General features: G+C 37.1%; 7 protein-coding genes across 7 annotated transcripts; 4 read left to right on the plus strand and 3 right to left on the minus strand.

The window, feature by feature from the left end:
* Window positions 1–23,559: 23,559 nt before the first annotated feature.
* On the minus strand, window positions 23,560–24,306 carry IAQ61_004941 (uncharacterized protein; the record flags this gene model as incomplete). The annotated part of the gene is made up of 1 exon (XM_003838034.1): window positions 23,560–24,306. The coding sequence occupies one exon, from the start codon at window positions 24,304–24,306 to the stop codon at window positions 23,560–23,562; it is 747 nt and encodes a 248-aa protein (XP_003838082.1).
* Window positions 24,307–24,867: 561 nt separating this feature from the next.
* On the plus strand, window positions 24,868–25,626 carry IAQ61_004942 (uncharacterized protein; the record flags this gene model as incomplete). The annotated part of the gene is made up of 1 exon (XM_066096548.1): window positions 24,868–25,626. One exon carries the CDS (start codon window positions 24,868–24,870, stop codon window positions 25,624–25,626), a length of 759 nt encoding a protein of 252 aa, XP_065953471.1.
* Window positions 25,627–25,767: 141 nt separating this feature from the next.
* IAQ61_004943 (uncharacterized protein) lies at window positions 25,768–28,275 on the plus strand (the record flags this gene model as incomplete). The annotated part of the gene is made up of 1 exon (XM_066096549.1): window positions 25,768–28,275. The coding sequence occupies one exon, from the start codon at window positions 25,768–25,770 to the stop codon at window positions 28,273–28,275; it is 2,508 nt and encodes an 835-aa protein (XP_065953472.1).
* Window positions 28,276–28,681: 406 nt separating this feature from the next.
* Window positions 28,682–30,528, minus strand: IAQ61_004944 (uncharacterized protein; the record flags this gene model as incomplete). The annotated part of the gene is made up of 2 exons (XM_003838032.2): window positions 28,682–29,827; window positions 29,896–30,528. 2 exons carry the CDS (start codon window positions 30,526–30,528, stop codon window positions 28,706–28,708), a joined length of 1,755 nt encoding a protein of 584 aa, XP_003838080.1. The 3' UTR covers window positions 28,682–28,705.
* Window positions 30,529–30,833: 305 nt separating this feature from the next.
* On the plus strand, window positions 30,834–31,598 carry IAQ61_004945 (uncharacterized protein; the record flags this gene model as incomplete). Its single annotated transcript, XM_003838031.1, has 1 exon — window positions 30,834–31,598. The coding sequence occupies one exon, from the start codon at window positions 30,834–30,836 to the stop codon at window positions 31,596–31,598; it is 765 nt and encodes a 254-aa protein (XP_003838079.1).
* A 482-nt stretch (window positions 31,599–32,080) lies between these two features.
* IAQ61_004946 (uncharacterized protein) lies at window positions 32,081–33,004 on the minus strand (the record flags this gene model as incomplete). Its single annotated transcript, XM_003838030.1, has 1 exon — window positions 32,081–33,004. The coding sequence occupies one exon, from the start codon at window positions 33,002–33,004 to the stop codon at window positions 32,081–32,083; it is 924 nt and encodes a 307-aa protein (XP_003838078.1).
* Window positions 33,005–33,163: 159 nt separating this feature from the next.
* On the plus strand, window positions 33,164–33,949 carry IAQ61_004947 (uncharacterized protein; the record flags this gene model as incomplete). Its single annotated transcript, XM_003838029.2, has 1 exon — window positions 33,164–33,949. The coding sequence occupies one exon, from the start codon at window positions 33,164–33,166 to the stop codon at window positions 33,947–33,949; it is 786 nt and encodes a 261-aa protein (XP_003838077.2).
* Window positions 33,950–72,089: the final 38,140 nt, after the last annotated feature.

Consider the following 72,089-nt stretch of genomic DNA (forward strand, 5'->3'; position numbering starts at 1 on the left):
ATACTACTTATATTATTAGTTTATATCTTTACTATACTAAAATAAATAGTATATTAGTAATAATTTACTATATAATATAAATATAATTTAATTTAAGTATAGTATAGTCTAGTATAGTATAAGTTTTAAAATAATACTATACTATATTAATTATTCTATATTTATTTATTTTATACTAATACTAGTATATATACTAGTATAAGTATAGTTTTAAAACCTTTAATTATAAAGGTTATACTTACTAGATACCTAGGCTACCCTTAAGAAGAGTATATTAGTTACTTCTAGGGGCTAGTATAACTATCTATTATAACCCTAATATATATATTATATTTTATAAGAAAACCTATTTTAAGTATTCTAATATAAATATTATTACTAAACTAGTATAAGATAAAAAGATAGTATAGTATTTTTATATTTTAGATTAACCTAGAATATTATAATATTAATATACTATATATCTATAATTTTAAAATAGTTATAGAAATAACCTTTATATTAGAAGTAGTTATAAAGTATAATATATACTAAATATTAAATAAATAAATACTATTATTATATATTACTATTATAAATAAATAGCTATTTATTTACCTAAAATATATATATTATAATATACTATATAACTAAATAAGTTAATATAAGTATTAAAATATTATAAATAGGAGAGTATATAAAAATTAAAAACCTATTTATATATATAGTAGTATTAGAATATAAGTAAGTTATTATTTATACTATTCTAAATTTAAATAGCTAGTATTTACTAATTATATATTAGGAAATATATATATTAAGGCACTTTTATTACTTAAACCTAGTATTCTTAGGTATTAATATATTAAAAGGTTATAATATTATTAATTTAAAATAGTTAATTCTTTATATACTAGTATTCTTATTTATAAAATTCCTTTAGATTACTATTACTTTAGAGTTTTTTTTTTAATATTTAACTTTTAAACTTTATATTTAATAAATTATCTTATATTTCTTTCCTAAGTAAATACTACTAGAAGCTTAAATTATTATATCTCTTATAGCTTTAGATTATATATATCTTTAAATTAGTACTCTTTTATAATTTTTAATAAGTAGATAACTAAAATATATCTTTTAAATAATAGTTATCTTTTAAACTCTTTTATAGACTATAGAATAGTATATATAATAAGTAGATAATTAAGATTACTTTATATATAGGTATCCTAGAAGTTATTTAAAGAATTTTAATTAGGTAACTATAGAATAGTATAGTATATCTTATATAACTTTACCTAGATCCTATACCTTTAGCTCTATCCTATAACTTTATATATCTCTATATTATAGGTATATATAAGGGTTATACAGAGTTATTTTTATACATGTATTATTAGTAGTCCTATAATTATAGAAAGTAAACTATAACCTATAAAATATATTGTATTACTTTATAAAGACTACTCTAGCTCTTCTAATAAGATAGTACGAACATCCATTAATGCTTTGCTAAGCAAGTTCCTTCCTAGAAAGTATCCTTGTTGACGAGCCTTGCTAGCAGTGCACCTAATACCCTAGACACGATCTGAAGGAGCAGCCTCTTAAATTTTAGCCTTTCCTGTACCTAATAGAACTGGTACAATTGTGTTAGCGTGTTGGGAAATTGTAAACTTTAGGTAATTTGCCTTAAGCACAATATTATATACAACTTTCCTAATTAGCATACGCTTTATAATATTGCCTATAGCATAAATACCTTTGCTCCACTTATGTTTGTTAAAGTTTGCAACTCTTTAACCAAGACGCTTTGCCTTAAAGGGGTCTAGTGTCTGCAGAATTGCTTAAAGAGTTGTATGCACTTAGTGTTAGTATATAGTAGCAAAGACAGATTTACAATATATACTATGTCGCCAAATAGCTTTGCCTTAGCAGCATAGAAATAGTGCTCTATACTATAGTACAGTACTCTATTATAGGTAAAACTAGATAGGTACATTTAGCTAAAGCATGCATGCTCGCCCTGCCTGCTATAGAAGTAAATAGGATCCATTTTCAGTTAAACAAAGTGGAGGAAAGAAGTAGTCGTTAAGGTTAGCCAAAAGATATAATTATATAGGTTTAAAGACCTAACAGTATATATAGTTAGTAATATTACTATAGTAATAGTTATATAATATATTCTATAATAAACTATTCTATATATAGTAATTATACTTAACCTATTATCTCTTACTATAACTAATAAGTGTAAATATTCTCTATAGTATAGTTTAACTTATAAGACACTAGGCCTTATAAAGGATAGAACACTAAACTCCCCTATCTTGAACTACAAGGTATCTAGACCTATTGCAGTGTCTTGTTCCTTGTTATTAGTTTGCAAAGGGCAAAGGAACAAACTATTACTTCAAAATGAATATAGGATAATCTTACACAAAGAAGATAGCGCAGGACAATATACAATAGCTAGGGGTATTCTAGGATAGCAAACAAGTAGAACTAGAATTGCCTAGGATCCTGTAGGATAAAACTTTATTCTAGGTAAGTAAACATGCATTTAACCTCTAGAATTCTAGCAGTTATTATAGATAGGGTCTAGTTGTATTTAATATATAGCCAGCAGAAACCCTATTTAAACTTAGAGACTAACCAAAACCTAATTAAATCTAATTTAGACTAACAGGGCTATTAACACTACTAGTTTTATTATACTTGCTTGGCTAGCTTAGATGTTAAGAGTCCTGCAAGGACGAGTTAAGGACAAGATATTAACTATCTTATCTTCGTCCTCACCCTCCTCGCCATTATTGCCCTCGTTACCCTCTTTGCCATCATCTTCCTCTTTATCTTCGCCATTATTGCCCTCGTCTCCGTCCTCTTTGCTATTATCCTCACCACAATCCTTACCATAATCCTCCTTGCTATTATCCTTATTCTGTCCGTCATCCTTATTCTGTCCATTATCCTTATTCTGTCCGTTATCTTCAACCTATCCGTTATCTTTAACCTCTTCCTCTCTATCCTTATTATTAAACTACTTAACCTTAGCCCACTTAGCTCCAAAATCAACCTCTTCCTTAGACTCGTCTTTATAAACGTTAATTATTTTAGGTACCTCCTTATCCTTAGCTTTTTGCTTTATAGCCTTACTAGTGTCCTTTGCCACTACCTTCCTCTTATTAGTTATTGCCGCAAGCATCGCCTTTGCGTGGTCTTTAGCCGTAGCTTCTGCTTTAGCAGCAATTTCCGCCTTTAAGCAGTCTCTAGTCTCCTTATTAACGGGCTAGGGGGTAATCTTCTTCTTAGGAACAGGACTAGGAACCTTAGATATAGACTTTAGTACAGCATCTATCATGTCTATATCTAAGTTGCTATTAACTATCTCTTTAGAGAGAAACAGCCTCTATCGCTTAGTAGGTAGTTTAGCATCTTGTATAGTCTTAGTGCCCTTGCGCTTGCAATTAAGTAGAAGTAGAGCGTTAGCTAGGCCGTTAGAAGCAGTGGCATTAGAATCCATAGTAATAGCAGTCTCCTTCCCCTTCCCCTTGCCACAGTAGGCTAAGTCTTTAGACCTAACTCTAGTAGCTAGGTTAGATAGCAAATTAAGCCTCTTATAGAGGGGTCCTAGCAGATCCTAAGCGTTAATGTTCTTACTAGTCTTCTTACTAGTCTTCTTGCTAGAAGAGGGACTAGCTATGCTAGACGAGGGACCGGCGTTGCTAGAAGAGGGCCTAGTGTTGCTAGAGGGACTAGTGTTGCTAAATAAGGGACTAGCCTTGCTAGATAAGGGAGCGCTAATAGGGCTTAGTTTAGTAGGCTTTTTAGTAGGCTTTGCTAGGACAAGGGGTAATAGGGTTAGTTCCTTGCTAGTATTAGCCTTGCCAGTGTTAGCCTTGCTAGTATTAGCCTTGCTAGTGTTCGCCTTGCAAGTTAGCTTAATAGGATAAGCAGCAGACTTGTAAGCGAGTAAGGCAGCGCGCTCTGCTTTCTTAGCAGCCTAGGCTAGGTAGTATTAGCAACTGCTGCACTAAATATGTTTGCACATACCTTTTATAGCAGAGTTGTAGAATATATCCCCTAAGTTAATCCTGTTCTAGATACTTAAGGATTTTATTAAGTAACTAAACATCGCCACTTTATTCTTAGATATAGTCTCCTAGTTAAGGGCGTTACAGACTGTGTAGAAGTTAGCATGTAAGTCTATTACAGCTAACTAGCAAATTCTAGGATACTTACAATAGGTTGCAACAGCGCTAAACATCTTAACACACAAGATCACCTCGCTCTGTAGGGGCCTAGTAGGGACAGCAGTAGACATAATAGGTAGGATTAGGCTAATAGGTAGGGTAGGCTAATAGGTAGGGTAGGGCTAATAGGTAGGGTAGGGCTAAGGTTAATTAAATAGTGGGTATAAAATAGGTAGGATAGTAGAGTAAAGAAAGAGCAAAGAAGAGAGGGGGGGAGGAGGGGTTTATATATTCACGCTAGGGCTCATGCAGGGCAGATAATATAACCTGCAGCACTACTAGCAGCACTAGTAACTAAAGTAAAGGTAAATATCAAAGTCTTGTAATATGCGCCCTAATATAGCTAGGCTAGTACTACAGCTTAGTTAAAAACAATAACATTATTAAAGAAGGAACTAGAAGTTCCCGCTTGCTTATATAGGAATGCCGCTTTATAGACCTTAACATAGGCTTTTTTGTGGGTTTTAAAGTGTATTGTATAAGGTCTAAAAGAACACGCAAGGGAATTTATATAATAGCACATAAGTATATTTAGGATTATTTTAAAAACACGCAAGGCTATTTATATAATTGCAAATAAGATTATTATTTAACATTACTTTATTATTATGCAAGTGTTAATTTTAAAACACATTATAGTAGTAAACCTATTATCTACTATATCCTAACCACTACCTAACCTCCTAGCTACCCTAACTCTGTTACAAAAACTAATACCTAGCCCTAAATAGAAAACCCTAATACTTATACCTGCTTTGTACAATTTCTCTAATATTATACTCCTTAAAGTCCAATTCTATAGCAAGTTCCATATTAGCGTCTTCAAGAATTAGCGCAAGTTATTCTAGAACTGCTATATTATCTACTGCCTTACAGCGCCGCTTTAATAACTTGCGCACTTACGTTAACTAGCTGCTAGTGGCTTAATTAGTGTCTAGCACCTTAGTAAGAACGCCGTCTATCTACAGGGAGTCTACCTCCTCTATTATGCCTTCTAGTGTACGATGCTAGTAGGCACGCTAGCCTTAAACACCTAGTAGTTTCTAAGGGGTATTAGGGATAGAAGACCGCGCCTTAGCAACATAACTAGTCTAAGACAGCTAGACCACATTATTAGTATCTTAGGTGGCCTAGTAACTCTGTGCATTAAGCTAAGCATAGATTGTAGTTAGCACTTTATTTAGGCCTAGTCGTGTAGCAGTTAACAAGTTGTCTTCCTATAGGCTAGATTCCTTTACTAGGTTACTATTTTTAAGTTAGACAAAGCTATCTAAACTATTAGCTAAGACTGCTGTGTCCTAGCTAACTTTATTATTATCTTAAGAACTAGAAAAGATCTAGGATAGAACTTTAGTATTTAGGTAAGTATATAGCACAGGTAGTGCGTGCTTAACAGCCTATATAAAGGTGCGCATGTTAAAGGAGTTATTGTTAAAGACTTTAACAATAACATATGTATAAGACTGTCTAACGCGAATAATGCGACCACAGTATTAGTAGTAGGTAGCGTTAGAGGGTGTAGGGCCAGTAAAAATCATGTAGGAGCAATGCTTCTAGTAATTAGTGCTAGTACCCGCCTTTACACTTATAATTAAGACTTTAATCTTAGAGTCTGCCTCTACAGCTATAGTAGCCTATCTAGAAGATGCAGATAGTAGCTACTTAAAATAGTTAAGTATAGATGCCTTATTAGCGGCGCTGTATTAAGCTAGGAGAGTGACTAATTAGACCCCGCACAGGTTTAGGATAGCGTTAAGCAGTTCTTGCTTAGTAGGGTTTAAAGCCTAGATAAGGACTTTGTAGCCCTACTAACCCACCTAGTCTGCAATAAGGGCTAGAATTAGCTTGATCTGCTTAGACCTTAAAACAAACGTCTAAACAATCTCACCTATCTTAGACTAGGAAGGCATGTGGGTGGCAGGCTAGTCGCCGTTATTGCTAGGCTTTATGTATAGGAATAAATGTAAGTAGCCCTTAGTAATAACCCCCTCTTAAAATATATTCTAAAGAACCTTAAAGAGGTAGTTAGTATAATAGGCGTTATTATAGAGGCGCTAGTACTCTAGTATAGTATTATTTTCCCTAACGTCGTGCATGTTAGTAGCAAAGAAAAGCAACACGCAGAAGGAGCTAAGGTTAAGGATGCGTTAGAATTTGCTATTAACAAGGAGCTTATTAGTATTAGTCGTGTCCAAGCGGTTATGGTAATAGAGCTTCTATATAGCAGGGCTGCTCTTGTTAATCTAAATGTCACAAACTACGTTATTGTTAGTAACATGCACGTGAATAGGCAGACTTAGCAGCATTAAATTAGCCATAGAATAAGTGTTACTAGATAGGTAAGTAACATATTAGCTCTAGTACGTCCTACAAAGCATAACTAATTAAAAAACAAGCGCTAATACACGTCCTTATTTAACACTAGTAGCGTTACGGTTAAAAAACTTAACAAAGGCACTGTAGGTGGCCTAGTACTTTGCGTACAGGTTATCTAGCAAGAATCTAGGGCTGTAGACGTTAGCAAGCTTTCCACCTGCAATAAGCCGCTTAGCTTTAGCATCTAGAGCTAGATCTTGCAGAACTATTAACAGCGCCGTAAGCTTGTCGCCCGCCTAAACAATAGGTGTAGCTATTAAAAGATAGTAAAAAGATGCCCGCAGCTAATAGATAGCTACCTAAGCATCCACGCCCTTACTACTAATGTTGTGAGCTTTGTTAATTATAGTAATACTAACTTAACCTTAAAGGGAATACGGAAACCACAAAGGAGGGGCAGACAGCGTCCTTAGAAGAGATTTATTATATAAGGACCGCGACTAACGCTTAGCACGTCTAAAATCCACTATAGCACAAGGGCTATATCTAGAGGCCAACGTTCCCTTACTTATTATAATAATAACGTGCGCCTTAAGTAGATTGTTATTAGTTAACAGCGCGTTATTAATTTCTAGGCGCTCTATTAACTGCTAAATACTAGCAGGCAATTTAAAGGCCTTGTCGCGCTTATTCTAGTACACGTAGATAATTAGGGTATTAAAGAATTAATAAATGTCCTTAGCAGCCTAGGTAACTAAGTGCAAATTAGTAATCTATAAATAGACTCTTACAGGCATGTTGCAGGCGTACATCCTAATCTAGTTAAAACGCTTAACTTAACGCAAAGCGTTTAAGTTAAAGGCACGCTTATTGTTAACCTATAGCAAGTTAGTAAGTGTTAAAACCACCACCTGCAATATAGCAGGACATTCTAGCATATAAAGCTAATAGATTTAGCCTAAGCCTTATAGCCACCTAGCAAAATTTAGGTACTAATAGAGCTACTAGAAATAGCTAGAGGGTTAAAGGGCAAGGGATATAGTAGGCTGGAAAATCACAGGGTGTTGTAGGGGGATAAGGACAGGAATGTAATATATACTTACGCCTAGTATAGTGCCAACTATAATATTAGACTTGCTAAGTCTAGTACTATCTCTAAGGCAGATACTAACTAGTCCCCTGTTGTTCCTTATTTGCTATAATACTATTTTAACACTCTTTACAATAGCCACGCTTTAGCTCTACAGTAGTGTCTCTCTATTTTAGCCTAGCATTAGTAGAACTAAACGCCTCTTAATATGCAGCTTAGACAGGGCATTCCTATACTCGCTCTATTAAATAGGGGGAGAAACAAATACGCCTAAAAGTAGCTTCTAGCGCTCTCGCCACTCTATATCATCCGTATCAATAGCGACTAACTTGCCTCCCTTAGTGTCACTACTACTTAGATGCTGGTGACTACAAGTAGGCATGTCTCTAGTAACTTCTTTTAGATCTAAAACTACTAAGTTCTTATTAGCGTTTGCTTTAGAAATCTTAACAGTTATATCTTCCATGACAATAGCTACACCTATAACGCTGCAGAGATGTGCGGATTTCTTATAGTACTCTAAATACTTCTCTAATAGCTTAAATCGCGATTTAGTAAATTCTAGCTATGCAGGAAACATTTCTCTAATTACTTAGTTAAGGTTATCGTGCAGGGCAGTGCTAGTGGGACGCAGTATCTTAAGATACTTTAAGGCAAATACGTTGCTACAACATGCTACTGCCTCCACTTTATCTACAAGCTACTGCGCAGCAGACAGGTCTAACTTGGTTAATATAGCGACGTAGTTAGCAATTAGTAAGCTACTATAGTTCTTCTTGTTAATCTGTTAGTTATCTTAAAAGTCTACTAGCTAGGTGTAGTTAATATTAAAGAGGTAGTTAGACCCTAGCAGGCGAGCTAGGTTGCCTTCTATACTACAAAGTTAGTAGAAATGTTTATGCAATAGATTAAGCAATGTGTTGTTACCCTCTACACCTTGTAACTTACGGGCTAGGCGCGGCAGGCGTTAAATAGTAAGCTAGTTAATTACTACAATAAATCTATCTATAAACGTTAACTGTGCTATTATATCTATATTAGATAGGGGAACGAAGTCTTTACTTAAATGTGCCTTACCCTTAGGCCTGTCCAAGTCCTTGTTACTACCTAGTACATAGCCGTTAAGTAAAGGACCTATAAGGGCGCTCTCCGCTACAGCTTCTTAATTGTCTACCTTACTACTAGAAGTTTTATTAGTGTTGTTTGAGGATTTATCTAAGATTTTATCTAAGGACTTATCCTCTAACTCTTCTAACTAGGCAGTGTGCACGCTTAATATAGCAGGGCTAGTGGCTAGCTTGTCTTTACTATTATCTAATATTGCACTCGCAGCTAACTCGCCTTAATCTACAGCCTAATTCCTAGTTGCCTTCTTCTTCGCGGCATAGTTATAATCCTAGCGCCACTTTAATATTAACAAGTACGCTGTATAGGCCCTATTATTACAGAGATAAATAGGCACGGTGTTAGTTATATAACTAACTAAACTGTGCTCCTTAAAAAGAGCTAGACGTGCATAGTAGACAAAATAGGCGATCTACTCCTCTAGCAGCTAACTTAGTATCCCGCGAAAGCCTAGGATAACTAACAAGGATCCTAGAGTAGAGCGTGCCTGGCTAAGCACCTGCTAGACCTTAGGGAAGGTTACCTACTTACCTTTAGCAATGCCTTAAACTGCGCCATATATCTGCTGGAAGTTATTGCCTAGCTAGTTATTAAGAAGACACCTTAAAGTGGCGGCATTATCTAGGCTAAAGTAGGGGGCAAGTACCTTAGCAGAGTTATATAGCCTACAGTTACCTTTAGCAATAGCTACGCTCTTATACAAGAGCGGATTCAAGGTTATTATAGGAAGTAGATTAGGACTTTAGGACTTATTATCGCTTAAGAACTCTATATTATCGTCTAACATAATTACCGTGCGCAGGTGCGCCAAGCCCTATTAGTAAGGCAGGATATTCTAGACCAATATCCTCCTAGATTTAACTAGGTTGCTATAATGCCTAACGCTTAGTTAGATAGTGTAGTAGGCAACAGGAATTAGCTAGGGCACTACTAGTAAATATAGGTGCTATAAACACAGTTAATTCTAATTAAAACTAATAGTTATTATACTATATTACAACACCATTATACTAGTTAATACAATACTAGATATTTACCTTAGCTATACTTAGGTTAGCTTCTACAAGAAGAAGGGAGTTTCTAGGATTGTTAGTGGTGGGATTACTAGGTAATTATAATCAAAAGTCTGTTGCCTTAGGGGGCTCTAGGTTAATCTTGCTTATTAAATCCGTGAGTTAAAAGCAATTAGCAGATTAGAGGATAGGAGGGAGGGAGGCAGGCAGCTAATAGATATCCATTGCAATATATCTATACGCAGTAGTAGTAGTCGTTTAACTACGCTACCTAATAGGTACCGTTTACTGCACTAGCAACGGCCTAGTCCTATTAAAACCTACTACTATCTAGTTATATAACCTCCTTTTCACGCTAGGCAGTATAGCTATATAAATCTAGAATAGGCCTAGTTATTATACTATTAACGCTAGTAGTAAGGCCACAATATTGTCGTGGGCGTCCTATATTCTCTAACCTAGAATCCGCTAGGCTAGTGTAAGGTCTAGCTTTTCTTCCTCTATACAGGTTTAAATACTCACTCCTCTATATCTTCTTTTAGTTCAACTAAGGGATCTTTTTTCTCTAGTATAATTTCCCTCTACTAGTTACTATACAGGAAATATATTTGCGTAATCTAGTTTATATCTAAACATAGCTAGTTAACTTTATAGTTGTCTCTATAGTGCACTATTTCTTAAAAATAGCTATAAAAGTTGCTGTTGTTTATAGGCACAAAGTTTAGGTTAACCTTCTAGATTCTTTCTAGCTAACCTATTTATGCTTTTAGCTATTACTCCTAAAGACAGATCTAAGCGTCTATAATCGCCTGTCTATTAACGCACTCGCTATTACTACTATTATTACTCTATCTTAGGTAACTGTTTGTTAGCATTATGCATTTCTAACATATACCTTTACCCTAGAAGTTGTTTATCCTTTGCTAATATTAGACAGCAAGTAAGCTAAGCGAGATAGAGCATTTAGCGAGCGGGTAATTATAGCTCTTTCTATCTATAAAACAAACCACACAATATATAATCTAGTAGCGCTATGTCTCTAGTAGTTCCTTATAGAATAATTAAGTGCGCTTAGCCTAGACTTCTATTAGGGTGTTTGCGTTAAAATCCAATTCTCGTGCTTGTTGTGTAGCTCTAAAGGTTTAACTCGCACTCCCTTTAGGATCCTGTAGGCTAGCAACTAGTGTGTGGTTAGTTATAGTCTAAATAACCTACACAGGTAAAACTCACTTTCTTTATATACCTGCTTTATAGGGGTTTAGATGCTTTTAGGCGGTGGTTAAGATAGCGCGCAAGGTCTAGACTCTCGTGGTTACTATATTAAGGACTAGGGCTCTAGGGAACTGTTCTTAGCAGTTCCCTAGCGGACTAATAGGACCCTATAGGTGCTACGTAGGGGGGAGATAGTAAGGTTAATTAGAGAGGATATAGTGTAGCGTTGTGCCGCTTATATAGGTGTAGATAGCAACTCTAACTAGAACAAGTTTTACGATGTCTAACTTAGCTTTTCTATAGAACTGCTAGCTATACTGCTATCCATAGAGTTAGGTTTGCGCAGCATGCGTTTCTTACACACATCACATACCTATTCATCTACCTAGCACATCTAGCGTGTTGTATTATTATTAAAGTATTCTCTAAGCACTTAGCACTAGCAGGAGGGTTAAGGCATATCTTATTAGACAAATATATCTACCATAGCCTTAGCTATTACATCTGCCTTGTAGTAATGCAGACTAGGCAGTTGTGCAGAGAGGATTATACGCACAACACATAGTTGCCTATCTTACCTACCCCTCCTACCTCCCTAAACAAAGCTAATTAAGTAGTCTAGTAGCCTAAACTAAAGGACCACGCGAATGTTTGGCACATAGACTCTAACTAGAAAAGTAGTAGTTGCAATAAGGATCCTATTAGGCGCCGTGGAGAATGCATCTTAGCTAGCTTACTGCTCCCCTAGGGGCATTTTGCCATAAAACTTGCTATATTAGATTTAGCTACTTAGTGCTTCCACAAGCGTAGTTGTGTTACAATAAACTAACACCTTGCTATATTACTAGTGCTAAGCCCTAACGTACTTAGCTATATTAGGTATATTTTCTTTGCTAGACAGGTTAATAGTTTGTACCTGCTAGGCAAGATTAGGTCGTAAAGTAGAGACACGAAAGGGGATTGTGTTAGTTAGCACGCCTAGTAGTTAAAAGGCATCTACTTGCTGCTAGGCTAGTATAGTAGCTAAGAGGAGGGTAAGCCTTACCCTAAACTAAGTTACCTTTCTTAAATCCAGCAGGTAGGGTTAGTATGTGTGGTTAGGAAGCAGCATATAGTAGAACTCATCAACAACAATCTGCTCTAGGCTGCTAGTGCTGCTAAGGCGCTATACCATCTCTACAAAGCTAGGTTAAGCAATATATTTAGGCGTAGCTAGGATAATTAATACGCTTTAATCGCAATATTCATCTACCTATATACTAACCCTAATACTATGCTGCTTGTATTACTCTACAATGTTATATTAAAGGGCAGCCAGGGGCACAATAACAATAGTTTAACCATAGCTAGGAAAATATGCTAGAAGGAGAAAGGTTAAGCTTTTGCTACTACTAGTCCTAGCAATAAAGGCAACCACAGTTTCCCCACTTATAATAGCTCTAATCACCTTCTCTTGCAGGGGCCAGAAGACTACTTGCTTCCTAAAGTTTTCCCGCAGTAGCCATTTATAGTTGCATTAGATGCAGTCTACTATATCCTTTATTTTAGGTTTAGGCTTTAGCAAGTCTAGGGACTTATCTAGCTTAGTTGCTAGTTAAAATCTAAGGGCAGCGTGCCACTCTTTTAATACCTAGTACTATCTATAGGCCTAATTAAACCGCCTAGTAAATATATGCTAGATATCTAGGGCGTAAATTATGCGTGCTATTAGTGTAGTATGTCCTACTTGTAACTCGTGTTCTTTATCTTCTACTATATCCACTATTTTATCCACTTCCTCTTTAGATAATTCGCCTAGCATTCAATCAGCGCCACTAATCCTTTGTCCTATAGTAATTAGCAAGTGTCGCATTGTGCTAAGATTAATCTTCTAGCCTATCTATTGTTTAGTTACCTATTTAATGCTCTACCTTAGCTATTTAGAAGAAGTGTGTTAGGTGCTACTAGCTTTAGACTAGAGTAGGGAGCTAGTAGCACGCGCTAAATAGCTTTCTTAGACACTTAGGTAGGCGTTATGTTAAATTAGTGTGTAGAAAGGGCGTATAAGCCACAAGTACTACATAAAGAGACTACTAATACTTTAAGGTAAAAAGTAGTAGACTACCTTAAGTAATTTATCTCTATTATACCCCTTGTGGTACTATAGAACTATAGCAACAAGTCCTTAGTACAAGAAGATATTGCGCAGCATGCTATTACTAGGATTCTTATAGTAGATACTAAGCAGTTCTGTGCCTCTAGCTAGTTAACTACTGCTATAGTAGAAAAGTCTAGCTAGATATTAAAGAAATTCTTACACTTTCTTACAATACTTAAGCACCTAGCGTAAACTCTATAGGTCTTGCAGTAGCACAGGGAGTCCCTGCTTGCATGCAGAAAGGAGCTACTCTAAGACAAACTTTAACTGCTTAGCAAGAAGTAGGTTGTCTAGTAAGAAGACACTAAATCCTAGGGCCTTAGTGTTTAGGTCTTTAATAAGATTATCCTAAGGAATATTAGGCAGTGTGCTGTGCTATACCACAAAAGTAAGCTTACATAGTAAAGCAGATACCCTTTTATACTTATTATAGACTATAGATGTAAACTTAGAGAGTGTAGTGCGCGTGCCACGCATAGTTACAGTGTTGCTACTCTAGTAGACAAAGGCATCTAGGTTCTTACTATAGCAAAAGCGGCTAAGGTACTAGGCTGTGTTAATTAACTAGTTTATTAGAGTAGGGTACTCTATTATTAGGTAGTTGTATACCTATATCTTAAACATGTCTGCAAGAGATTAGTATACTACCTCTTATAGGTCCTGTAAAGGTAACTTTTAGTCCTTGTGTGCTTATAGTTATTCCTAGAATAACAGCATAGCTTCTTCGTGGCTAACAGCGCTATCTATGCTAGTAGCTTACGATACTTTTAGGTTACTAGTAAACTACTCTCTAAACTTTTAGATGCTAGCTAGGCGAATTATCTTCTTTAGAGCAGTAATATTAGTTGCAAAGTTATATCCTTCCTAGAAACGCTTAGCTTGTGGAGAGATTGTTATAAAAGCTATAGCTACCACAAGGGCAAGCTTAAAGTCGTCCTCTATGCTAGTCTGCTTAATAAGGGAGAGAAAGAAGGTGTAGCAAAGCTATTTAAGTAGCTCTAGGTGGGTCTAGTTATAGAATACGTTTACCTCTAAGGGATAGGTGTCCTAATCTAAGTAATACACAACTTAATTCCAAGCATCTTGTTAGGGCAGGGATAGTTGCAGTTAGGTAGGTGCCTCTAGTTTCTACACATACACCTAGTAGAAGAAGACAAAGATCTTTTATAATAGCAGTGCATGCTAAAGGGAGAGGGCTTAATAGGTCTTAAGAGGATGTAATAGGATATTATACACATCCTCTTGTATTACCTAGATCTAGGCATATTAAGAAGTTTTTGCTATTAAATTTTGCTATGTGCGCACTATACTTTTAATAGTAGAGTAGAGATAGTACAGGGCAGGGTCTTATAGTGCTGTTAGAGTTTGTATATATTAGAGACCTTTATCCTAAGTTATAGGCAAAACCTCTAGGAACTAGGTGTAGGCAAGCTATAGGTTAGTCTGTATAGCATCCCCTTAAGGCACAGTGTTAATACGATCCTTCTACTCCTTCTAGGCCTAATAGGTTGCGCTTTCTAGTTGCGCTTAGAGCCGCTCTAACAGGCCTAGAGATGCATTTCTAGATATATAGGCAGTGTCTTCCTCTAGGGTGTCTTGTAGCTAGTGCGCGGTAGGTAATAGTTATGTTTGCTTATTAGCAGGTGTAGAGGGAGCTAGGGTGCTAGTTATCTAGGAAGGGATCACTTTAAAAAAGCGGTTTGTATTTAGGCTACTAGCCTCGCCTAAAGTCCTAGTAAAGTATTGCTAGCTAAAACCTAACTACACGAGGTTAGTAATATCCTCTAGAGTGTTAGAATGCTTAGCTTTAGGCAGATTGTGTGCTTTGCGTATGTGCTCCCTTATAGTCTTATAGGCACTTTTCTTAGTGTAGATATGCCTGCAAGATTTGCAGATTATGCATGCGTGCAATTCAAGAAAGGCAATTTTATTAAGAGGGCTGCTATCTAGTTTAGAGAACTAGAAGTTAGTATAGGCTAACTTAAGTTAGGTAGTCTTGTATAGCTTGTCCACTTCCACTTAAAGCTAAACACAGTCCTTAGGTGCAACATCTTAACTATAATATTTGTTAAAGTGTTTTTTAACACGGCTAGGTAGGATAACAGTTCTATACAAAGCGTAGATAAGGATCCTATAGACTTTGTTTAGGTTAAGATAGCAGGAGAGCAAGGACATAGTAGAGGATATTTTAGAATGTAGAAATAATAGAGATATAATAGGCAGTATTAAGGGAGATAATGTTGCAAAACTGTAGCTAGAATAAGGAGTATATAGTGTGAGGATTCCCCTTGCTAGGTAGATTTCCACATACCTGCGTTAGCAAATTGTTAGCACTAACTAACCTTAGTGTAATAATTTAGCCGCGCGTCGCGCTAGCAACCCTACTAGCTGCTCCTAACTGCTTAACCTATATATAAGACAGCTTTATAGCACTTTTCCTAGACACTACTGCCTATACTATAACCTAAGGGACTCTAGGATTGTCTCTAGTAGAGATTAAGGGCAACACTAACCTTTCTTACCTGGTCCACGGTGTGTTTAACAAGGTAGACCAGGACGAACTAAAATTCTGCTTTATTACACACACAGCAGAGCCTATCCAAGCATTTATTACATATAACCTAGACGCCGCACTAAAATAGATATATTAACATGTTAGCAAGGACTAGCTTTTACGACTTATTAACAATATCTACAAGGAAGCTATTAGCGTAGTGCTAGATTCCTTTAATAAAAACGCCGCAAAACGCACCTGTACCTGCAAAGAACCTATAACTCGCTAAGTTAACAAGTAACTTAAGGAGAAGTTTAATATTGCTATGTTAGAGGCTATTACAAATACACAGGACTTTATTAAAGCTAAGTAAGAACATATCGCATATAATTCTACTAAGCAACAATACTAAGCGTTTGCAAAGTTATTACGTAGCATTAGTGTAAAGGAAGTCGCTAAAATAATACACTAGGCAAGTACAGTAGCCACAGTTAACTGTTTGCAGGATTAGCGCGTTATCTTAGATACCTAGCGAGAACTTTATTAAGAGGGCAAGAGGCTCTTTGCAAATATAGGGGTGTAGGTGCTAGGGCTAATAGACACTAGTATAATAGAATGTGCCACAGGTAACAAAAGTATGCTAGCAACCTAGCTTACCTAGACACGTAGCGCAGGGCAGGGAACAAGCCTTGCACTTATAGGAATTAAGGTTGCGAGCTTTTGTTAGCTGTTAGCCACAGTAAAGCAGAGCGAAATGGCTAACATCTTAGGAGACATATAGTACTAGTAGGTAATAGCAGCACTGTATAAGGAGTATAAACGTTTAGAAGGCCTCTTGTGGTAGAGAGTAAAGTTAACAGGTTAGCGAGGGAGGGGCCTTGCTACAGTAGCAAGAGAGCAGTTATTTAGTAAGGTCCATCAGGACAAGAATAGCAACACTATATTAGTGCAGGACAATCTAACAAGCTATTAATCCTAGTCCTAGTACCTAGAATATAGCAAATAATAGAAAATGTTAAAGGATAGGTTTAGGGTTAGGATTTTTGCCCTTCTACCAAGAGGTGGCGTACTAAACTCTTTTATAGAAAGAAGACCCCTATAGGTCTTGCAAGAATAGATTAAAATAATTGCGCGATGTAACAAGAGGGTTAAAGACATAGCTAAGGCAATTAAACCGTTGTTGCTAAGCTGTCTGCGAGAAGAACAGCCACTAGGGGAGCTATTATTAGAAATAGTGGATAGTAGAGAACTTAGAGAGTACGACTTGCTAGATTTGCTTCTACCTATAGTAGACACGCAGAGAAACTTTAAGGTAGTATTAGATAACATAGACGTTCCTAACTCTTAGTTAGTAGCCTCCTAGCTGTTAATATAACGTAGGGATATAGCAAAGCACCTATTAGTAAACCGTGCTATTCTATATAACTAATACTTAATTTTATAGTAAAGTAAGCTTAGCTAGCTAATAGCAGGAAATTACTTAGCTAGAAAGTCCCTAGTTCACCTAATATAACAGCGCAAGTAGCAAATGCCCTACAGCTAACTAGTCTATTCTAGGTTACCTTAGAGCGTGGAAATGCCTAATAGGTTATTAGTCCTCTTATGCCTAGCATTTTAGGCGCGGTGTGGGTAGAAAATTCCTAAGGATCCCTACAATTACTAGCTTTGCCTGTTGCAGTTGCTAGCACTTACTGTACTACTATTGTCCCCTATTAACACTATTGCAGTGTTTGCATATCTACAATTTCACGCCTCTTCTATAATTTCTAGCTACTTAAGGGATTAAATAGACGTTACTAAATTGCTGTAAGTATAGGAAACTGTGGTGTTAATAGCTACCACATAGCTTTCCCTAGTTTCGACGACTAAGTTTGCGTCTAGGTTTTAGTATTCCTTGCCAAGCTAGCTTTTGCTGTCTAGCGTACTTTTGCTGTCTAGCGTACTTTTGCTAGTTTTGGCGGCAAAGTTTGTTTAAAAGTTTTGATGTTCCTCGCTAAGCTAGCTTTTGCTATCTAGCGTACTTTTGCTGTCTAGCGTCCTTTTGCTAGTTTTAGCGGCAAAGTTCGTGCAAAAGTTTTGATGTTCCTCGCCAAGCTAGCTTTTGCTGTCTAGCGTACTTTTGCTATCTAGCGTCCTTTTGCTAGTTTTGGCAGCAAAGTTCGTGCAAAAGTTTTGATGTTCCTTGCCAAGCCAGCTTTTACTATCTAGCGTCCTAACGCACAAGCTAATTTTTTCGTACTTTAACAGCAAAAGTTCGCAAACTAATATCCTTAGGCACTTTATAAAGGTATCCCTCTTCTATAGAAAGGAGGTGCAACTATAGGTAGCTAGATTAATAAGATGCGTGTAAGCACTATTATATAATAGAGGAATATTATAGATAACTTTATAGGAGCACTAGGGGAGCACTTTAACAAAACTTTAGGATTAATAATAGTAGTAGGGAGCTTTATAAAGTCTAGCCTAGCACTTATATAGTTATATAGTAGTATAGCTAATTTTAGGTTATAGTACCTATTTATAAAGGAAGCGCGTAATATATATAAAAAGCAACTTAATAAAATATACTTAGTAATATAGTATATCTACGCTAATTACGCTAAATTTAGTTAGAAATACCTAAGCTAATTTACCCTATAAGTTAGTTAGACACACTAAGGATATATAGATATAAGGTACCTCCTACATTATATAGGTCTAGACTAGCTAGCTAGCTTCCTAAACTTAGAGGTATACTATAGAATATAGGGGCAAAACTAGTTAAAAGATAATTTTATTAATATTACTAACTAGCATAGGGTCTAGGTTATAATTACTAAACTAATAGGAAAGGTAGATACTATCTTAAAGGCTAAGGAGGAACTAGAGGACTATTTCTTGCAATATATTAGGGTAATTATTTATTACTACGTAATAGGCCTAAATACCCTACCTAGACTAATACTTAAAGGTATAAGTAACCTACGTAACTTTAATATATACTATAGAGAGGAGGATAGTACTTATAATAGGATTTAGCGCCTAGTACTATAATAGTATAGGAAGTTAGAGAACTAGGTAGGAGTGCTACTTAGTATAATCCCCCCTAGTAAATAGATATAGAAAGAGGGTATAAGGCTATTAATAAACTATAGGATACTAGTGCTATAAGAAATTAAAGATATTCTAGCTAGCTCTCTATAAGGAAGCAGAGAAGTAGTAGAAAAGAAAGTAGAGGAGGAGAGGGTAACATAAGAGATTAAGAATCTAGGTTATAACTAGTTACCTAGGACTATATCCTACACTAGACGCGCCTAGACTATACTACTAGATAGGAGTGTAGTCTAGAATAGAGGACTATTAAGGTTAGGAAGTATAGCAAGGGAGTTATAGAGTTACAAGAAGAGAATAGAGGACATGCTAGATACTACCCTAGGAGAAATTAAATTAGCTACCTATATCCTAGAGGATAAATCCCTAGTAGAATCGCCTATACAAAGGATAACAAGAGCCTAAGGAAGACACGCTGCTTAGCTTTTAAAAAGGATAGGAGAGAGTGTTTACTAGGAGTTTAGAATTATTAGTTAATATATAGTAGCAGGCCTATAACTATAGGATACTAATATAGAGGTAATAAATAAATTACGTAACTTATTACCTAGACTACTTAAGGAACTTAACAAGACTCTAAACACTAAGATAATAATACTAGAAAAAGAGGGTGTTATTAAAGATAAGTATACTATAGTTAAGAATAAAGCGCCCTATTAGTGCAAAAACTAACGCTCTGCACTATAATTAATTATAGCTAGGATTAGGAGTAGCGCACTTAATAATACTAAGCAAAGGAAGCTAGTTAAAGCATAGTACTACAAAGTTACTAATTGTAGCACTATCTAGGACACTAAGGGGAGGATAGTATAGGATTTAAATTAGGTATGCTTTAGTTACTTAAAGTTTATTACTAGTAAGATAGGGCTCTACACTTAGACTTTAAACGCGGAGGCAAGCAATAGATAGCTAAACATGCTATACTATAAGCCTAGAGAATAGGGGAATTTATAAGCTAACCTAGTTACTATAGTAGCTTTTATAAAGCTATTTAACTAAGATTACACCTCTAAGGATTTATAAGCTTATTACTACTAGCTAAAGAAGATAGCACTAATAATTAACTAGGCCTAACTATAATAGGTAATAAGATTTAAGTAGAGTTACTAAAGCTTCTTATAGAAAGGAAGCATAACCCTAGACACCTTTACCTAGATTTATAAAGACCTAGAACTAGTAAGGATAGTAGATAAGTGCTTTAAGATATATAAATAGCACTTAAGAGAGATAAAGTAGGTAGCTAATTTAGGGTAGTGCAGGACTATATACTACTCTATTATTTAATAGCTAGTATAAGGGGATATAGGATACTAGCTCTAATATACTATAATCTAGGAAACTATAAACCTAATCTTATACCTATACTACACTAAGTATACCTAGGTAGGAGACTAGATATTCTTTTGTTACATAGACGTAAACCTTTCTAAGGCAGCGTAGTTAGGATAAGGGCTTAAGATAATCTAAGGCTTAGTTTCTTTTAATAATAAGGACTAAGATAACTATACTAAGCTCCTAATTAGATTTAAAGAGGTATAGAAGAATTAGGTAAATTAGATAGATAGAGGGTTAAGGAGGAACAAGAGGGCCTATATCTAGGTATAGGAAGATAGGGTACACTAGCCTAAAGAGCTAAGGGAGAAGTGCCCTATAGTAAGATAGGAGAAGGAAATCTATTAAAAAGGATAGGCAAGGATTATAAGCCTAGTAATACTGCATAGATCTACTAGACCTACTACTAGAATATAGCGTATAGTTCTACTATAGTATATAAAAGTGTAGGATAATATAATAATAATAGAGGTGCTAAAGATAGGAATATATATAGAGATTGCACTAGCCTACCTATAGATAAGTATAGCTCTAAAGACTCTATTAGGGCACCTAGTTAAATATAGTAGAGTCTAATAGTAATTTCCTAGAGATATCTAGGCTACCTATCTAACCTAGGTCTTAAAGGCAATTATATATTAGGTTTAATAGGATAACCCTTTAGTAAAGGTAGAGATCTAGAAGTACCTAATAGGAGACTTAAATAGAGAAAGGATAGGAGTATAGATTAGGAAGAGTTAGGTTAAGATAGTAAAGGAGTTAAAGAAGAATTAGGCTATCTATGTTAAGAATAAGAAGCTTGTATTTAGCAAGAATAAGGAAGCTAGGGTACTAGACTAATCCTATTTTAGTATAAAGGGGGTATAGCCTACTAAGGTAGGAGAGTAGTAGAGGTATAATAAATAGATTAAGTAATTAGAGACTCTAGATATAGTTAAAAAGTATCTAGGAGCTATTAAAGAGGAACAAAAAGTAGAGGGATCTAGGCGCCTAGGGCTAGGCTACCTAGGAAGCCTAGTAAGGGCGTAAAGGAGAACTATCTTGTTAAGTTTAGGTTTAAGATTAGAGACCCTAGATACTCTAACTCCCTTACCTAAAGCTTAATAAGCTAGAAACTAGGGTCGCAGACTAGGAGGAGGAGAGTAAGGGCTAAGTATAATAGGGCTAAGCTTAAAGGAGGGGGAGGTTTATGCTATAGTATAGGATATATAGGAGAAAAACAAGGCTTAGCCTAAAAAGTTAGGTAGATTAAATAGTATAAAGGCATGAAGGATTAGAGGATAGGAGAATAATAACTCCTGCGGACTTTACTAAAACTTTACAATATTATCTTTTTACTTGTGTTTCTGCATTAAACCTATATCCTCTACTATGGAATTACTACTATTAAACCTTGCCCCTCCTACTTCTCCTCGTTTAAATAGGTTACTCTCCCTGCCGGTTTAATAGGAAACAGGTTTTAGGTCTAGGTTTGCAGGAAACAGGTTTTAGGCAGGGGTCGCAGGAAACAGGTTTTAGGTAGTAGGGGTTATAGGAAACAGGTTTTAGGTTTTAATTTTCCTTGCACAGTTATTTCCTGCAAGACGCTAGTAGCGCACAGTCCTCTTTAGAGTCGTTTCCTAGTAGGAAACAACTTTCCTATAATATGTAGGTTCTACCTATACCTAGAAATAAAAACTAGGGTAGGTACCTAGATAGATAGTTATCTAACTTATCTTATTACTTTAGTACCTATCTTAGGGTTAGCCTCTTATAGGCTATAAGTTTTAACCTAATCTATACTATATTATATATAGATTATACTAGGTTAATATTTTACTTAGATAGTGTATTATAGAAGTAGACTATAAGCCTATAGAACCTAGTATAGAAGGGCTATATATAACTTACTAGCTCTTCTACTTTATAATATAATAATACATTACTTAAATTATAAATACACTTAAGTTTTGTATAGGTTTCCCTTAGTTTAGTAACTAGTAGATGTTATTACTTATTTTTCTAGTTCCTTAATATAAATGCTAGATACTTTAGCGCATATAGAAACCTTATAGCTATAGTCTAGTATATTACGTATCTTATAGCGTTTAATAGGATTAGAATAATTATACATACCTATTATCTAGCGTTAGGGCTTTACCTAGGCCTAATAGTTATTACTAGCGATCTACTTATATAATAGATATATAGGCTCTATACTATAGCCTATATAGAAGTATTATAGCTAGTACCTAAATACTAGGTAGCTTAATACACATCTACCCTAGTAAGCATAACTTGTTGTCTAGGGACATGTGTTTCTATACATCTAATAGACAATCTAATCTAAAGCAATTATGTATACTATAGTAGTTTTGCTCTATACTATTTGCTAAAGTTTTATATATAGAATGGACCTTCTATTATCTTATATAATATTATTAGCCACTACTAAACACTCCTAGTCTAGGGATAGGTTTCTATACTAATAAGCTATATATCCTTAGCTATTACCTCTTATATTGTGCGCGTAAACATCGTTTTGCAATAGTTAAGTAGTAGATTAGGCCTCTATGCGTGACGTTGCAAAGAACAAACTACAACATAATCAAGTTATAGTTCTTCCTTAATAATGGCATTTTCAAAGAGAAGAGTTATGGCAGCGCAAATGCAGCGAGATGTGTGGTTCGCTTGCATGGTATAGGTGCTCGCGGAGATTGTACGCTGATTCCTACCATTTATTGGATTTCATCTTGGTCTTTACGTCAAGAACAACTCTACAAAGATGCACGATGCTAATACTGTGCACAGCGCCACACTAGGTTCTATACCTATAAACTGCTGGTGGCATTGCATGCAAGTGCAGCCTTGGAGCGCTGCCTAACACTTGACTCCTCCACGGCTACTACCCTCATTAACGGGCACTGTCTGCAAAACACCACTTAATTAGGACTCGTACTCAAGGGAGGAAAGCCCGTCCAGTGGTTATAGGCATGCTAAATTCACTTAGTGCATAACGTTGTTGTGCTGTCTTAATGAGTCGTTAAGTAGCAATCAACTACCTTGTGCATGGCCATGGATGGTCGAGCATGGCCATGGATAGGGCTATAAACTTTTATACGTTGACGCTCTTATGAATAGTTATGCGCAGACAGGATGCGTACAAGGGGACATTGGACATTATTTATCAAGTTGACAGATGATAGCGGATAGCCATCTAGGTACGTTACAAGTAATTAAGAGCCGTATACGTGGGCTGTTTTTTAGATTCAAGTGCAAAACGGCGATTTGTAATTCACTTTGCCCTTGGCGTTACAGCGAACCCTCCTCCTACTAGTGGAGGCGAAATAAGACTTGGAGAAGTTGAAACGTGTAGCAACCGAGGACCTGGTAAGAATGCTTACATGCATATACGCTATAATTTGTTACGAAGATATTGCCTGCCTCAAATTTGTGTTACCTCTTACTACTATCTTGCTGTGCCATCTTGAAACACCTTGATTACAACAACCTCTTACACCTCGACTACCCTCTTACTCCTACACATTGACCACAACAACCTGGACCCCCTTGCGCACCTGTATTAGCACCGACCCCTCCTCACAAGTGCTTGGACCCGCTGTGCTCTTGACGCACTCGATGTCCCGTTTCAGGTGTTTGGGTGTTGAATACGCGGGAAGGAGGTTACGTCTGGTAATAGGAACGGGCCGTGATTTATTGTCTTCGAATTGCGACTGAACAGGGCAGAGAGCATGTTTTGCGGCTATGGGGGTCGTTTGCACGATATGAGTAGGAGTGGGGGTGTCGTAGGAGGTGAAGAGGTCGTTGAAGTTGAAGGAGTGGGGGGAGTGGAGAGGAGTGGAGGGGCTGTTCCATATCCGAGCGTTTGCCGGGAGACCAGGGTTGGTGCTGGAGGGGCCGAAAGGGCTGTCGAGGCTGGAGGGAGCACTTGGTGTGTTCCAGACTGCCATATTCCTGGTTGGGGTGCAGGTGGCAGGTGTGCTGGAGTCTGAGGAGAAGAAGCTGCGTGGAGGGTTAGGAGTGATGTTTATCCCAACGCCAGGACGTTGCATGACTTGTGTGTTGAAGCCGTGTGACAGACAGTCATTCGTGGTGTCGCGATTGTTTGCAGAGAGTTCAGAATCGGTTTGGCTGGAGCAGGGGAGTTGAGCATTTATGGCAATAACCCTGTCTTGCAGCTCTTGTAGGTCGGCGATGAGTCTTGCCATGTCTGACCGAGCTGCAGCGAGCGCTGCCGATTCCGCCGTATACTCAGTCGAAGGCATGCCGTTTTCGATGAGTGATATCGTAAGCGGGGGCCACGGTTCAGGGTAGAGGATAATAGATATGATGGCTCTTAGACTAGGAAAGGAACGACGTGATTAAGAAGATTTAAGGAAAAGGTAGAACGCGAAACCCGTGTAGAAAGAAAAAGCATACAGCAATGTGAAAATGAGTGAGTAAGACATGCCTGCCGCCACGTTGACTGAGCTGAAACAGCATCTATGAAGGATTATTTCCATTAGCACGTTCTCATCTGACGACAGGGATCGACAGCTGGCGACATGGCATTAGAACCTAAAGTGAGTCGATCAGGAGAAGCGAGGCAGCAAGACAAGTTGGCTAGCGCAATGAAGCACGTTGAGAGAGATAGACTGCTAGTCAGTGTTTGCGCTAGAGTGCTGTGTGAATGCGTTAATTTATTGTGCGTCTTGGGAACACAAGATTAACTGATTAAGGAAATAAGGGAAGGCTAAGAAGATAAAGGACAAGGCGGAGGAGTGACCGAGTAGTATTAATGCTCTTAGGAGGCGTGGACCTGATTATGAGGAGCTTGAGTTCAAGTGATGGAGAGGATGGAGGAAATGGAGGAAACCGAGCAGAGTAAAAAGATGGAGGAGAAGCAGGAGAAGCAGGAGAAGCAGGAGAAGCAGGAGAAGCAGGAGAAGCAGGAGAAGCAGGAGAAGCAGGAGAAGCAGGAGAAGCAGGAGAAGCAGGAAGCAGGGCAGAATGGAAGAATGGACGAGTCGAAACACAAGATGGAGATGGTGGTGAAAGACTACCACGGCCAGCTGGGCAAACTCGCACTGCTGGCAAGGCCGCACCGGACAGACGAACTAGGTGTGCAGATCCAAGATGGGCACGAGTTGGTGCGGCAGACACTGTGTAAGCTGGAAATGGGGACGCTGTTGGCAGTTAGCACAGGCAATTCGGAATCGACGAGCATGCAGCCATGTTATGTGCTTCTTGACATGAAGGCCGCGTGCTTGGAGATTTTGGATTTGGAGTTTGCTTTTCGAGGTGACGTGGGGGTGGGGGTGGGGGTGCCCGGGGCCGCGGAAGCGAACGGCCCGGGCATCCCCCGCCGCGTTGCCCTGGCTGCCAAGCAGCCCATCGGCGTCGCCCGCCTCGCGCCCATCAGCTGCACCGTCTCCTTTCCCCCTTGGCCAGTCGAGCGAGTGCAGATAAGTCGACGCTGCATCCGCCTGTCGACCATGGACTCGGACGCAGCTTCGGACAACGACGTCTATCTGGCCGCGCCCAGGGCCGTTCTGGCACAATGGCAGACAGGCCTGTCGTATGTGCACGCCAGACTGAGCCCCTGAGTGAGACTGTTGTGAGTCTTCATCTGGAACCTCCGCCTTGGCTCTTCTGGGCTCTTGGTCTGGAAACTTCACCTTGACTACTCTTGATGGACACAATAGTCTTGCTGAACCCCCTCGGCCCTCGGCCTACCCTACTTGCTCATGGCTCCCCCAAGACGCCGTGCCCTCGCTGGCAGTGGCCGCAAACCTGCCGCGCGCCGCCTGCACGCCAACTCGCCTGACCGCGCATCGACATCAGCATCAGCGACGCCAGCGCCCCTGGGCATCTTGACGGTCGCACCGCGCCGGACCGCCCGCCGTTGGGCCACGCAGGAGGAGCAAGAGGCAGTGCGGAGACTGGTGGAGGCGCCGTGTATTGAATCCTCACATGACTGGCACGCTGCATCACCAGCCACAGCCAGAGCCACAGCCAGAGCCACACCTCCAGCCACAGACACAGCCCCACCAAAACCCACGCCACCACTGGCACTCGCACCCACAGCCACTTGCACACCTTCACCAATACCTTCGCCAACACCCTCACCAACACCAACACCAACACAAACACCCATCCGCAGCCCTGCTCGCCCGCCTCCTTGCCTTCCCACCTATCCACACGCTCAAGCCACCCCCGAAGATGCGGCCTATGATTCTCTATCCGCCCACAACTCACTCCCTAGCCTACTCCCCAGCTCGTGTCCTGACTTGCCCACCATAATTGCTACAAACACCGACACCATCGTGCACGATGCCCTCGGCGATTTTGGCACTCGATTTGGCGCCCGCTTTGGCGCACGCCTCACCCAGTCCGTGGCCGCACAACTCGTGCAGCACGCCAGCCAGCGCGAAGACGCGGCTCACGCGCACCATGTCCAGACGCAGCAAAGTCTGGCTGCCCTCGCTGCTGCCTCTCATGTCGATTCAACACGACTATCCGACACCCTGCGCATCGCCGCCACCCACGATAGACAGCATCTAGCCACCATGCTCGCTGAGCAAACAGCCCATCTCAGCCGTGAGCTAGGCCAAGTCGTTGCCCGACTAGAGCAAAAATTTGAAAATAACGTCGTCACCGCGCACATGCAGAACCAAAACGCCAAACGTCTGCTCACCGAGTATCGCCAGCGATTGCTTGACTGCGACGACCGGTCCTCGGAGGAGAATGATCGTGTGAGAGCGAGGGAGCTTGCGCGTGAGGCGCGGCAGACACAAGCCAGAGAAGCACTGCGGCGGCACTATGCAACGGACGCTAGGGACCGCTCTGAAGTCGAAGTGGATAAGCACGCTGGGAACCGCTCGAAAGGGGAACTGGATGAGCGTGCGCTAATCTTTGCTGCACAAAGCAATGAGTTGCACGCTCAAATGCGTCGTAGCGCTCAACACGATAGACAAGGCCGTCGCACATTGCAGCAGCAACATGGCCAACACGTTGCCGCCCAACAATCCGCTCTCCACACACGACTTGGCGACATGGAGCACCAGCGGGATAAGCACCATACCCAGGCAGAAGAAACGCAACAGCAGAGAGATGGCGCCCTTGATGTTGCAGAGGAGATGCAAGCGAGGAGTCATGGCAGTCTCCGCCACGCTCGAGATGATGCTCATGTCCGTCAAAGCTTGCTCCAACAGCATACCGACTATCTATCTCAACACGTAGCTACCTTGGACGCTGCACGCACCAACGCAGGAAAGGAACAAGAGCAGAGCACTGCACGGGCCCACGATGCCGAACGAGAACGCGATGGAGCGCTTTCTCTCTCAGCGCAAATCCAAGCCACAGCAGCCAGCGCGCTCTCTAGCTCACAGCACACGGCGGATACGCGCCAGCGCCTACTGGAAACCCATAACACCCATCTCCTCGACCACATGGCAGCATTAGTCTACCAAAAAGGCCAACTAGAAATAGAGGCACACGACTCACAACAGCAACGCGATCTGGCACTCGATCTGTCCGAACACATGCAAATGTCAATAGAAAGCGCTCTCCACGCCACGCACTCAGCAGCAGCCACTCGCCAATCCCTTCTCCAACGTCACAATACTGGCCTTCAACATTCCCACATGCTAGCCGACCATCGGGCCGAGTCAGGTCAACGCAGTCTCACGGCCACGCTTAAGCTGGGTAGCTCTAGTGCGGCGGCGTTTGCGCAACTGCAAGAAAAGAACAGAGCGCTGACAAATAAGCACGCTGAAAGCAGAGCCAGCATGCAACTCGCACGGGACGCAGAGCAACGCGCCCTAGACGCCGTCGAGACGGAACGTGACACTGCAACGCTCCAACAGGCCCATCATCTGCGCACTCAGTCCACAGACAAGGCTCTCCGAGATATGCACATTATGCAGCTGCAGAGTCAGGCTCCCATGGCTGATAGCGACCTGCACGCCCGAACGCGACAACTTTCACGCTTGCTAAAGGATGAAACTGCCATAGTGGAGCGTGTGCGCGAGACAGCCAAGCAGAGAGAGGACGTGGCAGCCAGACAGCGTCTAGGCATAGAAAGTTTAACTAGCTATGTGGCGAAATTTGTGGAGCCGGGAGTTGCAGTGCCTCAGGGTTCGTGGAAACGCGTTTTGCACGGGTTGACCAACGTGGTGGCGGATTTGGGGTGGAATGAGGAGGGGGACAGGGACAGTGGAGAAGAGGATGGTGATGGTAGGGAGGAGGAGTAGCATGGTTCGAAATACGAAGTGGAGTGAGTAGCATCCAACTGACTAGTCATTACCCTAAGCCAAAAGAAAGGCAGTTTTCGAAAGCTTTAGACAAATGCAAGCATCATTCCTTCTACATCCTATCCCTTTTACATGTTCGTGAACAAAGCTGCTACAGATAAGTATTATTTCATCTCAAAAAGCTTACTTACTTTTTATCATAGTATTTCCCCCATGGACATGGGTACCTGTGAAATTTCACAAACGGATTTGCTAACGCCACCTGAAGCGAGTCGTTGAATGTTGTGATGAATGTAGTCATAGAGATAGTGACCATGATACGACTGCTTTGAATTAAACCAACATTATACAGCCTCCTCGGGTATGATCAATATTCCATGTCCTCCTCGAATATTTCAAGAATAATACTCCCTCCTCTTTCCTCCTAATCTTAAAATACAAACTGCCCAAAGTCCTTACACAATTCCACCAACAAACCGCGCACACACGCGTTCGCCCCCTTGGCCTCGCACAATGCCACAAGCCCAATCCCCTCTAGATGCTTGAATGCCCGCTCGCTCGCCCCGCTCTTCTCCCCGCCTTTACTCGCTCCCCAGCACCGACTCGGCACGATGAACGCCTGCAGATATAACAGGCTGCCCCATCCCAGCCGTCGCGCTATGAACATGTAGATGCTGCCAAGGCGTCGCCATTCTTTGAGTTGCAGTGCGAATGTCGAGCGGTCAAGCGCGGTGTGCGGGTATTGAGCGGTAAAGTGGGCGTGGAGGGTGTCGATGTCGCGGGGAGAGAGGCGGTGGAGGCGTCTTTTGGGGGGGCTCCAGGAGGAGGAGGAAGATGATGACGACGACGACGACGACTGTTGGTTGGGATGGGGTTGGGTGCCGTGGTCGACGCCGGCGTGGATGCGCCATTGGCTGGGGTCTGGGTGGTACGTTACTGCGTAGAAGAAAATATGCATGATGATGCGTAGGGCATCAGCGAGGCCCATGTTGTACATGAACAGGATGCGTGTACTGAGAAGCTGCTGCTGTCTTTCTCGTGTGAAATTGCTTTCGCCTTCGCCTTTGCCTGGGCCGTCTTCTACCATATCATTTGACGTTGGGCTGCTCATCAACGTGAGATTGAGTGCGGCGATGGTGGTGGCTGCGTCCTGGGACAGCATCTCGTAGGCAGCTGGGGGCAGGGTGCTGATGTCGGAGAGAGTGACAGCGAGGAAGCGGTCCCACCATGCTTCAACGAGACTTTTCTTCTTGCTGCCAGTCCTGTTACTCACGCTGCGTAACGTCTCCTCTTCTGCATCGTCCTCGTCGTCCCCCTCGTGCTCCACAGACACATATGCCTGTTCGCATTCAGCTGACATGGTAGTAGTACCATGACAAGGGCCGCCGCAGTGCTGCGCATCCTCTATAAGATGCTGCAATCCTGCTTTCGCAATAACCGTGTGATGCGGTAGAACAATGCTATTCAGCAGAAGCAGATTCTGCACCGATGCTTCGTCCCAGCGTGGTGGCGGGTCAAGCGTCTCAACGAGATCTCGCGCACTAGACAGATTCTACGGCAGCGTCAGTGAGGGGCACCTATTCACTCCACTGTCTGCAGCTATCGCCCGGATGTCCTTACTGTGGTGGCCTGCGGCGTGCACAGGAAGCGCTTGACGGCGTGGAGGGCCGCATGCGGCTCCAAAATGGGTGCCACACGGTGCTGGCCATGAGCGTTGATGCCCAGAGCCAGTTCCGTGCCTCCTCCTCCTCCTCCTCCTCTTCCTTCTACTTCTTCTTCTTCCACTTCTCTTTCTTCTCGGGCTGGACTAACTGGTGCAAGGGCTCCATGACTAGCCTGCAATAAGCTGAATGATCGCTTCCTGGAAAGTCGCTGCTCGGTGCTCGGAGGCGTGAGCACGGTAGGTCTAGAGCGGCGTCGAGGTGTTGTGCAGTCGGATCGCAGAGTGTCATGATGGGGGTTTGATGGAGTACAGTCCGAGATGGAGGAGTTAGAGGTAGAGTTGGAGGTCAAGGCTGAGGCAGACCTAAAAGTAGCGTGGTGAGAGCCTGCCGTCAACTCTGGGGTAGATGTAGAGCTTGACCGGTGATAGCCAGGGATAGAGGCTGAATTTGATCCTAAGGTTGACTTTGAGATGTTGCGAGAAGATGTGGATGCAGTAGACATTGCACCATATGGTACAGCCATCCTGCTAGACTTGCTTCGCGTGTTCATCGCGGGCACAGACACGACCGCTCTCCTAGAACGAGGCATGTCAGCGAGGTACAGTCACGATATCTACTGTGACAGTTCCAGTAGGCATGCAGAAAGCATGCAAGTGGGCAAGTTGCGTAATTGTGCGGCTTGAACAAGGCCTGTCGGACCTGGAGCGATCTCGTGTTGCAGAATGATTAAGTCCTCTCACTCTCAGTACTGCTAGCCGCATGGGGATGCGATGTCTTGATTATTTGTCTCTTGTCTTACTCACGACTCCCTCCCCTTCACGGCTGAACAAGCCGCATATAATGATAAGGCGGCCTTGCCGTGCCGTCTGATGCCATTGCCTGCATTGGGTCTACATGCCACGCTCGACGCCTATGCCTGGGAGCTTCCCAACTTACTCTGAGTGTGAGGACTTGGATCCTAAGGATCAGGAGCATTTTGATTGCGAAGTCCTTCAACCCGAAGATCAAGGGCATGTCGATTGCAAGGTCCGTGGCTCTCCGGATCAAAGGCAAGTTGGTTGCGATGGTGTAGTGGGAGGCGCTAATGTCTACAGCGACATGCACATGTGCCATAGCACACCTATTCAAGACCAAATACCCACACAGCAAATAGTCTTATGGCGTCCAGTACCTGTCGTGGAAACATCAGAACGCCATGTCACAGAATCACCTGAACGTCCTGTCGCAGAACAGTCTGACGCGTTACCCGCCCGCGCATGTAGTCACTCAATGGCAATTGTTGTCCATCACAACAGCAGCTTCCCCACCAACCCTTCTAACGCAGCCGACGATACTACCCATGCTGATGCAATCCACCTTGATCCGGATCAAGAGGAACTTGTCCTCCGTGTGATTCATCGCATCTATGCACGTCGTCAGCCGCCGTGTCCTCCTAGGTGGTCGCTGTCATCCAGGATTTGCGATCTGATCCTGCGCTTTCTCGGACAAACAAGCGGCACGGGTGAGAGAGGGGCACATGGAACTTCAGAGGTAGACCACGGTCCGTCCAAGGGGGCGTTGGGGAAGCGAAAGAAAGTGGTTCAGGACGAAGATGATGTCGATGCAGATGTCCGTGTTAGTCCTGGGGTAGGAAGAAGGACGCGGGTAAAGGTGGAGTGACCAATTGCTTGGGCCAGACTTGGCAGAATCGGCTTGCAAAGACATGTTTCGCTCATTTCAACTTGGGTCTTCGCCGTTCAAAGAAGGAATTTGGTTGAATTTATGCAGTCCTCTTTTTTCAAGGTTCCGTTTCTAGTTCTGCCTGAATTACCGTAGAAAGAGCTGGCCAGGCTCAGCGTAAAATGGACCGTGCAGTACAGACCATTGGATTGTAGTGGTTCATCGCTTTGACCAGAGCACCTTTCGTACGTGGCTAACATATAAGCGGGTCATCGTAATAGTCAGGAGGCCGTAGGTGATTAAAAGGTTACATTGGCTCATGCTGTGTGTGGTACATGTATCTGGTCGTGACAAGTGATCATCACGAGCATCGTCGAGCACCCTTGGCTTCCTCACACTGTTCAGGTACATGTTATCGCTCGCGGACATGCTTATTGGTGCGCTATGGCATCAAATGATTATCGAAACCCCATGAAGCCAAACTATGCGTTGCCTTTTGTGGCGTCAGCCCTCTTTGCTTGCTCCTCCTTCATCAGCGTAACCTCCTGCATGCACTCGTCCAGCAAGATCAGCAGCTCGGCCTGACCCTTGCCTAATAAGCGCGCATCAATCCTCTCTTGGTGTTGTTGCCACTCTGGATCTCCCCCTGCGCCGCGCACCAGCTCCGGCTCGTTCAGCCGCCCAAGCTTGACCGATGCGGGCTGTATTTCGCATAGTCGGCGCAGCGTCTGGAACCACTCGTTGAATTTGATCCACATTTCGAGTCCGCCCTCCTTGGGTTCGTACTGTGATAGAGGAAGCTCGTGCAATGCGGTGAAGCAATACTCTATAAGCTTGCGCTCGTGCTCGTGCACGACGTCAACAACGTCAACGGCATCGGCTACATTGACTGAATTCGCTACGTTGGCAGAATTGGCAGCGGCATCAAGACAATCAGTTTCGGCGTTGTGCGTCGATATGGGCTTTGTGGCCGTGTGAGCATCCTGCCACAGATTGTAAAATTTCCATGCTTCGCGGTGGTACGTTAGCGAACACTGCTGCCACATTACAATCTCTTTTTGTTGGTCTTGCATCTGTCGGATAGTGTTGGCATTTTGCTCGGTGTAGAGGCGGAGAAGGCGCTGTGTGGCAGCAGGCGTGGATGCAGCGGTAGGCAAGACGCGTTGGATCTCAGCCTCTTGCTTGACGTGGAGTTTGGCGCGCTCCTCCACAGTACGGGGATCGAGTGGCGTCTTGGGTAGAAACCTGTCTGGGGGAGGCTCGGCAGTTGTATCCATGTAAGATGATTGCCGGCGTGGTTCATCCATGTAAGATGATTGTGGGCGTGATTCATCCACGTGCAAGAAGATGAGGAGAAGGTTATCAAGGTAGCCGATTCGTGTCGTTGGAAGCAAATCTCGGGCCATGGCGGTGTAACGTAGCTGTAGGTCTAACTTGGCGCCATCTCAGCGCCATCCCAGCGCCATCTCAGCGCCATCTCATCTTAACGCGCTCTCAACCGGCCATACATGCCATTCGACTGAAAGACTGTCGAACTCGCACTCTCACTGTTTCCATAGAGCTGCATGATCAAACGTGAGCTGACCATGCAACCAATGGCCAGCCCCAGCTCCCTCACGCCCACTTCCACTCCTATCTTCGTTACAGTGACCAACACCGGGATTGAGAGTTTGGTTAAACGGATTCTGATGACCGCATCCACGTCTGCCTTGGGCGTGCATGAAAGCGAGAAAAAGGGCGGATTAGTCGGCGGACAAGAAGGTGTGAAATCAGGCCAAGAGGAGAATACAAAAGAGGGCGACGGCGAACAGGAACTAACTTGTAATTGGGGAGATGGCAAAGCACAAGCAAGTAAGGCATTGAGAGAGAGAGAGACTGAGGTCGTCGAAACTAGCAATCTGAACATTGCTGCCAAGCGCGCTCACCTGCCAACCTACCGGGCCGAAGCGAGCACCTGCGCCGCCACCAACACCACGATGCCATTTGCTCGACCGTCTCTGGATACACCCACACCCCACTTGTCGTCGTCTTACCTACTCCTGGTCGTCCCCATTCTTGTTCTTGTCGCCATTTTCTTTTCCTTTATACGACGCTCCTTCCTGGAACCAAATCGTTCTCCCTTGGTCCTCAAGCGCGCACCTACGCCTACCGCTCCTCCAATCCTGTCAAATGGTCATGGTAGTAGTGCCTTCTCGCGAATCGACTGCCAAATTGGCCATGGTATTGCGTGTTTGCCTGAGGTCACGATGAAAGAAACAGACTTTAGATGGGAAATGGATTGGGCGAGCGAGTGGGATGATAGGCGACGAGGCAGGATCGATATAACTGGCGCTAAAGCAGGATCTAGCTAAAAAGCCCTAATAGAAACTACACACAGACAACAAGGACTCTTCCTTTGGCGATGTTTTAGTATAGATAGTAGATAGGTACTCTAATAGGAACAATGTTTCATCGTTTAGCTCTATTGTTTGACTGCAACCGTTTTAAACGTCGCTAGCAACTATCAAGATGTTAACAGACTTAGCATATCCTCTCTTACTGCTAGCTCTAGGCTTGATGTAGGTACTAGTGTAGTTTTTAACACTTACACTACGGTACAAAACTAGTTTATAGTAGCTATATTTATCTAAAGTAGACTAAGAAGTAGTTTAGGTAGAAGAAGTAAACCTAAATATAGTTTATTATACTATATATTCTATAAAAGTAAACTACTTTTATTTCTACTTCTATTAATCTACTAGTATTACGTAGTAATAACTAGTTTCCTACTAACTATTTAAGTATTTTACCCCTCCTTTCGTTAATCTTCTTTACTACCTCTACCACCACCTCTACCACTACCTCTATCACTACCTCTATCACCACCTCCACCACCTCCACCACCTCCACCACCTCCACCACCTCCACCACCTCTACTACCTCTATCACTACTACTATTACTACCTCTATTACTACCTCCACCACCTCTACCACCTCCACCACCTCTACCACCTCCACCACCTCTACTACCTCTATCACCACCTTTACTACCTCCACCACCTCCACCACCTCTACTACTACCTCTACCACCACCTCTACTACTACCTCTATTATTACTACCTCCTATTAGTAAAAATATTATAACTTATTATTATGTTATATATACGTATAGCGTAAAGCTAATCTTCTCTACCCCTTTTAGTCTTAGTTAGCTATTATAGTGTACACATAATAGAAATAAAACTACTTTTTATACTTAATTTAAACCCATACTATAAAAGTAAACTACTACTTTAATAAAAGTAAACTACTACTTTAATAAAAGTAAACTACTACTTTAAACCTATTTATAGGTATATATAAGGTTAGTTTACACCTATATAGTAAACCCCTAGCGTACTATTCTATAGTAAACAATTTTTTACTATAGTGTTATAGAACCACGCATATTAGATTTGCGCTTTAATATTTTATTGTTATATATCTCTAATAATCTTTAACCGCTAAAGGAGGTATAGGTTAGCTTAGAGCTTATTATTTGCTATTACACAGCTTCTTTAGACCTTTCTTAAGTGCGTAGTATAACAAATCACCCTTTAAAGGCAAATCTTAATTAAACAATATTAAATCGAAAAATATCCTTAATATAACTCGTAACGCTTAGGGGAATACTTGTAAAGACAGAGTCTTCTAATTATAGGGTGTTGTTTAATTTTGTAGGGTCTCTAGGTAGGGCTAGTATATAGTTCCATACCCTAACCTACCTCTTCGTGCCTAAGCTATGCCTTAATTTAGTACTATTTGCAAGCAGAGGCTAGACACTTATAGGGAGCGTAGTGATTAAGTGTACGTCTATTAAGATATCTTATTTAACTTAGTTAGTAGTACTATACGTAGATATATAGATAAATCTAAGCGCTAGGTTATAATAGGATACGTGTAATAAGTGCAAGCACTTGTTCTAGTTTTTCTTATTAGACTAGCCACAATATTATTAGCCCTAATATAGCTCTAATACGTCTCTAACTCTAGTCTAAGGCCCCTCTACCTCTAGATATAAAAGGAGCATTATACTTATAGATTGTAACAATAAGGCAGAGTTGCCTGCCTATTATTCTATACTAAGTTAGGCCTAATAAAGGCCTAACTTACTAATATATATAGAGAACAGCTCGCCTATAGTTAGAATAGGTATGTTCTTCTTGTCCTTTTATACAAGACCTATAGGTGTAGGAATCTTATCCTTTTCTATATAGACGCGCACTCCTATATGCCCTTAAGTTATATAGGATACCTTTTAGATGCCCTACCTACCTAAGTTATTATATTATAAGAAGAATATTATCCTAGCTAGTAATAGTATTTAAGAATATTGTACTTATTATTATTTTAAGCTACTAATTTAGTTCTAGTAGCTATCTAACGCTGCAACTCTATAGTTAGAATAGCTATTAGAACTTCTAATAACCAAAGCCTATAGGCTTAGACTTCTAGACCTATAAGTAGTGCTAGATTACCTTTAGAAAAATCGCGTTAGATTGCATTAAGGTAGAGACCTAGAGACTACTAAAAGCCTAGAGGAATTAGAGGTAAAGCTAATATCCTTCTACTACTAAACCCCCTAAAAAAAGATTTATTACTCTTATTAACTATAAAATATTAGATAAAGGTAAAGGAAGCGTATCTAGTTTAGCTACTTTTAAAAGCCTATTTACTAATAGAAAGAAATTAGATAAGGAAGACTTAATTAATAACACCCTCCTAGAAGGACCTGCTTCCTATCTATCCCTTAAGGTACCTTATACTCCTAGGAAATCTTAAAGTAACACCTCCCTTAAAGATAAATATATATTAACCCTATCTAAAAAGGAGAGGTTAAAGGAATAAGTTAAGTAACTTACTAATTAGTTATATAACACCTCCCTCTAGGAGAAGATATAGGGTACTACCTAACTAGGCTAGTCTTTAGCTTTTATATTAAACCCTATAGTATATGCTATAAAAGCTAAAAGATAATCTAAAAAGATACTAAATATCTCTACACTTAGTAATAGTGCTAATCCTACTTTTAGATTATAGGAAGCATCTATTTAGGATAGGCTAGAGATTAATACTAATTACTACCCCTCTTCTAGAGCTTAGATAGCGTTAGTCTAGGGACACTACTTAGGACTAGCAAGAGAATACTTAGAGCTACGTTACCTATGTAATTCCCTAAGTCTTTAGTTCTAAAAAGCTAAGGAAATAATTACCCTCCTTTAAACCTACTTTCTTATAAGAAATATAATAGCTAAAAGTTAGACTATATTTAACTACCTTTATATAACTAATATAGAGATATTCCCTACTTTTAAGTTATAGTTCTAAAGTATTGCTATTAGAGGAGAAGTACCCTAATTAGAGTAGTATTACTACCTCTAGATAAAGATTACACCTTCCCTAAGGATACTAAACCTTACTTTCTAATAAAATTAGTATAATAATTTTAAGACTATAGTAGATTATCTTACTACTTTTAATATAGAACGCTACCTATACCCTACCTTATCTATTCCTACCTAGACTACTCTATTATCTAGAAAAGGACTAACCCCTTTCTAATACTCTAGAAACTAGTCCTATTTAGACGTTAATTAGAAACCCTATAATAGACCTTTAATAGCTAAACCTTATATACCCTACTTATAATAATAAGGCACTACCCCTTAAAATAATTAACCCCTATCTACTACGCTAGCCACTCCTAGCGCTACTATAATAGGAACCCTAGTAACTTGCTATAATTATAGAAAGCCTAGGCACTTCTCTAGTAACTACCCTAAACCCCCTAGGATTTAGGCTATAGATATAGAATAGGTTATTAAGAATTCTAATAAAGAAGAAACGCCTAAATTAACTAATTTAGATAGCTATTAGACAGGAAATAACAACGCCTGGGAGGATCCTCCTTTCTAGGCCTAACTTAATATAACCTATTAAACCTTTCCTTAACTAAATTATTTATTAGATCCTATTTATTTACACGTATAACCCTATACCTTAATAGATCTAGTATTTACCTAAACGCTTTAGTAGATACTAGGGCCTAAGGTTACTTATTCCTTAATTTAAAAATTGCTTATAATATCTCTTCTATACTTAGGGTACCTATCTAAAAGCTACTATATAAGCTTACTATTAAAGGGTTCTAGGATTAGATTACCTCCCTAGTTACTTACTATATTTAGCTTTATATAATAGTTAGTAGCTAAAAGGTTTATAACTACCCCTTTATAATTATAGACTTAGATTCTTAGGATTATATTATTAGATAATACTAGCTAAAATAGTTCTAAATCCTAATTAATATAGATAAATCTTAACTAATCTAGCTAGAGAAATATCCTCTAACCTACGACCCCGCACCTTCTATTCTAGTATAACTCTACTAGCAAGTGATATCTACTCTAGTTACCCACAATATCTTGCAAAGAGACGCCCTTTAGGATTAAGAGGAGAACTAGAACTAAAATAGTCCTAGTTTAATTAATAGGATACGTAGTATACTTAAAATTCTAGCTACTTATAGGGCTGCTACTAAACCTATTACGCTACCTACCCTAGTCTAATTGCTAACTATTACCCTACCTACAAAATTCTAAATTACTACTATTTCTACTAATACTTTCTATTTTAATATAAAAAAATCTTATAATAAATTCTTTACTACTAGCCTATATAAGATTAAGCGTAGGATCTAAACCCTATCTAAATAGGACACTCTAGACTATAGCTTGTTAAATTAGAAGCTCCTATCTAACTATAACTCCTATTAGGACGTCTTTAACAATACTAAGGCTAATAAACTTCTAATCTACTAGCCTTATAACTATAAGATAGTCCTAGAGGAACCCCTTCTAAACTACTAGAGTCCCCTCTACTATTAAAATGCTAAGGAACTCTAGGCTACTAAGGAATATATATAAGAGCACCTATAGAAAGGGTTTATTAAGACTAGTTAGAGCCTATTTACCTCTCCTATCCTATATATTAAGAAGCTAAATAGAGGCCTTAGGATCTATATAGATTACTATAAGCTTAATAGCTTAACGCAAAAGAACGCGTATCTAATACCCTATATAGATAATCTTTTATCCTAGCTAGCTAAAGCAAAAATCTTTATAAAATTAGATATTTATACTACCTTTAATAAGATCTAAATAGACCCTAACTTAGAGGAGTACACTACTTTCTGCACTAGGTATAGTGCCTATAAATGCAAAGTCCTACTATTTAGGCTATATAATAGACCTGTAACCTATTAGCGTTATATAAATAATATACTAATAGATTATTTAGATAACTTCTATATTACCTATCTAGATAATATCCTTATCTACTCTAAAAACCTTACTACTTATAAGGACCATGTTTAAAAAGTCCTTAAGCGTCTTTGTTCTACTAGATTATAGGCTAATATTAAGAAAAGCGAATTCTATATAACCTGTACCTGTTACCTTAGATATATCCTAACTAATAAAGGCTTAGAGGTAGACCCTAACAAAGTTAAAGTACTCTAAAACTAGTCTGCTCCTAAGATAATAACTAGAGTAAAGTCCTTCCTAGGATTTACTAGATTCTACTAGCAATTTATAGAAAACTTCTCTAAGACAGCTAAGCCCTTAACTACTCTCTAGAGCCCTGCTACCCTATTTATATAGACTTTAGAATATTAACAAGCCTTTAACTAGCTTAGGAATGCCCTGCTAGCAATCCTAAGCTTAGCTTACTTCTATCCTAAGTATCCTCTAAAACTAGAGACAGACGCCTCTAATAGAGTTATTGTAGCTATCCTCTTATAGGAGCATCCTAATAGGAAATAGTACCCTATATCCTTCTTTAGTTAGACCCTTACTAGTTCTAAACTTAACTAGGAAATCTATAATAAAGAATTATTTATAATAATCTACGCCTTTAAGAAATAGCGTGCTAACCTAATAAGTACTTAGCACCTTATTAGAGTATACATAGACTATAGAGCACTAGAGTACTTTATATCTACTAAAGTCCTTAGTGCTAGGCAAGCTAGATAGCTAGAGGTTATAAGTCCCTTTAACTTCTAAATTAAGTGTACTCCTAGATCTTACAACGCCTAAGCTAATATCCTAAGTAGAAGGGAACAGGATATAGTTAACCTTAAGACTACTTAGAGGGATAATTGTTTACAAGTAATAATTGCCCTAGATAGGTTATACCCCTAAATTAACTCTAACTTAGCGCAAGACTACCTAGCTAAGCGTTCCTTACTAATCCTTGCTTTAATTATAGTAGTTTAGAACCCTATAACTCTTAGATCCCTAGAACTTATTAAAACTCTTCTCTAAGAAAATAGGTCCTTATTCCTAATAGAAAGAGTAGAGTTACCTAAGCACTATTAGATAGAAAACAGACTCCTTCTCTACTAGGATTAACTTTACGTGCCTACTAGATTAGTCCTATATACTAGACTAATCTGTAAAGCTTATAATTAAGTGTCTACTACCTACCTATTAGCTACTAAAACCTATTAGATTATAGCCTAATATTACTACTAAAAAGGTATAGAGACTACCTATAAATACTATATTTAGAATTTTATCCTATATAGGAGAGGGCAGCTAAGATAGCACTAACTCCTAGGCATGCTCTACCCCCTTCCTATTCCTAGTCTACTAATACAACACCTGTGTATTAATTTTAAGGATTTTCCCTAGGATTAACGTGGTTACAATTAGATTATAGTTATTATTAATCGCCTATTAAAGTAAGCTATTACTATCCCTTACTATAAAACTATAGACGCCTAAGGTATAGCTACCTTATTTATTTAGTAGGTGTACTAATTTAGACACACTCTAGATACTATTATTTCTAATTAAGGCCCTTAGTTTGTATCTAGTTTCTAGTCTAAGTTCTATTAGATTATAGGTACTAAAGTTAAGCTCTTTACTACCTACTATAAATAAACTAATAGACAAACTAAGATAATAAACAAGTCTATTAATTACAGACTAAGGCCTTTTATATCCTATTACTAAGATAACTAGAGTAACCTACTACCTATAATAGACTGTGCCTAAAGTACTCTTCTATATTTATCTATTAGTATAGCTCTATATTAGCTCCTCTTTAGTTCCCTACTAAAGTAAAGTTAGTATTAGAAACTAGAAAAGACCCTATCTACTATACTAGAGAAACTAAACTATAAGGATGCCTTATCCCTTGCTACTTAGATACACAACGCCTAGAAGATTACTAAAGAAAATATAGAAAGAGCTTAAGACTAAATACGCTCTACTACTAATTACTATTACTATCTAGTTAACTAGAAGGTTAGTAACTATATTTATCTATCTACTACTAATCTTGCTATTTTATAACCTAGCTAAAAACTATCTAAATAATAGGAAGGTCCCTTTAAGGTATTAGAACAAGTAGGAAACGCGTATTACCTCTAATTACTACCTAGTTCTAAGATCTATAACGTTTTCTCTCCTAATATACTATATAAAGATCCCTAAGACCTGTTACCTAGATAAGAGGCTCTAAAACCCCCTAGTACGCCTATATAAGGTGTAGAGGAATAGGAGGTAGAAGAAATCCTAGCTAGCAAATTATATTAATCTAAGCTAAAATATAAGGTTAAGTAGGTTAGATATAATCCTAATCCTATTTAGTATCCTACCTTTAACTTTATAGGTGCTCCCTATAAATTCTAGGTATTCTACTAATAGTATCTAAATTAGCTAGGTCCTCTACGCAGCTTACTAAAATAGATTTAAGCCTAGGAAAAAGGTAAAGAGGATCTAATATTACTTTATAATAATTATACCTAATATTAGAACTAATTTATAGTCTATTTAGCTATATATCCTCTATTAACTACTATCTATTACTATTATTCTTATTACTATTTATTATTATATCCTATTTAGAACTATCGTAGAACCTTTAAGGTCCCTAGGATACTACCCCTAGGAAACCTCTTTATTCTATATCTATCTCTCTATTAGAACCTAGTTTAGACTCTGTATTAGCTAAGATAGCGCCTAGACTACCTTTCTTAACTAGCTTCTAGATAACTAGTGTAGTAGGTGCGGGAATAGGTGCAGGAGTAGGTAGGGGAGCTAGAACTAATTTAGACACTTTCTTATTAAGCGCCTTTATCTTAGCCTATACTATAAAGGTTACCTCCTAATTTAGTGCTATTTCCTCTTTAAGTTTATTAATAGCCCTTATTAAGCCCCTAACTACTAAGACTATCTTATAAATACTATTCTAAAGCTAATATAAATTAGATATAGCAGTATAATATATAGCTATAAGGATCTTAGTAGCTTCTATACCCTTAGTCTAAGTATTAGTAATAGTAACGCAATTAGTAAGGTTTTAGGTAGCTTGTTAAATAGTAGCCTTAAACTATTTAATATCCTTCTAATAAGTAACTATAGTATCTGTTGCAGGAGGGATATCAACCGGATCACGGAGCATCTTGATCCGATTAACCCTGATCAATACCCCTATATGACCCACTATCTAATCGACTGCTAGCTTACTGCCAAGTGCCTAACAAAAAGCAGGAGCTCTAGTAAGGAAGGTTTACTAATTATTCACCTTCTAGTAAGGGTAGCTAAAGCTCTATATATATAAGTACGATTGTAGTAGATATAATCTAATAATCTATCTCCTAAATTATTCCTAACCTTAGTAATCTAAATTTCTATAGTTATAAGCCTAGTTCGCGCTTTACCTTATTAAAGATTGTCCTATCTATTTAAGCGTATTGTTTAACTTAGACACTAAGCTAGCAAGCTTTACTCTTTCTTTATACTATTTCTTAAGTAGAAGCTTACTTATTACTCTTCTACTATAAGTAACTAAATCCTAAAGGGGGATATCCTACTTACTAGATTAACTAACTAGCCTACCTAGTATATTTAATTTAGATACCATACCCTAACTAAAGGGATCTAGGTAGAGGTAGACCCTAAGGCTTAGGATGCTAAAAACCACTTTAAGAATAAACCTATTAAGCCTAACATGCTAATAGATATCGCGCTATCTAACATAACAAGCGAGTAGTACAAACTTAAAATAGCTTAGTACTAAGCCTGCTTATTAGATTAGGTATTAAAGTTATTAGCAATCTAGAACCTCTTTATATAGGTTAATAATATAGTAGATTAAGGGATCCTTACCCTAGCCTATATAGAGCTTGTTAATTAAGGAAGAGTAACCCTCTAAGCACTTATCTAAGTGCTCTATAATAACCTAGGGCTAACTAATTTAAGTGCTGCAATACTAGCAAGATTATAGTATAAAGCTTATCTTACCAAGGCAAAGATAAGTAGCTAAGACGCTAATTACTAGTAGAAGGAGTGGACAATCCTATACACGCAAGCAAAGGTATACAACGTTCCTAATATTAAAGGATAGCTTATAGTATAGGATTATCTTAAAGCTCTATCTACTAGAATCTTACTAGATTAGGGTTAAACTATATTTTAAAGGATTATTAAAAAGTTAGTAATAGGAGAGCTAACTTATAACCTCCTACAGGTTACTAAGATCTATTTATTACTTCTCTAAGAAAATAATATAAGATCAAGCTCTAAAGGTCCTAAAGTGTTTGCAATATTAGGAGCTCCTCCTTCTAATTAACCTAAGAAGGAGTCTTTATACCTATGCGGTAGATTATACCTATAGAAACCTGCTAAATACAAAAATATTATTAAAGCTTAGACTAATACAGGTAACAAGCTTACTACTACTTAATAATTAGAGATTAAGAAAAAGATTAATAGGAATCTAAAATTTAAAGAGTTAAGAAAAGCTCTAATTAAGTCCTATCCTATTAATTAAGATTATAGTAGTAAGGCAATCGCGATTACCTATCTAGGCAGTATCTACGCGGCACTAATTAACCCTATATTAATAGCGGAGAAAACAAATAGGATCTATTTAACTATAGACTTTAAAGCTTACGCTCTATTAAAGAGCACTATCTTTAATAATAGGGGTGCAATATACCTAGTTAATAATATAAGCTACCTAGAAGAAAGCTTGTTTAGATTAGTTAAATATAAGATAGTTAAAGCAGGAACTTAAGCTTTTCTAATCTTAGGCAGAGGGACTAGAGTAATCCCTAATGCTCTTAATAGACCAAGAGGTCCAAAAATAGAAGATTTAGTGCTTACTAACGTGGTGTTAGTAGAAGGTTTTTATGTAAATATTATATTAGAAGCTTAATTGCTTAAAGTAGGAGTTTAGTTCCTTAGGCTAGATGCCACCTTGTAGTTTAGATTATTAGAAAAGAGCGTTATATTAGCTAAGTTACTGCGTAAGTTTAACTTAACTTTCCTAGAATACAAGCCCTCTACCCCTTATTAAATAATCTAAAGTGTAGTGCCTAAACAACCCTAACAACCCTAGACAACTTACCTAAGACACAATAGTAAGGAGCTTTAGCACTAATAATTAGGCTATTTAGGACCTAAGGCGCTTAAAGCTCTAGTTAAGTTAGCAATAAACATTAGAATTAAAGGAACTCCTAGGAGCAAATACAAGTACTGCGCTATTATATATGCCTAATAGGTTATATTAAGATAACTAAGGGAAAGATTACCACGTCTATACTACTAGGTATTATAGGATCTATTTAACATGCTAACAGGTATAGCTTATAAGCAATAGATCTTAGTATTAAAGTGCAACTACTTAGGAAAGCTTTATACCTATCTACTGCAAGCCAAAAACCTTAATAAGATCATGCGGGTGTTCAAAAATTTTAAGAGCTTAATACTTAACTAATATAAGCTTAGGATAGTTAAGATTATACAAGATAACAACGTTGCAACGCTCCCTTAGCGTGGCAAATCTTATTTTTAGATCTAGGTAGCTAATAATAGTATTAAAATTAAGAGCTTACTATAAACCTAATAGAGGAGTAGAAAGAGTAGGGTAGGAGATTATAATAAAATTAATTAAAATAAGGATTAGTGCTAACCTACTAACAAAACTCTAGCCTAAAATTATTAAAGCAGCAACTTAGCTCTATAATATAAGCCTATCCTATGCTTACAATATAATATTACCTAACAAAGTGCTAGATTATTAGTTTACTAGATACTTTAGGTAGTAGCAACTAGAGTAGATAAGGGAGGTAACTACTAATCTCTGCCCTAATTAGAGCGGAATATACGCCTATGGCTGTTAAGCCTACCCCCTTAACTAAGATTAAGCAGCTAGGCGTTACAAGAGGGTTTTTAAGGTGAACCCTTAGGGTTATATTAGATATCTAGTAGGATATAGAGCATCTAATATATATAGGATATAGATCCCCTTGCTTAATTAGATTATTATAAAGCGGAATATTACCTTTAATAAGGATCTTTTCTATAAAGAGAAAGATCTAGAGTAGCTTTAATAGTTAGAGGCTTAAAAGATAGTTAATGTTATTAGTAAAGATAAGATCTATAATACAGGAGAAGCATATAAAAAGCTTAATATCTTTAATTAGCTTTATATTATAGTAGAGTAATATAAGAAGTCTAGTAAGCAAGGAGGACTAAACCTAGCGCAGGAGCTAGGGGGTAGGGTAGAGCTAGAGGAGGTAGATAATTAGGCTAGCTAGCCTAGTAATTCACAACCCCCTAAGCAGACACCTCTAGCGTGGGTACTAAGCACAGCTAGCTTAGCACAAAGGATCTATACAAAGTCCCCTAAGCTAATAGGGCTCTAAACTCCTAAACTAACACTAGAACTAAACTTTAGTACAGGAGATAAAGGATCTATATAGGTTATAGATTAGGGTCTTACTACCTAAGATAGTAGTAATCTAACTTACTTTAACGCCACAATAGGTAGCTCCTAGGAAAGACCTAGAGGGGAGAGTGCTATTAGTGGGTTACTCTATAAGAGCACAGAGATAGGTAAGGGCACCCTATCTAGCTCTTATAGGGGTGGTGAGCAGAGCTCCCACCTACCCGCTTTAGGACTAGATTCTGTATCTCCTGCAGATCCCTTACAAGCGGCACCTAGAGCTCCTAGAAGAAGCAGAAAACCACGAGTTAAAGGACTACTACTAACGCGTCTTAGTAAGCAAGCTTAGGGACAGGACCCTAATAAACTACTAGGAGGCTCTATAAGTGCGGGGATATATATAGTAATAGATCTATTAGATATAGATCTAATTAGAAATCCCTTGCACAATCTTTTAGTATATTCTAAACTAAATACTATAATCTACGCTATAATTATAGTAGTAATAGGGAGCAAATCTCCTAAAAACCTTAAAAGAAATACGCACTAGGACGCTCTATAAAAAGAGCTAAAATAATAGAAGGATCTCTATAACTACTAAATAGGACAGCAATTTAGAGACGCAGTATATAAAGAAATTAATACTCTACTAAAACCTAGTACCTAGGAGGAGATTAATAGGCTAACTAAGGGAGAGCGTCTACTCCTACTTAAATAGGTGTTTATATACAAGCTTAATTAGGATAGTTACCTAATTAAGTGCAAAGCAAGGATAGTAGTAAGAGGAGATCTATAGCTTACTAACTTAATTTATTTAACCTACGCAGCTACCCTAGCAGCTTAAACCTTTAGGACTGCAATAGCTATAGGAGCCAAGTTTAACCTTAAGATATATTAATATAACGTTGTTAGAGCTTTCCTTAACGCCTTAAGGGATTAACACCCTATAGTTATCTGCGAGCTACCTAAAGGATATTAAATACCTAGGAAGTGCGTTAAGCTTAAATAAGCTCTTAACTACACTCTAAGAAAATAAGCTTATTGCTTCTAAAGAGGAGCTATGCCTATTCTTTAATAGAGATCGCAGTATCTTGTTAATATTCTATATAGATAATATCCTATTACTCTATTACCAAAACTACGCAAGCTAAGCTTACAAAGTTATCTAAGCTCTAAAGCAAAGATATACTATAGAAGAAAAGGGACCTGTAAGCTAGTTTCTAGGGGTAAGAGTAATCTAGGATAGAAAGAGATAGATAATAACGCTCGTTTATAATAAATATATTAACAAGATTATAAAGTTATTTAATCTAGTAGATATAGGAAAATTCCCTACTACACTACTATTAAGTAAAGACATTAAAAAGAGCACAGGAGAAGCCACTAAAAAAGAGATTAAGGACTATTAGGAGCGCGTTAGATTAATCCTTTACACCTTAATTATAGTGCGCCCTAATATTGCCTATGTAGCCTTCTAGCTCTCCTAATACCTTACTAACCTATCTAAACAACACTTTAATACAGTTAATTAAGTGATTGTCTATCTATACTAAACTTAATACTAATTAATCTAATATAGGAATAGGGATCTTAATAAGCTTATAATATGTAGTAATACGTTATTTGCTAATAATATTAATACTTAGCAATTATTATATAGATACTTAATCACGCTCTTTAGAGGACCTATGATTTAGAAGGCAGCTTAATAAGCAACTGTTACCACGTTAACTACTAAGGCAGAGCTCCTTACGCTTAAGCAAGTGAGTAAAGAAGCAATAGCGTTAAAACGCTTTTTAACTAAAATACACCTTACTTTAGATACTACCTAGATAATTAATTATAATAATTAATAAACTATTAGGTTAGTAGTAGGTAATAATAAAAGGATTACTACTAAGCTGCGCTATATAGATATTTAAAACATATGGCTTAGATAAGAGTATATAAAGGGATCTTTCTATATTACCTACCTACCTACTAGTAATATACTAGCTAATAGGCTTACTAAAAACCTAACTATATAATAATTTATAAGGTTTAGGGAGCACCTAAAGTTATATAATAGTAGAGTATATATTATATAGCGTTAATTAAAGTAAGGTAGTATATAAGATCTATTAATATATAATATAAGAATAACTAACTATAGCCTACCTCTCTATTATTAACTAGGTAGCTTCCCTAAGGAGCTCTATTACACGCGTAAAGCGTGCCTTAGAGTCTATAGGGAGCTACCTAGGTTATCCTAACCTAGGATCTATAGGGGGAACCTTAGAGGAGCTAGAGTCCTTATCTTCTAATAAGGAGCTCTAGGCGCCCTTAGCTATAGCATTAGCCTTACGCGCAAGCTTAGCAGTAGTAGTAGTAGCTTTTACTAGCTCCTGCTACTTAGCCTTACTCTCCTTAAGGAGCACTAAGACCCTCTACTTCTTATCCTTAAGAAGGTCTTAGCTCTTACCTACTTACTTCCTTACTAGGAAGGATAGCGTAGAATATTAGGTAAGCTTAGGGCTATTAGTTTATTAGTATAGATCTTACTAAGTATTATAAAGGAAAAATTCTTGTATAGATTATATATATTAGGATATAGCTATACCTAGAGGAGCACTACTAGCACTAAGTCCCCCTACTAGAAGAGTTATAGCACTTGCTATTAGACTTATTAAAGAGCGTAGAGTGCAGACAATTTAGACAAGTTTTAGTATAATAAATGCTAGGCTCTCTATAGTAGGAGGATCTTAGGGTCTCCTTAGGAGCTAGAGAGGGAGTAGGAGTAGGAGCAGGGATATAGGGCAGGGTCTAGGGAGGAGCAGGACCTAGAGTTAGAGCTAGAGTAGTAGGAGCTAGAGTAGGAGCGCCCTTCCTTAGCTTTATAATCTTAACTATAGTAGTAGTAGCTACGTGCTTAGCTACTACACACTTTATAATAGCCATATGCTTAGTAGTAGCGCGCTCTTCTTTAGTAGCGGCAGCTTTAGTAACTATAGCTTTAGCTATATAGGAGGTAATAAGGGTAGCGTAGGTAGAGTAAGCGTAAGTAGTAGGTTTTAACTTTAACTAAGATATAGGTTAGTAGGGATATAGGTATAGTTTAGATCTTTAGGGTTATATAATCTTATAATTTAAGCTATAGTAAAGATTATAGTTAGGTAGATAGAGTTATAGAGCTTAGTCTAGATAATATCTACGCGCGCAAGCGCAGGCTAAACAAGGAAGGCACGCTAGTTAGTATCTAAAGGGTAAGCTAATTTAACCCTTTAGATATATAACGCTCTAATTAGCTATACTACCTACTAACTATATACGCAACCACAATAACAAAAGATCTACCTATACCTAGGGGGTGTGTTATAGGAGGAATATTAACTAGATTACAGAGCATCTTAATCTAATTAACCCTAATTAATACCCCTGTATAACCTACTATCTAATTAACTGCTAGCTTACTACTAAGTGCCTAACAAAAAGCAGGAGCTCTAGTAAGGAAGGTGTTGCAAGAGGGATATTAACCAGATCACAGAGCATCTTGATCCAATTAATCCCGATCAATACCCCTATATGACCCACTATCTAATCAACTGCTAGCTTACTGCCAAGTGCCTAACAAAAAGCAGGAGCTCTAGTAAGGAAGGTTTACTAATTATTCACCTTCTAGTAAGGGTAGCTGAAGCTCTATATATATAAGTCCAATCGTAGTAGATACAATCTAATAATCTATCTCCTAAATTATTCCTAACCTTAGTAATCTAAATTTCTATAGTTATAAGCCTAGTTCGCGCTTTACCTTATTAAAGATCGTCCTATCTATTTAAGCGTATTATTTGACTTAGACACTAAGCTAGCAAGCTTTACTCTTTCTTTATACTATTTCGTAAGCAGAAGCTTACTTATTACTCTTCTACTATAAGCAACTAAATCCTAAAGGGGGATATCCTACTTACTAGATTAACTAACTAGCCCACCTAGTATATTTAATTCAGATACTATGCCCTAACTAAAGGGATCTAGGTAGAGGTAGACCCTAATACTTAGGATGCTAAAAACCACTTTAAGAATAAACCTATTAAGCCTAATATGCCAACAAATATCGCGCTATCTAACACAACAAGTAAGCAGTACAAGCTCTAAATAGCTTAGTACTAAGCTTGCTTATTAGATTAGGCATTAAAGTTATTAGTAATCTAGAACCTTTTTACATAGGTTAACAATATAGTAGATTAAGGGATCCTTACCCTAGCCTATATAGAGCTTATTAATTAAGGAAGAGTAACCCTCTAAGCACTTATTAAAGTGCTCCGCAATAACCTAGCACTAACTAACTTAAGCGCTGCAATACTAGCAAGATTGTAGTACAAAGCTTATCTTGCTAAAGCAAAGATAAGTAGCTAAGACGCTAATTACTAGTAGAAGGAGTGGATAATCCTGTATGCGCAAGCTAAGGTATACAACGTTCCTAATGTTAAAGGATAGCTTGTAGTATAGGATTATCTTAAAGCTCTATCTACTAGGATCTTACTAGATTAGGGTTAAACTATATTTTAAAGGATTATTAAAAAGTTAGTAATAGGAGAGCTAACTTATAACCTCCTGCAGGTTACTAAGATCTATTTATTACTTCTCTAAGAGAACAATATAAGATTAAGCTCTAAGGGTCCTAGAGTGTTTGCAACAATAGGAGCTCCACCTTCTAATTAACCTAAGAAGGAGTCTTTATGCCTATATGGTAGATCCTACCTATAGAAACCTCCTAAATGCAAAAACGTTATTAAAGCTTAGACTAATACAGGTAACAAGCTTACCACTACTTAACAATTAGAGATTAAGAAAAGGATTAATAGGAATCTAAAATTTAAAGACTTAAGAAAAACTCTAATTAAATCCTATCCTATTAATTAAGATTATAGTAGTAAGACAAGCTTAATTACCTATCTAGGCAGTATCTAGGCGGCACTAATTAACCCTATGTTAATAGCGGAGAAAACGAACAGGATCTATTTAACTATAGACTTTAAAGCTTACGCTCTATTAAAGAGCACTATCTTTAACAACAGGGGTGCAGTCCACCTAGTTAATAATATAAGCTACCTAGAAGAAAGCTTGTTTAGATTAGTTAAATATAAGACGGTTAAAGCAGGAACTTAAGCTTTTCTAATCTTAGGCAGAGGGACTAGAGTAATCCCTAATGCTCTTAATAGACCAAGAGGTCTAAAAACAGAAGATTTGGTGCTCACTAATATAGTGTTAGTAGAAGGATTTTATGTAAATATTATATTAGAAGCTTAATTGCTTAAAGCAGGAGTTTAGTTCCTTAGGCTAGATACTACCTTGCAGTTTAGATTATTAGAAAAGAGCGTTATATTAGCCAAGTTACTGCGCAAGTTTAACTTAACTTTCCTAGAATACAAGCTCTCTACCCCTTATTAAATAATCTAAAGCATAGTGCCTAAATAACCCTAACAATCCTAGATAACTTACCTAAGATATAACAGTAAGGAGCTTTAGCACTAATAATTAGGCTATTTAGGACCTAAGGCGCTTAAAGCTCTAGTTAAGTTAGCTATAAACATTAGGATTAAAGGAACTCCTAGGAGCAAATGCGAGCACTACGCTATTACACATACCTAACAGGTTATATTAAGACAACTAAGGGAAAGATTACTACGTCTATACTACTAGGTATTATAGGATCTATTTAACATGCTAACAGGTATAGCTTACAAGTAATAGATCTTGGTATTAAAGTGCGACTACTTAGGAAAGCTTTATACCTATCTACTGCAAGCTAAAAACCTTAATAAGATTATGTGGGTGTTTAAAAATTTTAAGAGCTTAATACTTAACTAATATAAGCTTAGTATAGTTAAGATTATGCAAGACAATAATATTGCAATACTCCCTTAGCGTGGCGAATCTCGCTTTTAGATCTAGGTAGCTAATAATAGTATTAAAATTAAGAGCTTACCTGTATATACCTATAAACCTAATAGAGGAGTAGAAAGAGTAGGGCAGGAGATTATAACAAAATTAATTAAAATAAGGATTAGTGCTAACCTACTAATAAAGCTCTAGCCTAAAATTGTTAAAGCAGCGACTTAGCTCTATAATATAAGCCTGTCCTATGCTTATAATATAATATTACCTAACAAAGTGCTAGATTGTTAGTTTACTAGATACTTTAGGTAGTGGCAACTAGAGCAGATAAGGGAGGCAACTACTAATCTCCGCCCTGATTAGAGCGGAATATACGCCTATAGCTGTTAAGCTTACCCCCTTAACAGAGATTAAGTAGCTAGGCGTTATAAGAGGGTTTTTAAGGTGAACCCTTAGGGTTATATTAGATATCTAGTAGGATATAGAGCATCTAATATATATAGGATATAGATCCCCTTGCTTAATTAGATTATTATAACGCGGAACGTTACCTTTAATAAGGATCTTTTCTATAAAGAGGAAGATCTAGAGTAGCTTTAATAGTTAGAGGCTTAAAAGATAGTTAACGTTATTAGCAAAGATAAGATCTATAATATAGGAGAAGTATATAAAGAGCTTAATATCTTTAATTAGCTTTATATTATAGTAGAGCAATATAAGGAGTCTAGTAAGCAAGGAGGACTAAACGTAGCGTAAGAGCTAGGGGGTAGGGTAGAGCTAGAGGAGGTAGATAATTAGGCTAGCTAGCCTAGTAATTCACAACCCCCTAAGCAGACACCTCTAGCGTGGGTACTAAGCACAGCTAGCTTAGCACAAAGGATCTATACAAAGTCCCCTAAGCTAATAGGGCTCTAAACTCCTAAACTAACACTAGAACTAAACTTTAGTACAGGAGATAAAGGATCTATATAGGTTATAGATTAGGGTCTTACTACCTAAGATAGTAGTAATCTAACTTACTTTAACGCCACAATAGGTAGCTCCTAGGAAAGACCTAGAGGGGAGAGTGCTATTAGTAGGTTACTCTATAAGAGCACAGAGATAGGTAAGGGCACCCTATCTAGCTCTTATAGGGGTGGTGAGCAGAGCTCCTACCTACCCGCTTTAGGACTAGATTCTGTATCTCCTGCAGATCCCTTACAAGCGGCACCTAGAGCTCCTAGAAGAAGCAGAAAACCACAAGTTAAAGGACTACTACTAACGCGTCTTAGTAAGCAAGCTTAGGGACAGGACCCTAATAAACTACTAGGAGGCTCTATAAGTGCGGGGATATATATAGTAATAGATCTATTAGATATAGATCTAATTAGAAATCCCTTGCACAATCTTTTAGTATATCCTAAACTAAACGCTATAATCTACGCTATAATCGCAGTAGTAATAGGGAGTAAATCCCCTAAAAACCCTAAAAGAAATACGCACTAGGACGCTCTATAAAAAGAGCCAAAATACTAGAAGGATCTCTATAACTACTAAATAGGACAGCAATTTAGAGACGCAGCATATAAAGAAATTAATACTCTACTAAAAGCTAGTACCTAGGAGGAGATTAATAGGCTAAATATAGGAGAGCGTCTACTCCTACTTAAATAGGTGTTTACATACAAGCTTGTTGTAGGAGGGATATTAACTAGATTACAGAGCATCTTAATCTAATTAATCCTAATCAATACCCCTGTATAACCCACTATCTAATCAACTGCCAGCTTACTACTAAGTGCCTAACAAAAAGTAGGACCTCTAGTAAGGAAGGTTTACTAATTATTCACCCTCTAGTAAGGGTAGCTAAAGCTCTATATATATAAGTCTAATTATAGTAGATATAATCTAATAATCTATCTCCTAAATTATTCCTAATCTTAGTAATTTAAATTTCTATAGTTATAAGCCTAGTTCGCGCTTTACCTTATTAAAGACCGTCTAATCTATTTAAGCGTATTATTTAACTTAGACACTAAGCTAGCAAGCTTTACTCTTTCTTTATACTATTTCTTAAGCAGAAGCTTACTTATTACTCTTCTACTATAAGCGACTAAATCCTAAAGGGGGATATCCTACTTACTAGATTAACTAACTAGCCCACCTAGTACATTTAATTTAGATACTATGCCCTAACTAAAGGGATCTAGGCAGAGGTAGACCCTAATACTTAGAATACTAAAAACCACTTTAAGAATAAACCTATTAACCCTAATATGCCAGCAAATATCGCGCTATCTAACACAACAAGCGAGCAGTACAAGCTCTAAATAGCTTAGTACTAAGCCTGCTTATTAGATTAGGTATTAAAGTTATTACTAATCTAGAACCTTTTTATATAGGTTAATAATATAGTAGATTAAGGGATCCTTACCCTAGCCTATATAGAGCTTGTTAATCAAGGAAGAGTAACCCTCTAAGCACTTATCTAAGTGCTCCACAATAACCTAGCGCTAACTAACTTAAGCGCTGTAACACTAGCAAGATTGTAGTATAAAGCTTATCTTACTAAAGTAAAGATAAGTAGCTAAGACGCTAATTACTAGTAGAAGGAGTAGACAATCCTATATACGTAAGCGAAGGTATACAACGTTCCTAATATTAAAGGATAGCTTATAGTACAGGATTATCTTAAAGCTCTATCTACTAGGATCTTACTAGATTAGGGTTAAACTATGTTTTAAAGGATTATTAAAAAGTTAGTAATAGGACAGCTAACCTATAACCTTCTATAGGTTGCTAAGATCTATTTATTACTGCTCTAAGAGAACAATATAAGATTAAGCTCTAAGGGTCCTAGAGTGTTTGCAATAATAGGAGCTCCTCCTTCTAATTAACCTAAGAAGGAGTCTTTATACCTATGTGGTAGATCTCACCTATAGAAACCTGCTAAATGTAGAAATATTATTAAAGCTTAGACTAATACAGGTAACAAGCTTACTACTACTTAACAATTAGAGATTAAGAAAAAGATTAATAGGAATCCAAAATTTAAAGAGTTAAGAAAAGCTCTAATTAAGTCCTATCCTATTAATCAAGATTATAGTGGTAAGGCAAGCACGATCACCTATCTAGATAGTATCTAGGCGGCACTAATTAACCCTATGTTAATAGCGGAGAAAACGAACAGGATCTATTTAACTACAGACTTTGAAGCTTACGCTCTATTAAAGAGCACTATCTTTAACAACAGGGGTGCAGTCTACCTAGTTAATAATATAAGCTACCTAGAAGAAAGCTTATTTAGATTAGTTAAATATAAGATAGTTAAAGCAGGAACTTAAGCTTTTCTAATCTTAGGCAGAGGGACTAGAGTAATCCCTAATGCTCTTAATGGACCAAGAGGTCCAAAAATAGAAGATTTGGTGCTTACTAACGTGGTGTTAGTAGAAGGATTTTATGTGAATATTATATTAGAAGCTTAATTGCTTAAAGTAGGAGTTTAGTTCCTTAGGCTAGATGCTACCTTGCAGTTTAGATTATTAGAAAAGAGCGTTGTATTAGCCAAGTTACTACGCAAGTTTAACTTAACTTTCCTAGAATATAAGCCCTCTACTCCTTATCTAATAATCTAAAGCATAGTGTCTAAATAACCCTAGTAATCCTAGATAACTTACCTAAGACACAACAGTGAGGAGCTTTAGCACTAATAATTAGGCTATTTAGGACCTAAGGCGCTTAAAGCTCTAGTTAAGTTAGCTATAAACGTTAGGATTAAAGGAACTCCTAGGAGCAAATGCGAGTACTACGCTATTACACATACCTAACAGGTTATATTAAGACAACTAAGGGAAAGATTACTACGTCTATACTACTAGGTATTATAGGATCTATTTAACATGCTAACAGGTATAGCTTACAAGTAATAGATCTTGGTATTAAAGTGCGACTACTTAGGAAAGCTTTATACCTATCTACTGCAAGCTAAAAACCTTAATAAGATTATGTGGGTGTTTAAAAATTTTAAGAGCTTAATACTTAACTAATATAAGCTTAGTATAGTTAAGATTATGCAAGATAATAATATTGCAACGCTCCCTTAGCGTGGCGAATCTCGCTTTTAGATCTAGGTAGCTAATAATAGTATTAAAATTAAGAGCTTACCTGTATATACCTATAAACCTAATAGAGGAGTAGAAAGAGTAGGGCAGGAGATTATAACGAAATTAATTAAAATAAGGATTAGTGCTAACCTACTAATAAAGCTCTAGCCTAAAATTGTTAAAGCAGCGACTTAGCTCTATAATATAAGCCTGTCCTATGCTTATAATATAATATTACCTAACAAAGTGCTAGATTGTTAGTTTACTAGATACTTTAGGTAGTGGCAACTAGAGCAGATAAGGGAGGCAACTACTAATCTCCGCCCTGATTGGAGCGGAATATACGCCTATAGCTGTTAAGCTTACCCCCTTAACAGAGATTAAGTAGCTAGGCGTTATAAGAGGGTTTTTAAGGTGAACCCTTAGGGTTATATTAGATATCTAGTAGGATATAGAGCATCTAATATATATAGGATATAGATCCCCTTGCTTAATTAGATTATTATAACGTGGAACGTTACCTTTAATAAGGATCTTTTCTATAAAGAGGAAGATCTAGAGTAGCTTTAATAGTTAGAGGCTTAAAAGATAGTTAACGTTATTAGCAAAGATAAGATCTATAATATAGGAGAAGTATATAAAGAGCTTAATATCTTTAATTAGCTTTGTATTGTAGTAGAGCAATATAAGGAGTCTAGTAAGCAAGGAGGACTAAACGTAGCGTAAGAGCTAGGGGGTAGGGTAGAGCTAGAGGAGGTAGATAATTAGGCTAGCTATTCTAGTAATTCACAACCCCCTAAGCAGACACCTCTAGCGTGGGTACTAAGCATGGCTAGCTTGGCACAAAGGATCTATATAAAGTCCCCTAAGCTAATAGGGCTCTAAACTCCTAAACTAACACTAGAACTAAACTTTAGTACAGGAGATAAAGGATCTATATAGGTTATAGATTAGGGTCTTACTACCTAAGATAGTAGTAATCTAACTTACTTTAACGCTATAATAGGTAGCTCCTAGGAAAGACCTAGAGGGGAGGGTGCTATTAGTGGGTTACTCTATAAGAGCACGGAGATGGGTAAGGGCACCCTATCTAGCTCTTATAGGGGTAGTAAGTAGAGCTCCTACCTACCTGCTTTAGGACTAGATTCTGTATCTCCTGTAGATCCCTTACAAGCGGCACCTAGAGCTCCTAGAAGAAGCAGAAAACTACAAGTTAAAGGACTGCCACTAACGCGTATTAGTAATCAAGCTTAGGGACAGGACCCTAATAAACTACTAGGAGGCTCTATAAGTATAGGGATATATATAGTAATAGATCTATTAGATATAGATCTAATTAGAAATCCCTTGTATAATCTTTTAGTATATCCTAAACTAAACGCTATAATCCACGCTATAATCGCAGCAGTAATAGGGAGTAAATCCCCTAAAAACCCTAAAAGAAATACGCACTAGGACGCTCTACAAAAAGAGCTAAAATAATAGAAGGATCTCTATAACTACTAAATAGGACAGCAATTTAGAGACGTAGCATATAAAGAAATTAATACTCTACTAAAAGCTAGTACCTAGGAGGAGATTAATAGGCTAAATATAGGAGAGTATCTACTCCTACTTAAATAGGTGTTTACATATAAGCTTAATTAGGATAGTTACCTAATTAAGTGTAAAGCAAGGATAGTAGTAAGAGGAGATCTATAGCTTACTAACTTAATTTATTTAACCTACGCAGCTACCCTAGCAGCTTAAACCTTTAGGACTACAATAGCTATAGGAGCTAAGTTTAACCTTAAGATATATTAATATAACGTTGTTAGAGCTTTCCTTAACGCCTTAAGGGATTAACACCCTATAGTTATCTACGAGCTACCTAAAGGATATTAAATACCTAGGAAGTGCGTTAAGCTTAAACAAGCTCTATATAGACTAAAAGACTTACTATTATTATAGTATAATAAGCTCTTAACTATACTCTAAGAAAATAAGCTTATTGCTTCTAAAGAGGAGCTATGCCTATTCTTTAACAGAGATTGCAGTATCTTATTAATATTCTATGTGGACGATATCCTATCGCTCTATCACCAAAACTACGCAAGCCAAGCTTACAAGGTTATCTAAGCTCTAAAGCAAAGATATACTATAGAAGAAAAGGGACCTATAAGCTAGTTTCTAGGGGTAAGAGTAATCTAGGATAGAAAGAGACAGACAATAACGCTTGTTTATAATAAATACATTAACAAGATTGCAAAGAAATTTAATCTAGCAGAGATAGGAAAATTCCCTACTACACTACTATTAAGTAAAGACATTAAAAAGAGCATAGGAGAAGCGACTAAAAGGAGATTAAGGACTATTAGGAGCGCGTTAGATCAATCCTTTACACCTTAATTATAGTGCGCCCTAATATTGCCTATGTAGCCTCCTAGCTCTCCTAATACCTTACTAACCTATCTAAACAACACTTTAATACAGTTAATTAAGTAATTGTCTATCTATACTAAACTTAATACTAATTAATCTAATATAGGAATAGGGATCCTAATAAGCTTATAATATATAGTAATGCGTTATTTGCTAATAATATTAATACTTAGCGATTATTATATAGATACCTAATCACGCTCTTTAGAGGACCTATTATTTAGAAGGTAGCTTAATAATTAACTGTTACTACTTTAACTACTAAAGCAGAGCTCCTTACGCTTAAGCAAGTAAGCAAAGAAGCAATAGCGTTAAAACGCTTTTTAACTAAAATACACCTTACTTTAGATACTACCTAGACAATTAATTGTAATAATTAATAAACTATTAGGTTAGTAGTAGGCAATAATAAAAGGATCACTACTAAGCTACGCTATATAGATATTTAAAACATGTGGCTTAGATAAGAGTATATAAAGGGATCTTTCTATATTACCTACCTACCTACTAGTAATATACTAGCTAATAGGCTTACTAAAAACCTAACTATATAATAATTTATAAGGTTTAGAGAGCACCTAAAGTTATATAATAGCAGAGTATATATTATATAATATTAATTAAAGTAAGGTAGTATATAAGATCTATTAAAATATAATATAAGAATAACTAACTATAGCCTACCTCTCTATTATTAACTAGGTAGCTTCCCTAAGGAGCTCTATCACGCGCGTAAAGCGTGCCTTAGAGTCTATAGGGAGCCACCTAGGTTGCCCTATCCTAGGATTTATAGGGGGAACCTTAGAGGAGCTAGAGTCCTTATCTTCTAATAAGGAGCTCTAGGCGCCCTTAGCTATAGTATTAGCCTTGCGCGCAAGCTTAGTAGTAGTAGTAGTAGCTTTTACTAGCTCCTGCTGCTTAGCCTTACTCTCCTTAAGGAGCACTAAGACCTTCTGCTTCTTATCCTTAAGAAGGTCTTAGCTCTTACCTGCCTACTTCCTTACTAGGAAGGATAGCGTAGAATATTAGGTAAGCTTAGGGCTATTAGTTTATTAGTATAAGATCTTACTAAGTATTATAAAGGAAAAATTCTTGTATAGATTATATATATTAGGATATAGCTATGCCTAGAGGAGCACTACTAGCACTAAGTCCCCCTACTAGAAGAGTTATAGCACTTGCTATTAGACTTGTTAAAGAGCGTGGAGCGTAGATAATTTAGACAAGTTTTAGCATAACAAATACTAGGCTCTCTGTAGCAGGAGGATCTTAGGGTCTCCTTAGGAGCTAGAGAGAGAGTAGGAGCAGGGATATAGGGTAGGGTCTAGGGAGGAGCAGGAGCTAGAGTTAGAGCTAGAGTAGTAGGAGCTAGAGTAGGAGCACCCTTCCTTAGCTTCGCAATCTTAACTATAGTAGTAGTAGCTATATACTTAGCTACTATACGCTCTATAATAGCCTTACACTTAGTAATAGTATACTCTTCTTTAGTAGTAATAGCTTTAGTAATAGTAGCTTTAGCTACGCAGGAGGTAATAAGGGCAGCGTAGGCAGAGTAAGCGTAAGTAGTAGTTTTTAAGTTTAACTAAGATATAGGTTAGTAGGGATATAGGTATAGTTTAGATCCTTAGGGTTATATAATCTTATAATTTAGGCTATAGTAAAGATTATAGTTAGGTAGATAGAGTTATAGAGCTTAGTCTAGATAATATCTACACGCGTAAGCGTAGGCTAAACAAGGAAGGCGCGCTAGTTAGTATCTAAAGGATAAGCTAATTTAACCCTTTAGATATATAATACTCTAATTAGCTACACTACCTACTAACTATAAGCGTAACCACAACAATAAAAGATCTACTTATACCTAGGGGGTGTGTTATAGGAGGGATATTAACTAGATTATAGAGCATCTTAATCTAATTAATCCTAATTAATACCCCTGTATAACCCACTATCTAATTAACTGCTAGCTTACTACTAAGTGCCTAATAAAAAGCAGGAGCTCTAGTAAGGAAGGTTTACTAATTATTTACCTTCTAGTAAGGGTAGCTAAAGCTCTATATATATAAGTCTGATCGTAGTAGATATAATCTAATAATCTATCTCCTAAATTATTCCTAACCTTAGTAATCTAGATTTCCACAGTTATAAGCCTGGTTCGCGCTTTACCTTATTAAAGATCGTCCTATCTATTTAAGCGTATTATTTAACTTGGACACTAAGCCAGCAAGCTTTACTCTTTATACTATTTCTTAAGCAGAAGCTTACTTATTACTCTTCCACCATAAGCGACCAAATCCTAAAGGGGGATATCCTACTCACTAGATTAACTAACTAGGCCACCTAGTACATTTAATTCAGATACCATGCCCTAACTAAAGGGATCTAGGTAGAGGTAGACCCTAATACTTAGGATGCTAAAAACCACTTTAAGAATAAACCTATTAAGCCTAATATGCTAACAAATATCGCGCTATCTAATATAATAAGTAAGCAGTACAAGCTCTAAATAGCTTAGTACTAAGCCCGCTTATTAGATTAGGTATTAAAGTTATTAGCAATCTAGAACCTTTTTACATAGGTTAACAATATAGTAGATTAAGGGATCCTTACCCTAGCCTATATAGAGCTTGTTAATTAAGGAAGAGTAACCCTCTAAGCACTTATCTAAGTGCTCTATAACAACCTAGCGCTAACTAACTTAAGCGCTACAACATTAGCTAGATTATAGTACAAAGCTTATCTTGCTAAGGTAAAGATAAGTAGCTAAGACGCTAATTACTAGTAGAAGGAGTGGATAATCCTATATACGCAAGCTAAGGTATACAACGTTCCTAATATTAAAGGATAGCTTATAGTATAGGATTATCTTAAATCTCTATCTACTAGGATCTTACTAGATTAGGGTTAAACTATGTTTTAAAGGATTATTAAAAAGTTAGTAATAGGAGAGCTAACTTATAACCTCCTGCAGGTTGCTAAGATCTATTTATTACTGCTCTAAGAGAACAATATAAGATTAAGCTCTAAGGGTCCTAGAGTGTTTGCAATAATAGGAGCTCCTCCTTCTAATTAACCTAAGAAGGAGTCTTTATACCTATGTGGTAGATCTCACCTATAGAAACCTCCTAAATGCAAAAACGTTATTAAAGCTTAGACTAATACAGGTAATAAGCTTACCACCACTTAATAATTAGAGATTAAGAAAAAGATTAATAGGAATCTAAAATTTAAAGAGTTAAGAAAGGCTCTAATTAAGTCCTATCCTATTAATTAAGATTATAGTAGTAAGGCAAGTACGATTACCTATCTAGGTAGTATCTAGGCAGCACTAATTAACCCTATATTAATAGCAGAGAAAACAAACAGGATCTATTAGGGCATAGACTTTAAAGCTTACGCTCTATTAAAGAGCACTATCTTTAATAATAGGGGTGTAGTCCACCTAGTTAATAATATAAGCTACCTAGAAGAAAGCTTGTTTAGATTAGTTAAATATAAGATAGTTAAAGCAGGAACTTAAGCTTTTCTAATCTTAGGCAGAGGGACTAGAGTAATCCCTAATGCTCTTAATAGACCAAGAGGTCCAAAAATAGAAGATTTGGTGCTCACTAACGTAGTGTTAATAGAAGGTTTTTATGTGAATATTATATTAGAAGCTTAATTGCTTAAAGCAGGAGTTTAGTTCCTTAGGCTAGATACCACCTTATAGTTTAGATTATTAGAGAAGAGCGTTGTATTAGCCAAGTTACTACGCAAGTTTAACTTAACTTTCCTAGAATATAAGCCCTCTACCCCTTATTAAATAATCTAAAGCATAGTGCCTAAACAACCCTAACAATCCTAGACGACTCACCTAAGACACGATAGTAAGGAGCTTTAGCACTAATAATTAGGCTATTTAGGACCTAAGGCGCTTAAAGCTCTAGTTAAGTTAGCAATAAATATTAGGATTAAATAAACTCCTAGGAGCAAATGCGAGCACTGCGCTATTATATATACCTAATAGGTTATATTAAGATAACTAAGGGAAAGATTACTATATCTATACTACTAGGTATTATAGGATCTATTTAACATACTAATAGGTATGGCTTACAAGTAATAGATCTTAGTATTAAAGTGCGACTACTTAGGAAAGCTTTATACCTATCTACTATAAGCTAAAAACCTTAATAAGATTATACAGGTGTTTAAAAATTTTAAGAGCTTAATACTTAACTAATATAAGCTTAGTATAGTTAAGATTATGCAAGATAATAATATTGCAACGCTCCCTTAGCGCGGTAAATCTTACTTTTAGATCTAGGCAGCTAACAATAGTATTAAGATTAAGAGCTCACCTGTATATACCTATAAACCTAATAGAGGAGCAGAAAGAGCAGGGCAGGAGATTATAACGAAATTAATTAAAATAAGGATTAGTGCTAACCTACTAACAAAGCTCTAGCCTAAAATTATTAAAGTAGCAACTTAGCTCTATAATATAAGCCTGTCCTATGCTTACAATATAATATCACCTAATAAAGTGCTAGATTATTAGTTTACTAGATACTTTAGGTAGTGGCAACTAGAGCAGATAAGGGAGGCAACTACTAATCTCTGCCCTAATTAGAGCGGAATATACGCCTATAGCTGTCAAGCTTACCCCCTTAACTAAGATTAAGTAGCTAGGCGTTACAAGAGGGTTTTTAAGGTGAACCCTTAGGGTTATATTAGATATCTAGTAGGATACAGAGCATCTAATATATATAGGATATAGATCCCCTTGCTTAATTAGATTATTATAACGCAGAACATTACCTTTAAGAAGGATCTTTTCTATAAAGAGAAAGATCTAGAGTAGCTTTAATAGTTAGAGGCTTAAAAGATAGTTAACATTATTAGCAAAGATAAGATCTATAATACAGGAGAAGTATATAAAGAGCTTAATATCTTTAATTAGCTTTGTATTGCAGTAGAGCAACATAAGGAGTCTAGTAAGCAAGGAGGACTAAACCTAGCGCAGGAGCTAGGGGGTAGGGTAGAGCTAGAGGAGGTAGATAATTAGGCTAGCTAGCCTAGTAATTCACAACCCCCTAAGCAGACACCTCTAGCGTGGGTACTAAGCACAGCTAGCTTAGCACAAAGGATCTATATAAAGTCCCCTAAGCTAATAGGGCTCTAAACTCCTAAACTAACACTAGAACTAAACTTTAGTACAGGAGATAAAGGATCTATATAGGTTATAGATTAGGGTCTTACTACCTAAGATAGTAGTAATCTAACTTACTTTAACGCCACAATAGGTAGCTCCTAGGAAAGACCTAGAGGGGAGAGTGCTATTAGTGGGTTACTCTATAAGAGCACGGAGATAGGTAAGGGCACCCTATCTAGCTCTTATAGGGGTGGTAAGCAGAGCTCCTACCTACCTACTTTAGGACTAGATTCTATATCTCCTGTAGATCCCTTACAAGCGGCACCTAGAGCTCCTAGAAGAAGTAGAAAACTGCAAGTTAAAGGACTGCTACTAACGCGTATTAGTAAGCAAGCTTAGGGACAGGACCCTAATAAACTACTAGGAGGCTCTACAAGTGTAGGGATATATATAGTAATAGATCTATTAGATATAGATCTAATTAGAAATCCCTTACACAATCTTTTAGTATATCCTAAACTAAATACTATAATCTATGCTATAATCGCAGTAGTAATAGGGAGCAAATCTCCTAAGAACCCTAAAAGAAATACGCACTAGGACGCTCTACAAAAAGAGCTAAAATAATAGAAGGATCTCTATAACTACTAAATAGGACAGCAATTTAGAGACGTAGTATATAAAGAAATTAATACTCTACTAAAAGCTAGTACCTAGGAGGAGATTAATAGGCTAACTATAGGAGAGCGTCTACTCCTACTTAAATAGGTGTTTATATATAAGCTTAATTAGGATAGTTACCTAATTAAGTGCAAAGCAAGGATAGTAGTAAGAGGAGATCTATAGCTTACTAACTTAATTTATTCAACCTACGTAGCTACCCTAGTAGCTTAAACCTTTAGGACTATAATAGCTATAGGAGCTAAGTTTAACCTTAAGATATATTAATATAACGTTGTTAGAGCTTTCCTTAACGCCTTAAGGGATTAACACCCTATAGTTATCTACGAGCTACCTAAAGGATATTAAATACCTAGGAAGTGCGTTAAGCTTAAACAAGCTCTATATAGACTAAAAGACTTACTATTATTATAGTATAATAAGCTCTTAACTATACTCTAAGAAAATAAGCTTATTGCTTCTAAAGAGGAGCTATGCCTATTCTTTAACAGAGATTGCAGTATCTTATTAATATTCTATGTGGACGATATCCTATCGCTCTATCACCAAAACTACGCAAGCCAAGCTTACAAGGTTATCTAAGCTCTAAAGCAAAGATATACTATAGAAGAAAAGGGACCTATAAGCTAGTTTCTAGGGGTAAGAGTAATCTAGGATAGAAAGAGACAGACAATAACGCTTGTTTATAATAAATACATTAACAAGATTACAAAGAAATTTAATCTAGCAGAGATAGGAAAATTCCCTACTATACTACTATTAAGTAAAGATATTAAAAAGAGTATAGGAGAAGCTACTAAAAAAGAGATTAAGGACTATTAGGAGCGCGTTAGATTAATCCTTTACACCTTAATTATAGTGCGCCCTAATATTGCCTATGTAGCCTCCTAGCTCTCCTAATACCTTACTAACCTATCTAAACAACACTTTAATGCAGTTAATTAAGTGATTGTCTATCTATACTAAACTTAATACTAATTAATCTAATATAGGAATAGGGATCCTAATAAGCTTATAATATATAGTAATGCGTTATTTGCTAATAATATTAATACTTAGCAATTATCATATAGATACCTAATTACACTCTTTAGAGGACCTATTATTTAGAAAGCAGCTTAACAAGCAACTGTTACTACTTTAACTACTAAGGTAGAGCTTCTTGCGCTTAAGCAAGTAAGTAAAGAAGCAATAGCGTTAAAATGCTTTTTAACTAAAATACACCTTACTTTAGATACTACCTAGATAATTAATTGTAATAATTAACAAACTATTAGGTTAGTAGTAGGTAATAATAAAAGGATTACTACTAAGCTGCGCTATATGGATATTTAAAATATGTAGCTTAGATAAGAGCATATAAAGGGATCTTTCTATATTACCTATCTACCTACTAGTAATATACTAGCTAATAGGCTTACTAAAAACCTAACTGCACAATAATTTGTATGGTTTAGGGAGTACCTAAAGTTATATAATAGTAGAGCATATATTATATAGTATTAATTAAAGTAAGGTAGTATATAAGATCTATTAATATATAATACAGGAATAACTAACTATAGCCTACCTCTCTATTATTAACTAGGTAGCTTCCCTAAGGAGCTCTATTACGCGTAAGAAGCGTGCCTTTGTTATAGACTGGCCTTAAGGGAGAATGCAATAAGCGTTAATAATAGTATTTAGTATCTTAAAGGAGAGATATGCCCTCTACGCCTTTTTATAGGTGTCTAGTGTGTTCGCTTAGTAGTAGTGTTAGACTTGGTCTATCTTGTGTTAGACCTAGGCTTAGGCATAAGCCTAAGCCCTTTATATACCCCTAACCTTCCCCTATAAACTATCTTAAAATTGTCTTTCTAGGGGTCTAGGGTTATGTCTCTATCCTCTATAATCTATATTAGGCTTTATTACTATATTCTTTAGTTTTATTATTATATCTTTATATTCCTTCCTAATTTATAACAGGCCTATATATTAAGTAGTACGCGCGCGTAGTGTCTATACGCTTATTTTAGCACCCTATTATAAAACTTCTAATATAGCTATCCTACCCTACTATAAATTTCCTAAACTTACTTTGTTACATAACAGATTTTTCCCTACTAATTAGCCCTCTCTCTACTCTTTCTTTATTAATCCTGCCTATCTAGCCCCTATTATATCCTTATGTACCGCTGCTAGTGCTAGTAGTAGAGATCTACTATAAGGCAGTTAGACCCCGCGCTAGGCCTACTAAGACAAGGTACGTACTTTTAATGTTCTCCCTATATTTCCTATACTAACTTTTTGCTTAGCACACATCTCCCTAAATATAGTTGCTTAGTAGCTTTATTATTTCTAGTAACTTAGATAATAAGGAATATAATAGTAGCTTTATAAAGCTACTTCCCTATAATTAGTATATTAACTAGCTTTATCTCTTTAGTAAGTATAACTATTAGGAAGGTAGTAGTAAGTTCCCCTTAATTTTTATTTTCTTTATAGCAAGTTCTAACTATATCTAGGGCGCTTATATAAGTCCTACTATTATAGCTATAAGACCTATACTTAATTAGAAGCTATCCTTGCTTATAATCCTAATATTTACTAAGCCCTCTATAACTAGCTTTAGTTTTATTATAGTTACTAGGAGGATTACCTCTATATTATAAAGAAGGGGACCCTTAGTACTTTTATAGGGAAACCTACTAAAGGCACCTATTACTAGTTTATACTATAGTTCTACTAGCTCTACTATTATTTTAAGGATCTTATATTAAGGGCTTAAACTAATAATACTATTACTCTACTTACCCCTACTACCTACTTACGCGCCTATAATTAGTATTAGCTTAGTGCTATTATTCTATCTACTACTAGTACTCTAGTATTTCTACTTTAGTCTACTATTACACCTTTATATAGTAGTTATAGTAATAATAATATTATATAGCTTACTACTACTACTAGTATTACCTTCTAGTATATTAACTAGTATATAAACAAGACCTAGGCCTAAACTAACCTTTATATTAATAAGCTTAAGAGCGCTACTAAGCGCACTACCTATAGTATTAAGACTCTTATTATTAGTATTAGTTTTCCCTTATTCCCTTTTATATCTATTCTAATATTTATTTTCTTTAGGCCTAGGGTGCTACGCGTTAGCAAGCTATTAAAGCACTACCCTCCTCCTAATACTACTACTACTACTACTTATACTTGTTAACTAAGTTATCCCCTACCTACGCCACGCGTAAGCGTTACTACTATTACTAAGAGACGTAGAGGCGTTAGAATAATATAAACAATAGTTTAGGGGGGGCTAAAGAGGGGTTAGTTATAGATAGTAATAGTATAGATACTACTACCTAATTATTAGCTATATTATAAAACTTTAGTAGTAGGGCACTTACTTAGAGTGTTATAAGGATAAATAAAAGATTTCTCTAATACCTTTCTACTTCTTAATTATAATAAAGGTCTAAGTTATTATTCTAGTTTCCTTTTACCCTTACTTCCTAGTTTTTATACGTATTAGGCTATTATTATACGTGGCATCCCTATACTATTCCTTAAACCTATCTAGAGCCTTAGTATTCTACACTACCTCTAGCGGGTGCTATATTAGATTAATATACCCCTTCTATTTTACTAGGACTTAATACTTCCCTTTTCCTCTTGTATTCTTTATATAAAGAATCTCTTCTACTTCCTATTTATCTAGTATTATATCTTTATTTTCTAGAGTAACTATTAGATCTAGTTATAAGTCCTAAAGCTTCTAGCTTAGTAGTAGGTTATTAGTAGCTCTCTCTAGTAGATCTATATACACAGTCTTATATAAGCTCCCTAGTAAGTCTAATACTACTATAAGTAGAGTAGGAACTTCTATTACTTTATACTTTACCTATAGCTAGTTAAACTTTTTACTTAGTTAGTTTATCTTTATATTACGTATTATAAACTAAACTATATTACCTTTTAGGAACTTTTTAGCTAGGTATTAGGACTAGTTTATTACTTCCTATTATTATTGCTATTAGAATATAATAGTAGCTTACGCTAGCTCTACACCCCTTTATAGGTGCGACAAGAACGCTATAGCCTCTCTATAAGGATTCTTAGGCTTTACTAGTAGTAATATTAACTTTTATAGCGTGTCTGTAGTATACCTATTTAAAAGCAGATTTAGGCTAATACTAGTTATACTAGAGTCCCTATTATTAAGTGTAAGTTAGCAGGCTAGTAGGTAGTTAGGCTAGTTAGTCTGCTTAAAGCATACTATTATGCGCAGCACTACCTATACTTCTTGGTTTGCCCACTCTGTCCTACTATCTATCTAAGGGTAGTATATAGTAGATAGTAACTAGTTTATCTTTATTATCTAGTATAATATTATCTAGAAGGATCCTAACTAGTTAGAGCCTTAGTTAGTAATAATAGAGGATAGGAAGCCCTAGAACTACTACTAGTTATCCTAGAAGATCCTTGCATAATAATTAGCTACTATAGAGACTATTACTTTAAGCTAAATATATTTAGATAATCTGTTAGTAATAACTAATAGGAACTAAGGTTTACTATTATCTTTTATAGATAGGTTAACTATAAAATCTATAGATATTTAGGACTAGTATTATAATATAACTAGTATAGGTTATAACAGACCCTATTAGCGCTTCTAGGAGATATAAGCACTATAAAAATAGTAGTTCTAAATATACTACGCAACGTCTCCTAATATTCTATCCTAATAGTAGTTATGGCGTAGTATTTAAAATATTATATTCTTTCCTAGATATCCTACTAAACATAATTTATATGCTTGCTATATAATAGTAGTTATAAGGGGTTCCTATATTAGTAGCTAAATAACGCCCCTCTAAAGCAAAGTACTGTGTGCGCTAATTGTATAGTCCCTAATCTATTACTTTATATTAGCTAGAACTAGGAAAGACCTAGCGCCTTTCTAAACTATATTAAGACGTACTTATTATATCTTATCTTCTAATACTACTTTGTCCTATAGTGTCTATATATACAGGTTAGTAAAAAGGCTAGCACCCTTTAGTAACTTAGACGCCTCCTCTACTTCTAACACTGCAACCTAAATTAATTTAGGGCGTATTACTAACTATAGTGTTGCTTTAGAGGAGTTTAAATCTTATAGTTACCTACTTAAGGTATTAGGTTATCCTGTAAGATAGCTAGGTCTATACTATAGGATGTACTAATATTTTATAAGTTCCTCTACCTAGCAGCACTATTACTTGCTTAAGCTTTAAAGGCTAATAAAGTACTCTAGGTTTTTATAGTCTATAAATATTATAAACAGTTTGTAAACACTCTATAACTCTACTAACTAGCTTTTAAGATACTTAATAATAGCTAGCAATTCCTTATTATATATAGTGTAGTTTTGTCTCTCTAGCATTAGTGCTATAGAGTAGTAAGTAACTAGGCGCTAAACGCCCCTAACCTTTTGCAATAAGCAACCCCTAAGAGCGTATCCTAAATAGTCTACTTCTAATAACGTTTCTTTAGCTAGGTCCTATTATATTAATACTAGTCCTAATATAAATACCTTTTTTAGTGTATTAAATGCACTCTATTCTTCCTCTCCCTATTAGAATAGGGTATCCTTCCTAGTTAGTTAGTTTAAAGGCGCTACTACTTTAGAAAACTTTGCAATAAAATTATAGTAGAAGTTAGTAAAACCTAGGAAACTCCTTACCTCTCTTATATTCCTAGGGGATTCCTATTCCTATACTACCCTAAGCTTTTTAGGGTTAGGTCTAAGTAATTTGCCTACCTTAATAATATAGCCTAGGTAGCGTACCTCCTTAATACTAAAAGCACATTTCTCTAAGTCTAGGTATAGTCCTACTTCTTTTAATAGCGTAAGTATATGCTGTACTTTTTCTATATAGTTAAACTAGTCTCCTCCTAAATAAATTAGGATATTATTAAGGTAGGCTATTATATATAGTCTAAGTAACTCTATAAGTGTAGTATTAATATATTATTAGAAAGTAGATAGCGCACTACTAAGACTAAATAGATATACTAACTATTTATATAACCTAAACTAGGTGTAGAAAGCTATTAAGGACTTATAACCTTCTACTATTCTAACTTTATAAAAGGTAGCACAAATATCTACTTTTATAAACTACTTTGCGCTAGATAGTGTGCGTAAAGTTTCCTTAATAAGTAGTAGTAGATATTAGTCTAATATTATTATGCTATTAAGCATCTAGTAATCTATATAAAGGCGCTAACCGCCTAATAGCTTCTTTACTAGCAACACTAGAGCTCTAGCTATAGAAGAGCTTGCTTAGATCTAGCCCTTGTCTATTAATCTAGTAAGTTGTGTTCTTAGTACTAGCAATTAATTACGCGATATAGGGTACAGGGGACCCTATAGGGGGTTAGGCTAGGTTCTATCTAGGAGGGTTATTAACTAAATATAGTAATCTATACTACCTTAATAAGGTAGTAAACTACCTACTAACTCTTTGTTAAACAGGTCCTTAAACTCTTATAGTTCTAGTAGCAACTTTCTCTTTCTAGTTTTATGCTTAGGCTTATAGGGAACTATATTACTAGCAATATAGATAGTATATATATTAATAGGACTTCCCTTATTAACACTTCCTAGATATTTTATTAGGCGCAAGTTATATATTACTTATAATATATCTAGTATATTTATTATAAAAATTTATACCTATATATCTTCCTATTAGGATCCTTAATTTAGTAACCCTGCTATAACTAAACCTAAGATAGTAGAGATATAGGTAGGATATAGGCGTCTCCTACTCTCTTGTACTACTATATTTCCTGCCTTCCTAATTATTAATTCGCCTTATAGAATGTCTATAACAACGCCCTCTCTATATAGCTATAGTCTGCCTAGTATTAGTTAATAGGAGAGACTAGGTACTATATAAGCTAAAAGCTAAGACTACTAACTATCTAAATTATAGTCTAATACTACTAACTATAAAATTCTTATACCCTTAGTAATTCCCTAGGTATATTATAAGGGTCACAGGGGAATATTAATAAAGTTTCTACTAATCTATCTTACTAACTTTTCCTTAACTACACTAAAACACTAGCACCCTTAATTAACTATTGCTTACACGTTCTCTACTCTACCTAGGAGGAGGGGAATAAAGAAAGGAGGATTATTTAACCTAGCCTTAATATCTAGGGGATACTTAATAGCCTCTACTATTAATAATTCCTCTATTATAGTGTCCTCCTTATACCCCTAACTTAGCCTAGGGTTAGGGGTAGCTAGTTTCCTAAATTAGGGCCGCTTACTAATACTATAACTGTCTTAACACCTACTAGTTATAGTAATAGGGTATTAGGACATACACGTATAAAATAACTGCCCTATCTACACTAGGTATAGACCTTTGCTAGTTTCTATATATTAAACAGGTCCTATAGGATCTAGTTAGGATATAATATTAGTAGTTTAGTAGGTGCACTTAATAAGGCTACTACTTCTACTATATTTATATTACTATCCTAATCTAAGGTAGACTTCTACTAGGGTTCCTTAGACTTACTAGCCTAAAGAAAACCTAGTTCTAGAGAGGCTATTTTAATATCTACTATAATTATCTTATATTCCTCTATAGCTATATTATAGTTTATCCTAGAGACTCCCCTATTAAGGGAAACTAAGCGTATATAGCTATTAAGAGATTACTAAAGTTATAAAGCTTTTATTTATTATCCTAGTATAAACCTCCTAACTATATAAGAAGCTATATAAAATTTATAAAGAACTCTATAAAAGGCTAATTTTAGGCTTAATATAAGTATTCTAATATAACTTAGGCGCGCTCCTGCCTATAATAGTTACTATAATAGAACGCTAGGTAGTTAAGAAACCTGCTTATATCCTAACGCTTGCGTGTACTATCCTTAAAGTATAGTACTATAGCGCGCTAGACTATAGGTAATAGCTATTACTAAATATATATAAACCTTACCTTTTTATTCCTAATAAAGACCTTATCTATGTATAGTTTAAACTCTATAGTTATTTACTAGAAGGAAAAGTTTACCTTAGTACTATTATATAGTAAGCTAACTAGGAAGGGTTTATATTATAAGGTAGAAGAGGGTAGAGGTAGTAGATTATTAAACCTAGCAGGCTTAGAGGAGGGTTAGGATAGAATCTAATTGCGTATTTCCTTATTCTATTAATATAGTATAGCTATTATAGTAGAGTCTTAAGCCTATTATTCTATTAATCTATAGACCTACTATATTAGCCTTTCTACTATATTAGGTTACACCTAATTATTCTAAATATCTAGTGTATCTATCTCTTATTACTATTATAGTATATTTAGAAGAAGATACTAAAATATTATAGACTAGCCTTAAGGGAGAATATAATAAGCGTTAATAATAGTATTTAGTATCTTAAAGGAGAGGTAAGCCCTCTACGCCTTTTTATAGGTATCTAGTGTGTTTGCTTAGTAGTGGTGTTAGACTTAGTCTATCTTGTGTTAGACCTAGGCTTGG

This window comes from Plenodomus lingam (assembly GCF_022343315.1).
Source record: "Plenodomus lingam strain CAN1 chromosome Unknown contig_2, whole genome shotgun sequence".
NCBI classification, from domain to species: domain Eukaryota; kingdom Fungi; phylum Ascomycota; class Dothideomycetes; order Pleosporales; family Leptosphaeriaceae; genus Plenodomus; species Plenodomus lingam.